The 70,698-nt window shown below is 51.4% G+C and overlaps 3 protein-coding genes across 3 annotated transcripts; all 3 read right to left on the bottom strand.

Annotated features, from left to right (window-relative positions):
- Positions 1-1,991: 1,991 nt before the first annotated feature.
- LOC311200756 (TLC domain-containing protein 5-like) lies at positions 1,992-3,382 on the bottom strand (the record flags this gene model as incomplete). Its single annotated transcript, XM_084275053.1, has 2 exons — positions 1,992-2,530; positions 3,187-3,382. The coding sequence occupies 2 exons, from the start codon at positions 3,380-3,382 to the stop codon at positions 1,992-1,994; spliced, it is 735 nt and encodes a 244-aa protein (XP_084131179.1).
- A 7,817-nt stretch (positions 3,383-11,199) lies between these two features.
- POU2F3 (POU class 2 homeobox 3) lies at positions 11,200-51,560 on the bottom strand (the record flags this gene model as incomplete). The annotated part of the gene is made up of 14 exons (XM_084274831.1): positions 11,200-11,239; positions 12,164-12,296; positions 12,661-12,727; positions 14,353-14,514; positions 15,393-15,529; positions 16,364-16,505; positions 16,827-17,009; positions 17,152-17,234; positions 20,460-20,562; positions 22,087-22,191; positions 35,630-35,664; positions 46,244-46,312; positions 47,087-47,140; positions 51,353-51,560. 14 exons carry the CDS (start codon positions 51,558-51,560, stop codon positions 11,200-11,202), a joined length of 1,521 nt encoding a protein of 506 aa, XP_084130957.1.
- A 4,196-nt stretch (positions 51,561-55,756) lies between these two features.
- OAF (out at first homolog) lies at positions 55,757-66,084 on the bottom strand (the record flags this gene model as incomplete). Its single annotated transcript, XM_084275046.1, has 4 exons — positions 55,757-57,397; positions 57,893-58,073; positions 58,627-58,761; positions 65,848-66,084. 4 exons carry the CDS (start codon positions 66,082-66,084, stop codon positions 57,123-57,125), a joined length of 828 nt encoding a protein of 275 aa, XP_084131172.1. The 3' UTR covers positions 55,757-57,122.
- Positions 66,085-70,698: the final 4,614 nt, after the last annotated feature.

Here is a 70,698-nt window from a genome sequence, read left to right as displayed (position 1 = left end):
CAGTTCTGGTTTGCACACAAGCAAGCTGGGTGCACCAGGTCACCATCCCTCAGCTGAAGAAGGGTTACATTTCCTGTGGGACTGACCATGACTCACAGCAAGGCAGGTTATGGGGTCACAAATCTGTGCTTCAGCTGGCTTTCATCTGTCCTCACCTCAAGCCCAAGCTCCAGAGCCCACAGCTCGGTCTGCCCTGGTTTCCCCACCAACTCACCTCTTCCCACACCACACAAAGGTCAGGAGCCAGAGCTCTGCCAGTGGTTAGCAGCCTCAGGGTGCTCAGGCTGCCCTCCAGCCCCTTTTCCTTGGCATTAACTTCAGTCGCCTCCTCCCCAACAGAAAAAGAACATTACAGCAATTGGTTCTTGTTTAAAATAAGAACACAGCTTTATTGGAAGTCTCATCACTCAGGGAAGCTGTCAAAAGAGCCCAGTGACTGCAGCAAGAGCTCCTGCCTCCTGAGGCCAGGCCCCCAGAGCCACACTGGCAAGGTACCAGGAGCACAGGGCTCCTGTTTCTCTAAACACATTAGCCTGCTAATCTGGCCAGGTTCACAGCTGCACCATGCACAGGGGGCACACCAAAAGCCAGGCTATTTCATGTCACTTTTTAATCTCTCCAGACACCTTACTCTATGCCCCAGCCAAGGCAGGTCCCTTGCCTGCTCTGGCACTGTTCCGTGCTGATAAGCAGCGTGGAGCAGCCAGCAAGGCTGCATCCCCACAGCAGCTGTATTCCCACTGCTCCCCTCCTTCACCACCCAGCCTGGTCAAAGAGCCACACAGGCCGTTTCAGTGGCTCTTCATCTCTGTGAAGGAGCTCCTCTGAAGCAAGCAGAGGGGATCAGCCTTGCTAAGCCTGAGGGCAACGCGAGGCCATTTGTTTCTCAGCTCTGAGAGGCTCTTACAGGAGAGTAAATCCGAGCTGCAGCCTTGAAGAGAGGGCAATTCACATTGAAACCCCAGGGGAAACGTCAGAACACAGTTCTGAGAGGTAAGGAAAACAAGAGAACTCCACGCTCCCAGACCTGCTGGTGTGGAGCAGATGTTACACTGAGATCTGCCTAAACATTACTGTCACCCCTCAAAATATAGTCACTCCTTAGACTCATGAGCCATGCATCCAGTTTGAAGCGGCTTGTAAATGAGCCATCCCCAGAACAGGCAAAGCATCCAGAGAGGACTCCTCTCTATGACCCCTCATCCACACAACACCTGAGTTTTACTTCTTTGTTTTAAGCCACCCAAGGCTAGCTGAGCACCTGCTTTGGAGTTTACTGGCACAAGCCTATTTCTCGACTGTTGTTTGCAAGGGCCTGACTCAGTCCCAGTGAAATCACTGCTCTAAGATCAGTATCTGCTTAAATACAAGGTTGTTTTTTTTTTAAAAAAGAAATGTATCATTAAAAATGAGGTAAAACACTGCCTCCCCTCAAGTACCATCACTTCACACACTCAAAGGACAGCTGCACTACACCTCTGCAAGCACTCAAACCTTGTTCAGAGGCTTTCACCCAAGTGTTTACTCAACCATGTTGTCCAACTCTGGAATTAAGGCAAAGCCAGGCTCAGTAAATCTTCACCAGGTCACACCCCTCCCAGTCCCCCTGGCAGGGAAATGCCATTTTGCAGGTTTGATTTTCTGGTGCTACACCGGATGGTAATTCTACCTCCAGAGTGATCATGCAACGTGCAGACAGTGCAGTTACTGGTTGCAGACTGAAAGGGTCCAGCATTGTCACCCTCACTGTACCACTGCTGAGGAGGTCAGGCAGTCAGAGTTCCATAGGCACACCTGGTTCCTCAGGTTTCCACTCAAACCCCTCTTCTGTCAGGTTTCACCCATTCCTGGCAGCAATCCATCTCCTCCAAGGGTAGTAAGCCCCTGCCAGTGCCAGGAGGTCAATGCCACATCACTTTTAGAAGTTCTTTTCACAGGAATAGGCTCCAGCAGCCAGGACCCTATCCCGAGGGATTGTCATCCACAAGCCCTTAATGAGCTGCCGAGTGCCCGTTGGTTTTCAGGGGTGCACCCACACTCCTGGGGCTTGTCCAGGACCGGTATTTCTTCAGCATTTTCCTCCTAGCAAAGCGGCAGATTTCAACCATGAAGGCCAAAGACACAATGTACATGGCCAGGCCCCCGGCCTTGAGGAGCCAGCTGGTACCAGGGGATGTCACCATCGCATACATGATCACAGCTCCTCCTCCGATTCGCAGCACCAGGAAGAGGAACACAAAGAAGAAATCCACCACCTCTCCCAGGAACGTGTGGTACCGCCCCATTTCCCGCAGGAACCAGCGGGTCTGGAGCAGGGGGTTGGTGATCTCGCTGACAAACACGACAGCGTTGACTTCAGTAGCAGATTTCCCGAGCCCCAGCACCATGATCATGCCACAGATGCTCAGCGTGTGATGGAACAGCATCAGGTCCCCCTCTGTCTGGAAATACAGGCACCAGCCCAGGTCAAAGATAAAGTAACCCAAGGTCAGGGACAGCACATGGACCTGAAGAGATGTATTTGGTGAACCTGAAATGAAAAGCACACATCAGCCTGGTGTCTTATTTAAGACATTCTTCTCCAGTATGGAGCAATACAGGTTATGTTAACAGTCCTTTTCACCCTTAGTTTCCAGTCTTATTATAAGGGCTCAGTACCAGGCTGGAAGCTTGGACATCCTCTGGTTCTGCTCTCCTGTCACACTACAGCCTGCCCAGCAGACCCACATAGGACATTCCCATTCTGCCACACCTCTCTCTGCACCCTTTTAAAAAGCAGGGATGGAAAGCAAACTTCCATCAGCTGAACTATCTGATGCTTAATGATAGAAAACCCCACAGTCAGATGCCAGAAGTTAAGACACCCTTAAAGACTGAACAGCACTTCTCCTATTCTCAACACCTCACTATGCCTAGTGCTGGGATAAAATCAAGCTGCCAGCCCTAGAACTTTCAATACACTCATGGATAAAACAAGCAAAGGAAACAGAATAAACCCATCAGCAGTAAGAAGTGGTAAGGGCTGGAGAAGAAGTGGATGAGCTGAGCTAAACAAAATCCCACCCCAAACATACCCCAAAGACACACATGTAAGAGAATGGACAGGAAAAGCAAATCACCCCCCCACACCCTCCCTGTAACAGAACCAGAGATGCCCACACTGCACAACCAGGACTCCAAACATACCTGCGTGGGTCAGTGGCCAGGGGCCATCCAAGAGAGCCACGTAACCCGAGAGGCAGGTGACAATGGCCCCATGCAGCAGGGTGACCAAGCGGCAGCTCCACTCGTAGGAGCAGCCCTTGTTCCAGCAGCAGAAGCAGGTGTACAGGAACAGCCAGGCAAGGAGGCTGCAGGCGACCTCCAGAGCGATGGGAACCATCCTGCTGAACGGAGCCGGGACGCGGTGAGGGGCGCTCACCCAGACCCTCCGCCTCCCACCCACTCACTGAGCCCCGAGGGGCAAACAACAGCAGCAACACCCGGAGCACCCAAGCACACCACGAGCAACACAAACCGGGCAAAACAGCCCCCCCGGAGCAGGGCCGGTGCCCCTCCCGCGGGCACGCTGCTCGCCAGGGGCCCCTCTTCCCCGCACACCCCTCCCCGTTTCCAAGGCCCGGCCGTGCTGGGGGAAAACAAGATCCCAACAACACACCCCCTCCCCTCCCCGGCTCGGCCCGCCCCTCGTCCTCGGGGTCCCGGGACAGGCGGACCCCCTTCCCCACACGGCGCGGGGCTGGGGGCGCGGCCGCCTCCCCCCCCCCCCCCCGGGGCTACCTGCAGCCCCCTGCCCGCTCCTCACCCCGGGCTCGCCGCCGCTGCCTGCCCCGCCGGGACTTGCCCCTCTCCGGCTCCGCGGCCTCCAGAACTTCCCAGGAAGAGAGGCGGTGCCGCCGTGCGCCGAGAGGCTTTTATCTGCCCTTCCCCGCCCCCGGCCGGGGCAGCTCCCGGCCCCCCACCCCTCCTGCCGCTCCGCTCCCCGGCCCCGGCGCTCTGCCCCGCTTACCGAGCCCGGAGACGGGAAGGGATCCGAGGGGCAGGACAGGGACAGGGGCACAGACACAGACAGGGACAGGGCAGTGCAGGGAAGAGCAGCTGGGTAGGAGAGGTAGGGGCGGGGGTTTGGGGTGTGTCAGCAGGGCTGGTACCTCCGTCCAGCCTCAGCCCCGCCGGCTGTGAGAGTCCCGTGGGGTCCCCGGGCTTTATTTCGGCTGGGTGCTTTCCTCTCTGGTGAAGAATAAAGCTGGCTCAGACCAGAGGAGAGGCGCTTTTGTCCTTTTGTGGTTGTTGGTGGTGTGTGTTTGTTTTTAAGGTGCCCCGAAGCCCTTTTTCTTCCAAGTTCTGTACCTGGTTCTGAAAGCAGGGGAGGGGCTGGGGGGTCTTACAGTGCCCACCTTCCCACGGGTCTGTGCTGACTCAAGGAGAGACTGAGGCAGGAGCAGGTGGGTTTGGGACTGCCCGAGCCCGGCGCTGGGGAGTGGTGCAGGATGCTCAGGGAGATGTGACACAAAACATGCAGAACAGGATGAGTGAGTGAGGAGCTGAGCTGGGCTGAGCACCAGGGCCAGGCTGAGGCAGGGGTGAGTAACCAGGAAAGGGCTGTGCTTCCTCCAAGCCCTGACAGCGAACTCTAAAAGTCATCTAAAGGGTGTTGTGTGTCCCAGAGAACCCAAACCTTCCCTACAGCCAGAGACCTCTGTGACCTGAGCAAAACCAATCTCTCCGAGAATGAGAGGTCACTGAGGGGTATGTGCTGCACTCCATGGGATGCTTCTTTGTGTTATAAAAGCTCTGGTAATTCACTCAAATGTGCCATGGATCCTGGGCTGCTCTTATATTAAGAGCTAAAAGTTCCTGGTCTCTCTCTGCTTCACTAGCATTTTGGCACCTGTTCTGCAGCAAGCCCACAGGCTGCACAGGCAGGGACCCCCAGCACAGAGAAGGGAGGCTCCCACTGCAGCTCAAGCACTAGTCCCTGCTGGGGTCTGTAAAGGTGAGCCTGAATTTAGGCTCAGCTCCTGAAGGCATTGTATTGAGCGTTAGGATCTATGCTGATTCTGCCAGTCCCAAGGTGGTGAGCATCAGGAATGGTGAGGGCACTCGGTGGGATCATTTGGACACGTAGAAATGCTCAAAGCCTCCCTTTGGGCTAGGGAGAAGACTGGGAAGGGCAAGGAACACTACCCTTCTCCCTCAGGTTGCACTAACTCTCCTCACAAGTGGAAAATAGGAGGAAAGAAAGGGCCATGAACAACAAAAATTAAAAAAACATACAACAAATTATTAATTTCCCAGCCCTTCCCAGTTCTGCTTGAACTTGGGCACTGGTAAGCATCATGGATGTATCGGGTACCCCATCCCCTACTCGGTGTGTGCACTTGCTTAGGGCTCTGCAGCTGCCACAGCAGTTAGGAGGAAAAGTCAGCCCTGATGTCAGGCACGACACGCACCTGCCAGAGGAGAGGAACATCAGGAGCATTTGTCCATCTTGTAGAGACATTGTACGTGGAACACTCTGAGGATGCCAGGTCAGTTGTCTCTGGTGAGAAGAGCAGAACAGGGGAGAGACTGGACTGACAGACAGTAACTCTGGGTAACTTCCAAAGGCAGATGGGTTTTGGATCATTTCTCCAGAGAGCTTGTGAATGACCAAAGCATAGATAAAACTCAAAGGTGGATGGGGTTGCATCCTTTATACTCACAGGTGAAAGGGATGGGACCCACTGAGGAGTGTTTAGGCAGCTGACAGCTGGTGCTTCGCTCACACCTCAGGTTCAGGTCACGGATGCTTCAGTCCAAAATGCAGAGGAGTAGTGGAGCTCCTCCCCTTAAGGGATGAGGAGGGACAGAGCACGGAGACACAGAGGCACATGGGCTGCTTTGGTAGCGGATCAGGTTGCTCAGGGGATGAGCGAGCTCTTAGAGCCACTGCTCCCTGCACTGTTTATCTCAGGCTGTGGGAGGTGACTCTTAGTCTTAAGAAAGCAGGAATTTCCTGTTCTGTATATTTTTAATCCCTTAGATGCTCCATCAGGACTGGAAGTATTCCTAGAAGACAGGGGAACGAAGCTCTTTCCCTCCCTCCTGTAGCTTTTAGGGAAACAAACAGGCTGCTGGTGTTTGTTTTCATGTTCAGGAGCAGTTTATAAATAAATTTGAGAGGCTTGTTATTGTGTTTATAAACTTTCCAGTGGAGATCAGCTCTGGTGATGTGTTTGCACAACACCTGGCACAGCTCAGCTTTGATCTCAGCTGCAATACTAATGTGCAGATACTGTTATTACCCGGCATTTAATACACTTGTAATTTCCCTCCCAGCCTTCAGAAGTGATGCTCCAAGATTTATGCAGTGCTGCTTTTGTGTGAGTTACTGAGAGGAATTTCTGAAAATTAAATGGAATAGTCCTTGTCAGTTAGGAGGGGATTTGAATCTCCATGTATCTTCTCTGTAGGAGTGTCTGTGTGTACAGTAGCTTGTAATAGGTAATGGTAAATGCATAGCTGCCTTTCCCAACTTTATTTGTGGTGTCTTTTGACAAAGAAGCTCAGAAACCTCTGAGAGTCTTTACTGGGTGTTTAAGTAGAACATCAACTGACTCTGAAATCAGCAGCAAGTTGCAGCTCAGCTGCGAGGTGCAGGATGAACACAGGAATTACTGGGTGAAGCCTGCAGGCTTGGCTTAGGAGGGCAACCAGAATGGGCACTCCAGAGATTCAAAATAATAGTTCATAATCTGTGAAACAGCTCAAAACTCAGTGACATGGTCTAGTTTTGGACCTAGGAGGGCTGGGTAGGTGGTTGGACTCTGTCTTGAAGGTCTTTTCCAACTGTACCCATTCTATGATTCTATGACCATTTTCAGAACAGAAATGAGCTGGAAGCTAAAGCTTTGCTGAGAGTCAGGGTGATAAATGCCTCTGCCACGGCTGGCAGCAGGCAGCTGTCACACTCATCATTCACAAGCTGTGGTATTTAGCACAAGGAAGTGCTAGGAGTGGAAGAAGAGAAGGATTAGCACAACTTGAGGAGTGGAAGGAGGAAAGGATTAACATCACCGACACCTAATGGGGATTAAGTTATTTGTCTAATGTCATGCAGGAAGTAAAATAAAATAGGGCATCCCGAAGGTATGGAACAGGGGTTTGAATTTGTTCTTCCCATCTGCTAATCTTTAAATATTCAGAGTAGCAAATAGTAAAAAAAGTAAAAGAAAAAAACAGTTAGTGTGGAACTGGCTTTGAGAAAGGACTGTAAAACTCTTGCTTGGAAAGCAGGAAGCCTCTGAAGGGGTCTTTGTAACGATGGAGCAACAGGCAGCCACCCCTCTCTCACCCTGGCCAGGGCTGCTGTTTGGTCCAAATCAAATCCTGCTGCCTTCACGCTCACTCAACAGCCACATGCAAATCACTGCCCAGGCTGGGAGAGAAAAGGCTGTTTGCTTCATCCTCCATCCTCCTCTTCACAGCCCCAGGCAGGCTGCCCAGGAGCAGCAGGGGTTTCAAGGAGAGGCAGGAGAGGAAAGGCAGCTCCTTGAGGGGGGTGATGGACTTGCCAGTTATCACCTCTGCCTCTCTCAGGGCTTGCAGCATCCCTCCTCTGAGGGCACAGGCCCTGGGAAGGCACCTGGTAGGACAGAGCCCTGGCAGGCACCATGGCCTTGTCAGCTCATCTTAGAACACAGTGGGATTTACACTGTCCCAATCAGAGACAGGAGAGGAAAAGCATTCCCCCTCACGCTTTACTTGCACACACAAGTGCAGGTCAGTGATTTGAGGAACAGTTTTTTGGCTTTGAAAAAAATATGGCAGAATTTAACTTTTCCTGTGAAGTTATTCTCTTTTTTAGACCAGACCACAGAGAAACACAGCTTGCAGAAGGCTTCTTTCCAGCAAAACCCTGACATATTTAGTTCAAAAGTAAAAACAAATCTCTGCTGATGTGTTCCTTCCTCTTTCTCCTGCCCTCCAGCACTTCAGTACAGATCCCTTGGTCCCACCCTGTGAGGCTCCCGGCCAGTTTTAGCTCAGCTGCTGCTTACCTGACGTTAATAGAAACAAACTGGGCAAAATAAATACAGTATCACCCCAGTAACAAAGATCTGGAGCGTGAATAAATCCTGTTACCAGTCCCTGTTGGTGCATGTGTGAGTGCCTTCAGCTCTGGAGATCTTCCAGGGCCGGCGATCGGCAACACTCAGGCGGATTTCCCGTGGGCAGAGCCAGCACCATGGGGAGCAGAGCGGGAACTGCTCTGTGCCCAGAGAGCTCACCTGAGCTCATTGCACCGTTAGAAGTGAGCCTGGGGGGGCAAAGGGTAGGGAGGACACGCTGACAGGTCCTGTCCCTGCTGCCCAGCCAGCAAACACCTCGCTGAGCATCAATGCAGCTGGTGTGGTGCAGCTGCTACGGGGTCTTTCTCTTGGCTGGAGGAGAGTTGGTTTTGGGGAGGAAGGAGGGGAGGAAGGAGGGGAGGAAGGAGGGGAGGAAGGAGGGGAGGAAGGAGGGGAGGAAGGAGGGGAGGAAGGAGGGGAGGAAGGAGGGGAGGAAGGAGGGGAGGAAGGAGGGGAGGAAGGAGGGGAGGAAGGAGGGGAGGAAGGAGGGGAGGAAGGAGGGGAGGAAGGAGGGGAGGAAGGAGGGGAGGAAGGAGGGGAGGAAGGAGGGGAGGAAGGAGGGGAGGAAGGAGGGGAGGAAGGAGGGGAGGAAGGAGGGGAGGAAGGAGGGGAGGAAGGAGGGGAGGAAGGAGGGGAGGAAGGAGGGGAGGAAGGAGGGGAGGAAGACCATCCTCACAGAGAAGTCCCTCTTAGAGCCAGTAACAGGAACATGAAGAAATCTGCCAAGAAAACCCACCTGTGCAGCTGTAACCCCACAGAGTTTATCTTTAATCCCATCAGATTCAAATACCTCATTTCACATCTCTAAATAGAGTCAGGAAGCAGCAGAGAACCAGGCTGGATGTCAACCCTCCAAGCATGCAGGAAAATCTAAGTGATGGCAGGAAGGGCCGTAGCAATCCAGAGAGGATCAACACTTCCCATCTGCTTTCCCAACATAAAAATGTTCTTTTTAAAATCACAACAGGTTTTGTTACAAAAAAGTTTCATTTAATTTTAATGTTTCCACTGAAAAAAACACAGATATGATGAAAGTGTTCCAGTTAGAGTAGTGCTGGTAGGAATCCAGGTAACAGAAATACAGTTTCTCCCTCTATTTTTTTTTTTTTGCATTAGAACATTTGGAAACCCCCCCCCCCCTTATTTTAGTGTTTTTTTTTTAAAAAAGACATTTTTCCTAATTTCCATTTTTCAAGAAACTTTACCTTATCTTTTCCAGTCCCCTCTCATTTCTATCAGTGTCTGCTTCTCTAACAAAACCTCACTGAAAGCAAGACCCACACAGTTCTGTGCACAGTGTGCACACAGGGCTCAATAGAATCATAGAATCCCAGAGTGCTCTGTGATCCCCAAGGGTCCCAGAGCTCCAACCCCCCTGCCACAGGCAGGGCCACCAACCTCCAGGCCTGGAGCTACACAGGGTTGCCCAGGACCCCATCCAACCTGGCCTTGAACACCCCCAGGGATGAGGCACCCACCCCCTCTCTGGGCAGCCTGTTCCAGCTCCTCACCACTCTCTCTCTAAAAATCTTCACCCTAATATCTCATCTAACCCTCCCTCCTTCAGCTTATACTTTGTGTGACAGCACATGACAGACTCTTAAGGTCCACAGACTCCCTAGAGCAGTAATTCCCCACACAGGACTGGATGAGTAGGATAAGAAACAACAAATATTCCCCCTCCCTCCCCCCCAAGTGACAAAGAATAATTTTTACTTTAAAAAAAAAGCTCACATTTACCTAAAAAAGCCATCAGAGGAAAAAAAAAAAAAAAGACTACTACTCAAAACTGTCTATTTACATCCATGACCTGACCAGATACTCATGTACTTTAGTTCCACTGAATTGATTACTTGTACCCATAGACAACCTGACCAGGAATTTGTATTACTCAAGTCTGCTTTAACAAAATTAAATATCTACCTCTTTCCAAGTGGAGACTTGCAAAATAACAACAGTTTCCCTGGTGATATGCTGTGACAGTTGATGTTCCCCACACTTTGGCATCTCATGAAGGTCAGAAACACTTGCACACACAAACCTCAAGATTCACACCTGAGCAATACAACTTGTCCTCCCCAGGAACAGAAGAGCATGGTGCAGAGAACAGGCAAGCTACATGACTTACAGCTCAGGAAAGACCAGAACACATGCACACCTCTGCTCTGGGGAGGTTGTTTTCATTTGGTATTGGATAAAACCCAAAAAGGATGAGTAAAAGAAAGGAAGGAAGGTCAAGACTACTCCTCATCCCATCAAATCAACACAAACTGCCTTTGAGTTCAATGGAGGCAGAAGTTGGCCCAAGGTTTTTGGACAGTGACATCCTCCAGTGGGGCCCTGGGGCCACCTGTGAACAATAACAAGACCTGGACACGAATTTTGCAAAAGACAATGATTTCTTTAAAAGAGAAAAAAAAAAAGCCAAGAAGGCTCTAAAACACTTAATTAAAAAAAAAAAGTAAATGGGGGGGAAAAAAAACAAAAAGCACCTTTAGAAACAGAGCAGAAATGGCTGGAAGCAAAGCGAGTTTGGGAGTGGGTAAAGCCCAGTGCCAGTGGCCTCGGGAGTCTGCTGAGAGCCAAGGCTCCCACCTGACACGGGTGAAATGAACTGGGTAACCTCGGCTCAGTTTGGGGGGTGACGGTGCGTGTGCGTGACAGTAACAGCGGGACAGACCCCTCGGGGCAGCTCTGAGATGAGGGAGGAGGGACAAAGAGGGTCCTGACATAGAAATCCTTCCAGAGCAGAGGCTGCCAGGCAATCCAGTGTGGATGCAGAGGTTTGCAAGCAGAGGGCAGTGTTTCATGCTAATAGTGCTAAGCAAGGGCTGGTTCTTGAAGTGAACGCCTGGAAGAGTGTTACAGTGTCACTGTTGGCCTTGAGGATCCTTGGGGAAGGTCAGCTGCAGTTGGAGTCCCTGGAGAGTTCTGCTGCTATGGGTTCCCTTAGCCACGACCTTCGTTTGGCAGCGTTTGGAAGGCACCGGAACGCCAGGTGTTGCCCCAAGAGAAGTTGTTTCCTAGAGGAGTTGGTCCATAGCTGGAAGTCAGAGCTCCTTTGACACGTGCTGGAGGAGTCATCTCAGTGGAGGTAGGTAGGTTGATTCCATCGGTACCAGGATCTGTTTGGGACACAGGGAACAAGAGCTGCAATTGCCATGTCGTTAACAGCTTCCCCTTGAAATAAAACCCATCATTACTCCGTTTGAACCTTACTTGGGCTTGGCAGCCAGAACATGATCCTTTGCTCCTACAGGAAGCCCAGAGCAAAGCCCCTGTCTTTCTAAGCAAGGTCATCCATTGTGCTCGTGATTTCACACACTACCTGGCTCTCCACTTCCTCCATGTAAGAGGAGGTCTGATTCACAGCACAGGATGGCCCATGACTCAAAGCCCAGCAGCGATGGGTAACGCCCTCTGCTCTCCAGTGCTTTCCTCCTAACACAGCATCCGTGATGCTACAAGTGCAGGGAGGCCTGAGCAGCAAGGACTGTGCCACAGGCACATTAGGTGAAAGACCCAGAAGGGCTCTGAGCCCACATGTGTGGCTTAACACCTTTGTAGCATCTAAAGGCAGGGCAGAGGAAAAACCTGTGTTCTCATTTCATCTGCTGCCATGGAAGAGTCACTCTGCAGCAGAGCTCTCTGGGTGGCACTGCAGGAGAGAAAACTGGCTGTGTGAGGGGGGTATCCAAGCAGAAACAGCAGAATCAGCCTTCCTCTGCTTCCTCCATGCGAGGAGCTAGTTCAGGACACTCCTTACAGCCAGTGTTTCCACTCAGGCTTTTGGTTGGGCTTTGTGTTTTGGGGTTTTTTGTTTGATTTCTCCCTGTTTTAACTCGATTTACTGTTTGTCTTCAAGCAGAAAACCAGCTGTATCCCAGGAAGCTCCAGGATAGATGTGAAGCTTCATGTAAGAACATGCCACCACACAGCTCCACGTTGCTGGAACCTCTTCAGGGCTTGCACGTTCACCTCTAAGGTCCCACTGCTTTTCTCCCAAGCCCTCCCATGCCCTGGCCAAGCTTTGGGGCCTCCTGCCTTACCCTGAAGAGTTGAAACCGGAAGAGTTCATTGCAGCTTTGGAGTTGCTCTGGGCTGTGCCGGGGCTGCTGGCATGGAGTGCACTGCCAGGGGATGAGGGTCTGCTGGAGTTCCCTGGGGAACACGATGATGTTACTGTGTAGCAGAGAAAGCAGCATCAGACTGGGATCTCTTTTTTCCTGCCCAGGACAGCCTAAGCCCAAACACTTCCAACCATATCTAGTACCCATCTTGCTGAACACTCAATTCGCTCTCTGCCCTAGGATTTGCCTAGGGGTACCCCAGGGATGCCATCATGCCCAGTAAGCTTTCCATGCCTCTGTTACAGACAAGAAAGACTCAGCTTTCTTATCCCTTGTGGACTAGCTATGGGGGGGATACCTTCCCTGCCTAAACCCAAGGGTCTTGTTAGGAATGGACTTGGGATCCAAGAAATCAGAGAGCAAGAGCAGAGGAGGAGGGTGGGGGTGGTAGGAGAGACAAATTTCTCAAGGCTTACCTGTCCCAGGCATGGTGCTGTGCACCGGATTGACAGAGAGGGGCCCCAAGGACCCTGAGGTAGAGACCTAGAAACAAACAGAAGCAGAGAGTAATCAGTTGGCTCTGTGAGGGCACAGACCCCAAAACACCATGTTCCAGTTGCAGTGTGCTGGCTCCCAGACAGACTTCGTATCTGCATCTGAGGCTCCCACAGATATTCCTACCCATGCTCTAGTGTAAAAGCACCATTCCCATATATCTAGAGCCATGGGAAAAACCCCAAACAGCCCAAACCAGAAGGAATATTACTTGTGCCTGACAGTCTCTACGCAGGTTGATGTATCAGCTCTGTAAAAGCCTGAAATGAACAAACACAAGCCAAGCTTTCTGAAAGTCCCAAGATCCAGCTGGTAGGAGCCACTGCCCTTTGGTTATTTCAGACTGGATGTTCTCAATCTGAAGCTTCCCAGCTCACCCTGGTCCTGGGCACAAATAATCCCTTTTTCTTTTAGGGAGTTCTTGATGGGTGAGAATTCTCAAGTGACAATTAGTAATTTGGTGGCTGCAGTCAAAGTGAGCCTGGGGCATGTGTTGTTCTACCATGATACCCTAACCACAGGCAACACGAGGCTGGGGATGAGTGATGAGCAGAGACATACTTTGTACAGCACAGTCACAGGGAACTTATTCACCAAAGCTGCTGCTTTAAAAATTCGTGGCTTGCAAGCAGCATTGTGTGTTTGTGACTGGAGACTGGAGACCAAACGTGTTGTGCAACAAGTGACCAAACTTCCCATGATGTTTTCCTTCCTTCTGATGGGTAATTCCAAAACCCAGGAGGCTTCAAGGAAAAATATTGCTTCAAATACAGGCCCTCCCTTCCACCAACACCACCATAGGGAGGTTCCTGCCACTTTTTTACATGGAAGCAACTATTAAGGATCAGAAATGCAACAGTAGGTTGCTACCCACAGTATCCACCTACAGCTGATCACACAGACACACTTTCACCAGCTCTCCCAACAGTTGCTCTTCTCATCGTTCTCCCTGGCAATGAAAATAGCTTGCCAAAACATGAAGGTACTACCTGAGAGAAGGACAATTAGCACCACCAAAGTGTATTCTGCATTTCTGCATGGCTAATCACAGAATGGTTTGGGTTGGAAAAGACCTTCTAGACCATCAAGTCCAACCATCAACGTAAAACCACACACTGATACGTGGATGGTTGCCATTAGGTCTCAGAGTTAACAGCTAAATCGACATGAGTGGATGCAATCCTCCTTCCATGGCAAGCTAATTCCTCCACCATTAACTCAGGAAAGCTTTTATTTACCAACCTCAGGTTGAAAGGTTTTGGGACAGCACCCCTATTGGTATAAATTATCCCACAGTTCAGCTGACCTGTACCTGCTAGGAAAGCTGTATTTTCTTTCTATGGCTTTCTTTAACAAAATCAAAATGAATGTTCTGTAAATTTGGGTGTGAGATTCCAGCCACATTTGGAAGGCACGTGCCCCATCCTGGGCTGTCCTGGCCACCTCTCTGGGTGAATCCCAACACTGACCACGGAGTGGGCTTGCAGGCAGCTCAGGGACGTGTGTGCACAAGAAAATGTCCTGTCCTGTTCCCTTTTTCCAGAAAACCCTCCCACTCTTTCCCTCCTCTCCCCTGGGACAGCACATAGACCTGCTGATGCAGAGTCTCTCACCAGTCTGGAGTTGTAGATAGGTGATTTGATGGGGGATGGCATCGGGCAACTGATCCGTTTTTCCTTCTGGCGCCGGTTGCAGAACCAGACCCGAACTACCTCCTTCTCCATGGAGAGCTGCTCTGCTATCAAGGATATCTCCTCTGAACTGGGCTTGGGGTTCTGCTAAGAAAGGGCAGGAGGTTAAAGAAGGCTCCAAAGAGCTGCAATTTACAGCATCAGTGTCTGTCTGTGCTGCTGGAAAGTCAGAGGGCAAGGGCAGGGTTGGGGGAGGCTGTGAATGGGGAAGGAGAGAAAGGTTGCTTCTAAGACAAAGGGTAAATATTTGGGTGAGAGTTTGTGTTCTGCAAACCAGAAAGCACCTCTGATCCAACACCAAGTCTCACAGAATCAGTGAGGGATGAGTCAGAGTACCTGACCCTGTTATTGCACAATTGCACCATGCTCTTTGATCTTAACAGCAGCCTAAATCACTGCTTGGGGGGGAAGATAATGAGCGATGGTCGTCTTATCACTACACAGGACACACCAGCACCCAGTGCTATCTGTACACCTACCCACACCGCCTCAGAGGAGCCATTTCTTCCTTTCTTCCTCCCTCCATCTCTCATTTACAAATGGAACTAACAGCACCTGCCTGTTTCCAGACTCATGTGTTTCCTGGTGTGTTTGACAACATTCAGCTCTGTGGGTTTTGGGCTGAGTTGGAGACTTTAGGGTCTAAAATATATAGCAAGACAGCTTTCCCTCTCCCTCCTACTAGCCAAAAATGAGTGGCTCATAATGATCTGACAATAACTGTCTTTTGTTCCCATTAACACTGAGAAGGAAACTTTTATATGATCAGGAGAAGCAAAATTAAAAAAAAAGAGGGCTGGTCAAAACCAGTTTTGATGAAAAAACCTTCAATGCACAAAGTAGTCCTCCTGATTTGAAGTTCTCTTTGCTCTTGTTTTTGAAGGACTCAGTGCTGCTCTGATCTAGCAAATAGCTAACTCAGAGAGAGTTCTCCTCAACAGAGTGAAAGATTTTCCCCTCACATCTTGGAATCTCTTCTCCAGCGTGGAGCGGATGTTGGTCTCGATGCTGGTTCTCTTCTTCCTTTTCCGCCCAAACATCTCGTTCACTGAGGGGTAGGAATTCGGAGTGCTCATGGAGGAATCCAGAGGGGCAGATTCTGGTGGGGGGGGGGGGGGAGAAAGGGAGGGGAAGAGAGATATTTGAGATGATGATGAGTTATTTTCATTCCTAGATCCTTTCTGGAAACTGTGGTACCTCCAAAAGTAAGTACAGTGTTCCTACATGGTGGATCCTTCCCCTGACAATCATTAAAACTGCTCCAATGATTTTGTCCTGGACCCACCAATGGTCTTTTTCAAATCAGGAAAGAAATAAGTGCTAAAATTTCAATGGAGAAACTATTTTTCCTTAACCCAGCTTGATTTCCAGCCTGTTATGAATGGGGACCACACATTTCCCACTCATTTAATCTCACACAAACATGTTGGGATCCAGCCTCACATGAGGAGACACCTCCTGACACAAATGGGTTAAACATGCAGCTCCTGAAGGGCAGGTGGAGCACAGGAGGGTCCTGGAACTCCTGCAGTGCTGTACAGTCAGCAGAGGACACCAGCTGCTGGGGATTCCCCTTGTGGGATACCTTCCTTTCCTAAGCCCTGCTCTGGGCATTTTAGGGGGAGTCCCTTCCCACTCTTTCCTGGACCCCAGGGACTTGCCTCAGGCCACGCAGCAGCAGAGGCTGAGGTGATGCCAGAAGGGACTGCCCCTGGCACCAAATTGAATCCCACGTTTTAGAGCGAAAGGACCAAGGTGGTTTGGGATCCAGGCTGCTGTGTGTGTGATCCACAGAGGAAAGCAGCTTGTTACCAGCCCAGCCATGGATCTGAGGAGCTGCAGCTCCAATTTCCTGGCTTTTATTGGAGGCTCCTGGTTGGAGTCCCTCGTCCTGGCCCAATCTGGTGGCATTTCTGCATTGAGTGTCACCTACCTGCATCACTCAGCCACTTTTCCAGCAGGGGTTTGAGCTTGCACATGTTCTTAAAGCTCAGGTTGAGCGCCTCGAAGCGGGAAATGGTGGTCTGGCTGAAATCATTGCCATAGAGCTTCCCCATGGCAAGTCCAACATCACCCTGCCAGAGGAGATCCAAATCACAACATGAGCTCAGAAACCCCCAGACCACCTCTCAGGCTGCTTCCAGAAGAGGTGCAGCCAGGTTTCCATGATAAAGTGAATTATCTTCACATGGGAGTCAGCCCTGACACCCCCGAGCCTTTGGTGCAGGTAACAAGGTCACAGTAATGAAGTATTAGGGACAGTTTGTCCCCGTGTTTAGAAGGGGGGGCTCCAAAGAAAGCCAGACTGTACGTATTCCAACCCCTCTGCCATGAACTCCCCCAGCCTAACCATGTGCACACCACAAGCAACACCACCCTCTGATGAGGCTGCTCACCTGTGTGAACCCCAGTTTGATTCGCCTCTGTTTGAAAGTCTTGGCAAACTTTTCCAGCTCCTCCAGGTCACTGGGTTCCTCGGATGCTCCTGATGGAGTTAGGTGCTTTGCCACTTGCAAGTGCTGGGGTACATCCAGGTGGGGTTCAACTGATGAGCCTGGGAGTCCAGAACGGCCCACGGCCTGTTAAAGTGACAAAGAAAAGATGCACAGAGTCACACCAACAGGCAAGCACACCATTTCCCATGCCATTTACCCTTAAGGAAGCAGCACATTCTGTAGATGGGGGCTTCTCAGGGTGGGACTCTATGTTGAGGCAAGTTACCTGTGATGCCAGGCTGGGTCCAGGCTGAGAGAGAAGGAGGCTGCCCTGTTGCTGAGGGAAGGAGAGGAGGTTTGGCTGCAAAGCTGAGGAGAGAAAGAGAGACACATCTGCTCAGACCAGCTCCTTCATCAGCTCCTGGGCAGCTGAACATCAGTCTGCACAGGACAGGCTCATGGAGCTCTGAGTGGAAAGCCAGCTCTCATTCAGAATAGGAGAGTTTCAGCCATTACAGGGCTAATGGATCCCAGCATCCCAGACTGGTTTGGGTGGGAAGGGAACTGAAAGCCCACCCAGTTCCAAGCCCTTGCCATAGGCAGGGACACCCTCCTCCACAAGACCACTGTGAGAAAGAAAAGGGTTTTTCTCATGACTTTTTAGCCTGAAAGGGATCATTACAATAATGATGTAGGTAAAATCTCACCCACTGATCCCTGCCCGTAGCTCATTCACCTAAGGCTGGACTAGGTAGGGCAGAGCCATCTTACACTGATGCCTAACTTTAATTTTAGATGCCAAGAAGCAAGGAATTTACTACATTCATAGGAGTGACTTTTCCAGAGCTTAATCATTGTGGCTGTTAAAAAAAAAAAAGGTGTGCACTTTAGTTCCAATAAAAGCTTTTCAACTCCATCTTTCAGCCACCAGATCTTGTAAAAAAAAAAAACAAAACCAAACATAGAAAAAATAATCCTGGTCCTAGAGCTAACCTCAAGAGCCTGCCCACTCTGCTTCCTGCTCTACATTTCCACCACGATCCATTCTTTCCTACCCTACTGTATTTCAAAGTAATTTGGAAATTATTTTGGAATATGTGAACTGACATCAAATGATGGAAGGAGAAAAGAAGGGAAATCTACAGAACTAACAAAAGCTAGTATTTATGGAGACTGTGTAAATGTTTACTTGACAAATTGCCAAGCACAAGCTTATATCTCTTACAAGGAACATCCTAAAGGATTAAGTAGCAACTGAAGCACTACAGTTCCCTAGAAATTTAGTTGGGTTCTTCAAGTCTGTTGTGGGAGAAGCCTATAGAATTTAGTGAGGATTTATAACCTTTCCTGAAACAGTCAATATATTCTATTGATTGTAACTGACAATTCTAGGGAAAACCATATAAACATATGCACTTCTGCTAAAAAACAAGAAAAAGGGAAAAAAATCATCTCCAGAATCAATCACCCCCCCTTCCTCCCTTTCCTTCTTTAATTTAGATCCCAATGTGCAGGATCCCATTTATTTATTTAGATTGGTGTTTCAATAAGCCTCCTCTAATGCTGGAACAACTTTGAATTTCAAATGCAAGCTGGTAATGAGGTGCACATTTTTAACAGTGAAGGTAATTAATCACTGGAATGGCTTGCCTAGGGACATGGCGGATGCTCTGTCATTTGGAGTCTTTAAAATCATGATTGAACACCTCTGCGAAAGCCAAGCTCTAGCTCAAATGAAAATTATGGACTGGATTCAGGAATCACTGGTTTGACAGCTGATGAGGCCGTGTTTTCACAAGATGAAGACTTGAGCAGTGATATTTTGGCTGATAGTATTCCCAGCATCCACCTGGCTGCTCGATTCCACCGTTACGGAGCAGAGGTCTCCCCCCTCATTCCAGTGTGCCAGCGTGGGCTGGAAGGGCTGTGCAGTGAATCACACCAGGGTACAGTGAGTCAGACCTGGGAACTCAAACTCAGCTGGCTTAAAAACAGCTTTAAAACACTAAAACTGAACTAAAACATGCATCCTCTTGGAAAGGTTAAGCCCACAGCCAAGTCCCTTTAGCCATGAGATCTAGGAACTGATGTTCCCATCAGTCAGAACTCAGGGAGCGTTGAGGGTGTTCCCATGGTGGCCCAAGGGACAGCTTCAGGAATATCTCATGCATCTCTTCAGCAGGAAGAAGGCTCTATCTGTCCCAAACAACTAATTCCACCAAACCAGGCTGTGCCTCCACCTCCACTCCCCAGTGGCTGTGCATGCACACAGCAAAGAGTCATTAAAACTTGGCAGCCATCTATTCAGATGGAAGTGCTCTTGCTCAGAAAGCCAGCTACCAGCCAGAATATCCAGTCTGGAACCAAAAGGGGTCACGGCCAAGCAAGCGACCATCTGTTTGGAGGGGCTAGTGCTGCCAAAGGAAGTCACATAACAGGAGAAACTCTGAGTCTATAAAAGGAAGCAAGTTCTGTTTTCCAGCATAATGTGTTTCCTATGACAGTAAGCAACAGATTATCCTATTTCAAACAAACTGCATTCTAGATTATTGTTAAATATACAGCATGGAGTTTCATTATACATCGCTCAGCATCCTTTGGCAGAAAGAAAGGCATATAGACTATCAATGAGTGGCAGTCGTTTCTCCACTTGCCTACAACATAATCTGCTTCTGGAGCGTATGTACCACTGCCTGCAAGCTGCAGAGATTTTAAGGTTTTAATACTGAATTTTCAGTCGTATGCAGGGACCTCTGTTTTGAAATAAATGAAGGATGTGACCAAAGGACCAAAGTCCCTTTTTATCCACCAGTTTATAGATCAAACACTACGTTTTTCTGTCCACAAGCAGCATAAAACTTCACCAATAGCACCCTCGTATCCCCTTTGCTGGAAAAATGCTGTTAAAAATATTGGTGACAAAAGTAGAAATACAGGGACTTTCTCAAGCACTGAGTTCAGCCCTTTCATCCCTCTCGTTTGATCTCCTGTCCTCTCCTGCCCCATGGCTCAGAACAAGGCTTGGGAACAACCACTGGCAACCCCAAAACTCTCAGCTCTCATCCCTGAATCGTTCCTGGCAAGGTTAGACCTGGGTGTTCTAGGGCCAGCATCATCCACCAGAGCAGCTCAGCTCCTTCCCTGGATTTACTCTCCCTCTGAGGCACTTGGAGAAATCAGCTCAGCCTCTCGTGGGTTTTCTGGGAGAAATGAAGAGTGTTATCCCAGAGAGACCGGGAGAGCTGCACCTGCTTCCCCAGGACAGGCTCCTTGCTGAAGCCAACCAGATGCCACCCGGGCTCTGCGGAGGTGGGATCCCCACTCCAGGTCTGCCAGCACCGGCCCCAAGGTGGCACTCTTGGCGCACATAAACCCCAGGCACTGAGAGCATCTCCTCGTCCGGACCTTTCCGGGAGCAACTACACGCCCACGGGATCTTCCCAAGTGTGGGAGCCAGCAGCTGGTAACGAGGGAGGGGAACAGACACCACCACGCTGGGACAGCCTAACCGGCCGGATTAAAAACAAAGAGCAGCTTTTCCCTAGACACGTATCTGCTTAGAACAGCATCCCTTTCAGCCTTTACTGCTCTTACCTTGCTGCCCAGCCTGAGACTGAGACAGAAGAAACTGGGGAACCGACTGCATGTGACCAGGAAGCAATACAAGCTGCTGCAGGGTGTGAAGAGAGCTCATATCCTGTGGGAAAAAGCAGAGAACAACAAAATTCAATGGTGTCTCCGCTCTTCGGACAGCAGCACGTCTCCTGTGAAGCTCCCCTGCTCCTTTATGCTGTCTTGGACCCCATTCACACCTTTCCTTTAACTGCCAAGACACTGGCCTTGTGCACTTCAAGAACTGGAGAGCTACAGATCCAAAGGTACCCCAGGATGTGAAGTTTTCAGCTATTTAAGAAGAATTCTGTGCACACATGGACATCCACATGGAGAATTGTCTACTTCTATCTGAAAAGGTGAATTCTTGAAAAGTGACATCTTTGAGGTGCTGAAAATCCCAACCTGGTGGTTAGAAGTAACAGTGAAACCTCCTGGATTGAAGTTTCTTCCAGATAATGGATTTCCAGAGAGTGGGATCCCTATAATCACACAGTAAATTGCAGCTGACTCTCTTGTCTCACAGACACCACGAGCACAGAAGGCTTGTTTCCCAGCCAGCCATGTGCTAGATGGGAAAGGAGGGATGCCCAGGGGCACCTGATTCTCTGCTGTGTGACGGACACAGTGACCAGATGCAAAGATGTTTCCTGTTCCTTGCCACGCAGCTGCCAGGAATTCCCCTCCCCGTGTTCCTAGAGATGAGAATTACATCCTGGCAGCCCTTCCCATTACTGGGGTCCCACTCCAGCCCCATGTTGGGATTAGGGGATAAGAGTTTGTATTTGCTTGGGAAAGACACACACATAAAGTCCCAGTAAGACCAACTCTCTGCAGATGGATATTTTAACAGGAGCTCATTGCTCAATAAGATGAGCTCTGTGAGCTTCTCAAGAAGTGTTCTGAAGCCTTGTGGAACTGGAGCAGCCCCTGAATTGTGTAAGGGATCTTGATACCCCATGAAAGAATGGGGGAAGAGATTACTGAGCAGCTGTGTGGCTTTGTCATTTAACTCCCAGTAGCATTTAACAGGAGTTAAGTGTTAAGCTTTTTATTTTAACCTTGGGGGGAAAAAAATCCCTGAAGGAATTAAATTCTTCTGTGGTGTAGATCAATCAGAGCCGACATATTCTAGGATGGCCATACTGGTACAGTTCAAGAGTTGATCTTGCCTAGGATCCTACCTCCAACAGAGACATTAGCCAGGTTCATCACATTCATGGAAGGCTTGCCCTGGTCTTCCTCTATCTAACGCTTCCCCTTGGCATTGTCTCAGCCTCCCGTTATTTCCAGTAAAAGGGATTTCCTGAGCATAGGTTTCCCTACTGAGCAAACTCTCAAAGGAGATCTCTCCCAAGCACACGTCCAGCGAGCCCACGTAAAACTTTTGGCAGAGAAGAGGCAGACTGAGGAGGAATCTGACTGTTGCCAACACGGAATCTTTTTCCCAGTTGAGGTATTTTCCCATCGTACCCTCAAGTTTCCTTCTGCCACTGTCAAAGGCACACGTAACTTGACAAGTGTCTCAAAGCCAGCCCCTTCTCCAGAGGTTCACTAACTGGTGAACCATTCCAAACCGCTGGATCCCTGAAGCAGCAAGGTCACTTACCCCCGCGATTTGGCTGCCGGGCATCATTGATGATCCCTGCACAAGGTGACCTGACCTAGGGGGGATTGTAGATTGCAAGGAGTCACTGAGGTCTTCAGTTTTAATCTGAAAAAGAGGAAAGGCACGGTAGCATTAGAGGGCAGGGAAAAGGGGATGCCAAAGGGATTGAGAAGGGGCCCCTTTCAGAGACAAGTGAGAGGTCAGGACTCGCTGTTTCCAGCCCTGGCTTTGCAGAAAGGCATGGTCACCCCCCACATCTGCTCTCCAGTTTGGGATATTGAGATAGCTTTCCTGCTCTGCCAAGCTGAGGGCAGGCTTGTAGTTTGCTCAGTTAAATGAATTAAAGCAGTTGAGGAAGTAACTGAGTTCCAGTGACTTAGCAGGGTTTAAAGCACGCGAGGGCTTTCCTCAGAAAAGGCACTGAGGTGTTCTTGTGGAGTTATGAGGAAGACAGGAACCAATTCCCCTTCACAGACCACGACTCTCAGCCCGATGACGCGTTGGCTATAGGTGGCCGCTCATAGTGCGGGTGGCAGGGAACAGTACAAGGGGATGGGGAGGGAAAGGTCATGAAGTAAAAGACCCCAAAAAGCAGTGTAATCTTTCAGCCTCGGAAATGCAGCACCCCGGGCACCAGCTCAGCCTCTACCAGAAAGCAACAAGAAATCGTTCTAGTGGGGCAAGGAAAAACCTGCTTCCTTAGCCAGACCAAGCAGTGGCCGAAGAACTGACAAACTCCACGGGTGTCAGCCCTTTGTCCAGTGACCATTTTTACAACTTCAGTATTCAAAGAAGATTCCTCTCTACAAAAACCACCCCCAAAACCCCAACCCCCTGGTTTCTGAGTCCACATTCTTAGGAGAATTTCCCTAGGAGCCAGAACGGAATCCTCATGTCTGGTTTATTTCATAGTTTCCATGTCAATATCAGACATTGTTGCTACATTGTTGCTACATTGGAAAAATCTGTTACATCTCTTCCTACTACCTGCAGTGCTTTGGTAAGGCTGTCAGGGACAGGGGAGAGGGGAACCTGGTTGGGGAGATCTTAGAAGTTTTTAGTTGAGTTCCTGAAAGCTGTCTGAGGAGTGTCTAGGTGCAGATGCCACGTGCAGGAGACAGAGAAGTCACACAGAGCTCTCATAACACGTTTTCTGTAAGAAAAGATCCAAGCAAGCAACTTCCAAACTTAGGCTCAAGGTTTTTCCTAGGCATGAGAATACCTGGCACAAAGCTGATGCCATCAGTCCCATTCCTCACCTAAGCCTTTCCAGTGCAGAAAGAAGCTCCAGTATCCACAAACAGGAGGACACCAGAAGGGATGTACCTCAAAAACGCCGTCCACGGACTCAGCGTGGCAAATTCTCTCTTACTGCTGGAGTTAAACCTCACCACCTCCCATGAAACTACCCCCAAGCCCAACACCCCCCAGAAGACAAGTGGGGTGGCATTTGCTGGGGGGTTTGCAGCGCTGGTGTGGACCTTAGGCCGTACATCCTCCTACCAGCAGAGGGGGACACGAAATTCACCTTCTTCAAACAATGGCCCAAGCGGGTATTTTTCAGAAAACACACACAGAGAGACCTCCAGAGAGCAAAGAAGACGTGATCATGAGAAGCTCGGAGCTGCAAGTGCAGGGACCTGGCCTTGTAACATTAACCTCTGCCTGTTGGAAGGCGCTCGGCAGAGGGAAGGGGATTACAACACCTCCTTTCATTACAGCTATAGCTCTGGACACTGCCGAAACTAGTTTTGCAATAATACTAGATCCTTGCAACAAGAGCTACACATGCTATGAATTCCAGTTCTTTCCTACCTTTCAGGTTGGCATGATCATCCCTCTTAGCCCGGTGAAAACAATCAGGTGGAAAGATCTTCTTGATCACTATCAGCGCGGATAGTGTCTCAGTTACTAAGTGTTAGCCAAAAGGCTCGGGAGGATACACCGTTACCCCCGAGCCATCCAGTCACTGCAGGCAAAGGGTTTTCTTTCGGAGGGTGAGTTAAAAAAAGGCTCATCCGAACCAAAAAATCAAAAATAAATTTTAAAAAAATTAAATAAATTCCCCCTCCTTGCAATTCATGTGTGTGGCTCACACAACGCAGCCATCCAGGTCTGAACCGTCCCAAAAAGCAGAGTTATCCTCCTCTTAGAGAACAAGGCACTTGATCCCGCCTAAGTTATGATCCCAATAAGAGTAGAGTGGTGAAGAAGCACAAGCCATTTCCAAACTGAAATCAATTTTTACAGCTGCCAAGTGATTGGAAGCTTTCCAGGGAGAAAGGGGTGTGTAGCTGCATCCCGGCATCGCACAATATGAGAACAGGAGGTGGGTTTGGCAAAGGACCGGTTCCCGATTTAAAAACAACAACATCTCCCACTGCTCCTTCCCCCGTCCCTGGAATTCTCTGGCTCCCTCCTGCGCAGTGGGCGGAAACCTGGGTGTTCTTGACAAATCCTTCTTCTCCCCTGCACCTAAACCTATTGGGTTTAGGCTCAAATTTACCTCTCCCTCTTCTTCCTCTCCCCAACAGGCCTGCAGCTGGCTAATTGTTCATTAGCGAGAGTTCAGGGTATATCCAAAACTTTTGGGGTGGTTTATGCAAATATCACACCTTCATTTTTTCCCTGGCTGAACCGGCAGCGTTACCAACTGTACATTAAAAAAAGCCAAAACCCAAAACCCCAAAAAACCACACACATTGTGGGCGAGGCCACTCAATATCATGAGACTGCCTTCAAATAATGTAAATTTCAAATTAATAAAGCCAGGGGAGGAGTTGCTTTCTCCTTTCCCAGTGCATCTGACTTGTATTCGCAGGCATCTTCTACAAATCTGAGCAATGTCTTTCCTTACAGGACCTAAGGAGGTCGATGTGATCACAGAATCACCTCAGGCAGGTAGCTGAGAACCCTGCTGAAACACAGCAAGCAAGCAACGGTGATTTAACTAAAACCAGGGCCAGATCCCACTGTGGTTCCTCAGGACCTTGGTTTTACATGATAATCAGGCCAAACAGGGGATGAAGAGCAAGAAGTCATTGAGAGCAAACTTCAGTTTCCTCCCATTGAATATAATTCAGGGGAATAAATAACCCCAGCTAAGGAAAAAGATCTTTCCATCTGATTGTTTTCACCAGGCTAAGAGGGATGATCATGCCAACCTGAAAGGTAGGAAAGAAAAGGAATTCATACATGTTGTGAATTCCATACAGGAACTTGGGAAACAGCAGGACCGAGCAACGCACTGCAAACACATCCCGCTCGGGAGAGGCACGGTGTCTGGGTCAGCATCAGAGAACCCACAGGGACCTTCTCCCCAACCCAGAGACTCCCTGGGAGCACCTTCCAGCTCCTCCGGAGCAGGTAACGGCAGGTGGCGGCACCGGTACGCAGAGCTACCTAGGGCTTCTCCGGGACAGGAAAGGAATCAGGCTTGCAGATCTCAAGTGGATGTTTTCACAGCCTTAAAATAGGGTCAGCTGCCCCCAAGCAATCAGAGTGAAAAACACAGGAAGGGTGACTGGATGGAAAGAGAGTCCTTTCCTTAGTTGGCTGGCACATCTGCTGGGCCTGGCCAAGGATGGATTACTTCTTACCTATCTCTGGCCTAAAAACAAAAACAAAAAGCAAAACAAACTAAGAAACATATTGAGGGCGATGGAAAATGATCAAAGCTCTTCAGCTTGCTTGCGTAACCGATTTGTGGAAGGTGTTTCATAAACATTTCATAAGAAGGAGAATTATGAAGAAAACATCTCCCAACCTGCCTGCAATTACTGCACAAACTCTTCCTTACCAGTAGGAAGAAGGGGAGGAAAGAAAAAAAAAAGTAAATCTGTTTTGTAACTGATCTGTGAACTTTTGGCAAACATTGGGCTCGTGAAAACATCCTGCAGACAGATTGCAAAGCTGTAAAAAGCCAGCTTTACATGAGGAACTTGGAAAGATTCACCTTCACAGCTCCAATTTCACTGTGTGGAAGGCCATACCTCTCTGACAGACAGACCTACCCACGCTGGATTCAGGGGACTGCCGGTCGGATCCCATCGACTGGGCAGTGTGCTGCCCTCCTCGTGTGTAAACCCGGCCTAAGGTCACTGCTCACTGGTAATCTCAGTTGGTTTTCCTCATCTATCAGACACCGAAGCAGGCAGCCCGAACGCAGCCCCAAGACACCTCCTTTTGATGAGTACTGCTGATGTGATGCAAGCACCACTCTGTCATCCACTTCACAAAGGTGGGATCCGCGGACTGATTCAGCACCCAGAGCCTCAGATGCTTTCCCCAAATCTCGATAAGGGATCCCTGTACCCTGCCAGAGCAAGGCTGTTAAAGCCATGCCAGCCTTCTCCAGTACCAGTTACACAGCAGGACCTGTGGTCGTTATCTTAAGAATGAAGACAATCATATTTTCTGTGCAGTTTCTATTTGGATGGCAACCTCTTTGAAACAGGTATTTATCTGCCTTCTTATCTGGCTTATCTCCTAGTCAGCAGGTCACAGCTGTTTAAGATCTTGACTTACTCGTACCCCTGTCCCTCACTGCAGAGTGGTGAGGCTACTTCACTGGCTGGAAGAGGGGTGGGTGCCTACAAACCCAAGGGGCTCTGAACCCATCACCCCTCACTGACAACGAACAGCATGGCTCTTCCAGGGCTGATTCACTCCTGAATCCTGGGATTCCATACAGCTGGGCTCTCTGAAGCTGCCCCAAAGGGACTGGCCTGATCTGCTCAAGGGAGGAGGTTTTATCACAGAAATGGGTATCAAAGCTGGGTATGATGCTAGAGCAGGTAACGAAGCCTCCCCGCCTTCCGATGGCAGAAGTGTGCTTCTCCATGAATTACCTGCACACGTGGGCACCATAAAATAAAAAACACACTAATAATAAATTATAGCAATAATAATAATGGGCTTGCAATTACTATTTCCACATGTACTATCCTGCACGTATGGCAAGGCTTAACAGACACCCGGGAAGAAAGCAGAAAACCCTCCCGTCGATGCCACGATATTCAACCCCTGGCATTTATTATCCCTGCACACCAAGGGGTGGGAGTTTTCAGAAGTTGTCAGCGTGACAAAAGGGGTGTTAATCCCATGCTGAATGCCTAACAGACTACACTCTACCACTCAGTAACAACAGCACACCAGCAAAATTAAAATGTAATCCCTAACCTCAACACACCTGCATCGCAGCCTTGCGAGGCCCTTTGAGATTATTAATTGAGCCCTGATCTGATATGTTTTATCCTCTGAGCTTCGGCTCTGGATGTTAATAGTTGTGCCTTAACTGTAGTAAAAGTGCAGGTGAGAACTCAAAACGTTAGGAGTAAGTGAGCTACGTACTTCACAGAGGAAAACAAACAGAGTTACACTCAGCTCTGCAGTCACAGGCTCTCTGCTATGGCATTTCCCTGGTGGTTTTGCTGTTGAACGGAGAACACGAAAGAGAAAGAGGTTCTCCCTCTGTGCTGAATGATAAACCTCAAAGCGATCCCGTCGAAGCAACAGGCTTCAAAAGCAGGCACTGGGGAAGGGAGTGGAGAGCTAAAGCCAGAGGTGGGAAGAGCACCTGCCCTGAACGGCCACGCTCAAATCGATGGCTGCTCTGACGGACGAGTCTGGTTGGACTAGATGATCTTTCCAGGTCCCTTCCAACTCCTAATGTTCTGTCATTCTGTCCTGACTAAGGGCAGCTCTCCACACTAGAGACTGCAGCCTCTGCCAGAGCCTTGGGGTGACAGAAGCCAGCCAGTTCTTTCACATGGTGGTTTGCATTCAGGCAGCAGAGAACTGCCACAAAGATACTGAAAAGCAACAATTCACATCACTTTCCCTCTTGCTGTTGGTACTCAGGCACGTGGCACCTTCTCTGCCAAGGCCTGTGGACATGCCAAATTGGAGATATTTTAAAAAAGGGGGAGGGGAAGATGCTGCTTTCTTGGTCAGAATGGTGAGCACCTCCAAACAAAGCATGGAAGACAATTTTACCATTTTAGGGCTGTGATTTCTCTCATCTCAGGGTTCTCCCTGCCCACTCCTCCCTAGCCATCCGCAGCTCAGAGGTCCTGCTCTTCTGTCCCAATCTTCCCATACATTGCAGCACTGTTCCCTGCATCTCTCTCAATTTCACTTACCCAACTTCCAAAGCTCTCCAGAACTCCACCTCTGCCTACACCTTTGTGCTTATCTTCTCTGCTCCCACCCTGGGCTGCATCCCTGCCCCTTTCCTTATCAATCAGATTTCACACACACCAGGCTTCATGGCTTCTCCCATGCCCTCTTGCATGCTCACACAGGTTCCCCATAGCCTAATCATGTTCCTGTTGAAGTCAGCAGCAAGGTTAATTTATTGGGCTTTTCTGGGGCCAGAACCAGACCCTTAGCTGTTCTCTGAATTCCCTGCAGGGAAAAATTTCCCCTTTCCATGGATCTCTTGTCAACGGGGAGCAGAGTGTGATAGCTCTGCATTCTCTGTGCTGTCTGGCTGCCAACCAGCCTCAGATCACCTAAATACCTGGCACTGCCTCCCTGCTGTACAGAACCCATTTACTCCGGTCGGTCATCCATGAGCAGGGCAGAGCAGCATCCACCTTGTGAGCTGTGGTCCAGGTAGCCCTCCACAGCAAGCCACTTTCCACCACATCCCACATTTGAAAGGAATTAACTTGGAATCAGATGGCTCCCGTGACTGGAGCTGGCTCCATCCCAGTTCCGCAGGTTTCTCTGATTGGTTCACAGTAGTTTTGGCACCAGTTGCCGTGCCCCAGGGAACCGGGACACAAGAAGAGCAGCTAGAGGGATTGCATTAAATACACACAAGTAATATAATTAAAAAAGAAAGGGAGAGTGAGAAAGATCCACTTTGCTTGAGAGTATCACATCGCTTTTCATTTTGGGTGGAGGGAATGATGTCTAGTGAGTGAGGGGAAGAGGGAGCTCAGAGCCAGTTCTCTGCTCCCAACTCGGTGGCCCTGGGCAACTCCTATGCTTTGGGGAAGCAGAACAAGAGGGTTTCTTGGTAGAGCAAACCCAGCGCCTGACTCCTGAGGGCCTGAGCAGCCCCGGTTCAGCCCACTGATTTCACATGGAGTGCTAGCAGATCACCACCTCTGGGAAGAGAGAAAGTGCACTCTGATGTCAGGCTTCCAAAATTAGAGGCCTTGCTTGAAACCCCATTGCCTTCACCTCTTATGCTATGACTTGCCCTTCTGCAAAATGGGTGTAGGGCCCCACCCTTGCTGGGTGGTTCAGGCTTTTGATTGAATTCTTGGAGCTCACCAGATGAAAGGCCTTCAAGAATTCGGAGTCCTCTCCTTATTACCGATGAGCCATTCTCTAGTAGGCAGAAGAGTCATATCCATGCACAGTAGTTCGTGCAATTCTCAGCTTAAAAAGGTGCTGGCAACCTAAATAGTGGTTTGACAGTGACAACCATGCCTTGAGCTTAGTTTCTATTGTGGAAACAATATTTACGTCCCTTTAGACAGGTCCATGAAACTAGGGCTTGTCCCCTGAGAGCCTAGAAAACTTTTCCCAAAGGATAGTGAGAGCCCAGTTGGAGCAGGGAATGTGCACGAAGAGAAGACCTACCTGTCATTCCCTCATCTCCAAGCTGTACAAAATACATTGCCAGTGGACCAAGGCAAGAAGTGTAGCAAATGCCTTATAAATAGAGGTTGCTCTTCAGAAGCCTGGAGCAGGAGTTCGGAAAGAACCATGGATGTATCTTAAGGAAGACACACAGCCCAACCAACTCCGAAGCTGTGCTGGGTTGTTGTCAGCTGTTAACAGCTACCTATCATGAAATTAATTCAGTGGTTTCAGTCCATCACTTGAGAATAAAAATTTAAAAGGCCAGATCCTTCCTTCTGCTTCGATCCCTCGTTCCCAGGGACTCGCTGGCCTGTTTTGGAGTTCATTCCCAGCAACCTCACCTGAGGTCCTCTGCAAGGCGCCAGAACAAAACTAGCTTGAAGAAGGGGTTCCTCTACATATCAGTCCTAAGCAAAACAGTGCCATATATAGAAACAGAGGACTTTCCCTCAAGCCAGGGCTTTCTCTGATGCTTTCCCAAAGGGCTGCATTTCAATGAAGCAGCAGCACACATACAAATTTATGCAATCAGTCTATCCCTAGGAGAGAGCAAGGAAACTTCAAAAGGAAAAGGCCAAGGTAGTGTTCAGCTTAGATCCAGTGTCAGTCAGGGCAGATACGGGCAGCCAGGCTGATTTCCAGTTGGGGAAGGCTTGAGAGATGAAAAGCAGATGCAAGACTTAGGCTGATACCCTGGGGCGATGCAGAGAAGAGAGAGTGAAATCTGAATTGATCCCTAGAGGGGAGAAGGAAGCAGGATGTGAACCTCCCCTTGAGAGGAGGGCAAAACAGGACTGGGATGGAAATCTGGAGGGCAGACTGAAACCTGAACTACCCACAGGGAAAAGCCAAGCAGGAACAGAAATGACATATAGGGAACACATGAGATTAGGGGGAGGTGGGAACACAAAGTGGAATGAAAAAAAGCCTATGAGAGAGATCCCTGGGGGGAGGGAAGCCCTGAACGAGCAAAATTAAATCTGCAGGGAGTTTTGCATCCCATATATTAATAACAAACTACCTAGCAAGTTCGGCCCTTCTTTCCACCTTCAAAAGGATGGAGGGGAGGAAGAACTTGTCTGTGGTTGAGCACAAGACTATGAATCAGAGAATCGGAGTCCGTGTATCCCAGCTCTGCCAGGGAGCAGGTCCCTGGATTACAATACACCTCAATGTCCACAGGCAACTGTCCTATAAAGCATCCACTGATTTCAAGTGCAATCATAGTGCTCAGCATCTTTGGGAAAAGCCAGTCTGTGTCTGCCTCCTCTGTAAGACAGGGCTGCACACCTCCCTACCTTCCAGAGGCACCGGGATGCTAAATTCATTAGCAAGGTATCTTCAGACGTGTGGGTGGCAAGTACCAAACAAGGTCAGAGCGTTATTAATGGCACTGAAGAAGAGCTGCCACCAGTGATTTTAGATCTCAGATGCAGTTTTCCCACTTGAATTTCTCATATTGCGTGTCTACAGGACATCAGCTGTGAAGACCTGAGACAACTCGCTCAGAGCTGCCTCAAAACAACTGCTGAAAACCCTACATAAACATCAAAAATTGAAGTTCCCTTGGACAGTGACTGTCAGATATGAGCAGGGCAGGGAGATCAGCTAGATAAGGAGGTTCTAAGGGAGAACCACCACTATGACACCCCTTGCAGAGACCAAGGCCGTTGGTAACACACAGGATCCTCCACTTGGTTTTGGAAGGGAGGAATGTTTTCAAAGGCCCCAGTCCTCCACTGCTCTTTTATGGGATACCTGCAGACAAGGTCACTCTACTTGGGTCCTACTGACCGGGAATCTTGAGCAGCTCAGTTATTTAATACTGACTGATGTCTGGAAGGGAGGCATTTTGACAGTCATGTGCAACAGTCAAAGTGGCATTGTCATTACCCAGTGTGCAAGTGTAAGCATCGGGCTCCTGTGTGTATGAAATACACAGCCACTTCAATTGCATATTTTATTTCCTTATTTCATTTGGGGTTGGACCTGCTGATCTCTCAAGGTCCCTTCCTACCCCTACAGTTCTGTGATTCTGGAGGATTCCTTTTTGGTTTTGTTCTGAAGCCCTTTCCTGTCCTAGCAACACATCTCCAAGCTGCCTCCTTTTCTCAGGTAAATCCATCCGAAGATGCTATTTCTAGGAAGCCTGTTGGAAAGAGATCCACATCCTTATTACATCCTCTGATTGGCCTAAACCAAAGAATATGAAGTACCAGGAGTGAAGACCCAACAGGAACAAATCAAGCTATGCTGAGCTCTGTGCTGCTCACGCTCGCTCGTGCCCACTTGTCTGCCTGAACCGCTGTGAAGTCTCACGGCAGGATCACTTTCACATCGATACGAGTATCAAACCTGTCATTATCATTAAGCAAATGACAGCCTGTCTGCAAGGGCTGGCCTTTTGCTGGGATGAAACTGCGTGACACATTTGGATACAGAGCACATGCAGATCCTGCTAAGCCTCTCCTGTGCTGGAAACACAGAGCCTCTCAGCTTTACTGCAAGAGAGGTGCATTCTCTACCAGCACTGGAGTGCAGCCCGGTGCTTGAGAGCGTGAAGGGGCTTGGAGAGGACCTCTCATTGCCTCCTCTGGAAGGAGAGGAGGTCTGAGCCTTTGCTCCTTCCTGGCACTCCGAGGTTGCATCGCTGCGAGATGACAGATGACACAGTCCTACACATCACTGTCCTGATGGAAAAGCAATCAGGGATTCATTGGGATTTCCCCCAGCTGCAGATCAACACACAGCACTGGGCTGCAATGCTCACACCATGCACAGAAGCTCTGTCATCTCCCAAAACCGTCAGCCCTGTGTCTGTATTCCAGAAGGAAATACTATCTCAGGGATTAACTCCAGAATTTCCTGGCTCTCTAAAACAGATCTTCAGGGCTGTCTACAAAAACAAACAACACGGTATTTCCTTAAAGGCTGCCTGCTGCATATACCAACAGGGAAATAAACCACCCAAGACCTGGTTAAGACTGCAGCAGCATCACCTGGTGAGGATCACTGTGTTATAGAAAGGAAAAGTTCTGATTTCAATGCTTTCAGACCGACCTTTCCTGGTCCCACTCTATGCCCTCTCACAGCAAGGCTCTGAAGCCACCTTGGCCAAGTTACCCAGTTCTGTCCCTGACACGCTTTGGCCACCACCCCAAAGCATCAAGAAGCAGATGTCCCTGTCCAGGTTGCCAGCACTGAAGGTGAAAGTTGATTGCTGTCTCTTTGCATTTCCCTTGATATAAACAGGAAACAACCAGCATTAGGCTCGCCAAATAAAAAGCCAAACCAGATAGGCAAGGCAGAAGATGCTTCTTTTTCCATACACACCCTTTTCCCTCTCATTCACATACAAATTACTGTTGCATCCAGGTGGGAGGAGAGTTTAAAGAGGGGAGGGGGGGGTGGGGGGGTGGGGAAGAAATGTTTGCCAAATAGGTTGAGGGATCAGAAGGCAGCTTTCTCATAAAGCACAGGGCTGACCCACAAACTGCTAGAAAACCTCAAACTCCACAAGAGTTTCCCTCCTCCCCGTTTGCAGGGTGAGAGCAGCCAGAGCAGGGAATTGGTAGGCAAGTAAGGGGTCTAACCAGGTCACTCCACCCTTCTTTTCCCGCCTGGAGCGTAACATGGGAGGGAAACAGACCTGAAATGTAGGCCATCTACAAAGACCGGGGGAGAGGCTTAAATGATGTGAGATTTATGATCTTCAAAGTGATTAGAGCCCAGCACTCCAAATAAAGTCAAAGAGAGCTCAGCAGCTCCTGCACTCAGTTTGGAGCTGCGTTTCCAACCGTGCTTCTCTGCCTTCGGTTTGGGAACTTGAATTGCAAGGTAACAAAAAAAAAAAGCACCCCACCAACCCCAAACCTCAAACCCCAAACCAAAATTAAATACCCACCAACCTCCACTCCTGATGAAAGAGCTCAGCACCTGATTTTACATGAAAACACTTTGATATTTCCATATCTCGTTTATCCCTTCCCCCCCCCATTATTTTAAAATCTATTTGCTGAATTGGAAATGGATTCACCAATAAGCTGGGGTCAACCTGAAAGGTGAGTGTGCAACCTGGGTTGCACTAAAAACAGTAACGGCTCAAGCCTACACATGGCCTTGGGAGGGCCAAGAGAGGGAGACAAAGAGCCATCCACACTCACCCATGTCCACTCACACAGACTGTTAGCACCCCCGTCCTGCAAACCCCTCTCCTGCTGACACTTCCCAGGTTCTGGGGAATCACGCTAGACTGAAGGAGGAGAAGAACCCCAAACCAAAACCCAGCTTTAAAGGGAGCTTGTTTGCAGGGTTTTGCTTTTTTAAACGTGGGTAAGTCCCCAGGCAGGCTTGCTAAGCTCCACACAGAGATATATGCTGGTGTAAATGGAAGGGATTTCATGGTACCCTTTCGGTGGTGGGAGGGTAATAAAAGTGGGAAGAGAATGCTACAAATGACTGTTGCAAACCCACAGCTTCTTTTTGGGATGTTTCTCTCAAAACAACTCTGGCCCAAATCCTACTGACTGTGAGGCTGCCTGCCCCTACAACTTTGCCAGCATCCACTCATTCAGTGGCACGCAGAGGGCTACGACCTTAAAGACAACAGGTCAGATCATCGCTGGGTGTAAATCAGCACCACCTCACCACAGTCAATAACATTTCCTTGATTAACCTCAGCCCAGCTTCCAGTTCTAACATCTCTGTGGCATTGCCATAGGAAAAGTTTGGAACGTGTAACAATCTTGTACTTTCATGGCTTATTTCTATCTTGAGGGAATTTTCTTTTATCGCTGGTTATGAGCAGATTGGAGCCTTCTCTTGGCATGTAGAAAGCCTGTGCTTTGGGCTCTGCAATCCACAGAGCTGGAGACACAAGACTTTTTGTTTTCAGCTGGGTATTCCAAAATCCTGGAAGATGGCTGAACGTGTTAAGACACCTTTGATAGGAAGCTACGACCCACCCAAAATCAGAGCAGCCAAGCCAAACAAACAAACAGCAGCTCCCTGACATCTGTCAGACTAGAGCCACCAAGGCAAGCTCGAAGGACGGGAAAGTCACGGGGAGAAGCTGCAGCTGCCCACCAGCTGCTAGGAGGAAGCTTTTATGGAGGATCACAAGCCCAGAACTCAGGGAATGCGTGGCTGGAAGCAGGTAGGTTGCTGTACTGTTAAGAGTGCCAACATCTGCTTCAAATGCCAGCGAGCACCGGCGGAGTTACAGCCCCTCGTGCTTCCCTTGCTCCAGCTCCCCAGCCAGCCCCCAGAGTCCTGCAGCAGATGAGTGGGTTAACCCCCCAGACCTCCTCTTTGTCTTTACAAGGTCTGAGTCCAGCTCCACAGGAGACTCAAAGAGCATTTTCTCACGTGTCTGAGCAATTCAAGATCTATACGCTCTGGAGGGCTGTCACCTCCCTCCCCTTGCAGTTGTGTAGGCAGGCCTGGTCTTGACCTACGCACTCCAAGACCTCAAACCAACTCATCCTCAGTCCTTGCTGATAGTCCCGTGAGTCAGCCCCATCCTTTCAGCCTCCCAATAGCACAGTGCTTTCAGCACCAGTGTCACAAGCAGTGGCAACACATGGGGCTTTGGGGCAGTTTTGCACATGTGCTGGTGGAACCGAGGTCCCTTTTGTTTCTAAATGACAATGGGGAAAACATTAAAAAGCCAGAAAAAGCCTGGAGCAAACAGTGATTTAAAGAAACTCTATAATTAACTGAACTTCTATGAAATAGGAAGGCCTGGAAACCAGAAGTTTAATCTGTCATTCTATCCCACAAGGGGAACTGGGAGGAACTTATGTGGTCTGTTTAATGGTAGCTTCTGACCTAACAGTTTTTATCTCTTAGCTGTAGTTGTCTGGGATTCATCAAGATGAGCAATTAAAAGACAGTAATTCAAGAAACAGGAGAATACCTGGCAACCCAGGGAGCATCTTACCTGCCTGTTAAAGTCCAGCCCATTCTGTTCATTTCCTACAATGGAACAAAGAAAGAGATCTCAGCATTAATGACAGTCAGCTTTGGTGGAAACTTTGCAGAACTTAGAGCACACATAACCAAAGACACACTGCTAGCCCAGCTCAGTTTACTGTAAGAGCAAGGAGAGGAGGAGGAGGGTGGAGTCAAAGCGAATGCAGCAATGGAAGTACAAAGGCAGCTCTTCCAACGGTCAGTGGCATCAGCCTTTGCTGAGGTATGACAGAAGTGCTTGTGCCTGGAAGATACCTGGCCAAGCAGCAAGTGTGGGGGAAAGCTCACTGACTGCAAGGGAGATTCCCTCAGAGGTGAGCTGGAGGGTGTTACAAATCTCTAGGGAAATCCAGGACCAAGGGTACAGCAAGACCTAACTGTGAGAGGGGCTAGCACACTGGTAGCTGGGGCTGTTAAGCGGGGATCTTCAGGAACCCATGTGGCACTGAGTAATCACGGGATATCTGAAGGAACAGAGGGTGCCGTGGGGTTGTGCTCAAGAGGCGTCTCCTTGATTCCAAAAGAGATTGGCAGGCACGGGGGAAAAATCAGACAGGTTTCAGCCTGAAGGTACCGCACAGGCCCTCACTCATTCCCCTTTGATGATAAACATTCACCCCCCTCCCCCCCTCACCATCACACCTGCCAAATTCATCAAGAACATCACAGAGGTAAGGTTGTACTCTCCAAAGATATGAATGCTTTAAGGGATTCCACGAAGCTTCTTTACTTGCAAAGGCAACCCCAAGAAACCCCTTCCCTTCATGATCCTAAATCATTCTCTTCCAGTCCAACTCTGATTGTGGCAAATAGTCTTGAACTGCTCACAGCCCACCAGCCCAAATCCCAGGGCTTCCCACTCCTGTTCTGCCCAGCATAGCATTCCCCATACAGCAAAGCCTATGCCCTGTGATCTGATGGAGATTCTACCCATCATGGGTTTTGGTAGTTCGTGTGTCTCTTGCAAAAACCTGCAGAGCTGTTAAGAGGAGCTGTGCTTGCAGGAGTGCAAGCCAACTCCCCCACTGACCTGCTTTCTTCAACAGAACGAGCCTCTACCCTAAGCTAGCACGCAGCTTTTCAGCTTGCACCATCATGGAATATTCCCAGGTGGATCAGCACGGTGTTTTGAGATCCTCTGAGGGAGTGTGCTTAGTACAGTTATTCACAAATGGCACAATATTTTAGTGCCAAGGATAACAATGTCACAGTACCCTGTTCTCTGCTATCTAGAAACTGCTCTGGAGACTTAATCCTCAACACCTTAACAGCGATGACTGTGGAAACTGAGCTGCCTTTGTTGCTCACGTTAAGCTGAGCTGTCGGTCTCTTATCAAACAATACCAGAGCACGGTTTCATGGAAGAACAAGATGTTGCCACCTGCTCCCCCTTCCTCCCCCCCTGAAATTTCCTTTATCTTCTCACCACCTGCAACGCAACCCAGATCCACCTCTCCACCTTCTCCCCACGCCTGTCCGCATTTCTGCTGTGCTAGTGCCTGCCCTCGCTCCCTGCCTTCCTCCTGACCTGCTCCTCAAAGCTTTTTCTCTTCCCAATCTCAGGCCTCTATCTCCTTCCATATAATTCCCTATTCTGCTACAGCCTCTGAGCTCCCGTGCCTCTCGCTGCTGTAACCACCTGGTCCCTGACCACCTCTTTCCAGATGCTCCCGCCCAGGGATTTGGTTCATTCATTGCGTTCCAGCCCTACGCCCCAAGAGCCAACAACTGCACATCTACCGATGGGAATGCTGATAGCCTTAATAGATGATCACAATCAGTATCCACACACCTGAGCAGGGCTGCATGAGGCTCTGCAAGGCCTGCTGTTTCTACCTTTGAAACCCACAGGGGGAAAGGGGGGGGTTTGATGCAATCTGAAGGCAGTAGCTAAAGGGAAGAAAGGCAAGGGGGAGAGAAGGAGGAAATAAAGTTCCCAGTTGCTAAAATAGAACAGGAAGGAAAAGGTAATCTTCTGGTTTCTTGGATACAAGAGTTTCACTCATGTTCCAGTACAGTGTGTTGATGAGGTGAGATTCAAACTCCTTAAAGGAAATCCCTAGGTCCAGTGATGATGGCTCTGAGGCACCACCATACATGCCAAGGCTTGGAACTTGAGATGCACAGCTAGAACAGTTTCTCTCTGCATCACTATGACCAGGCACCTATTCCAGCACCATTCCGCTTCCAAGCTCCCCGTCTCTCACTATCTCCTCCCTGCACAAGCACATGTAGCTGACAGACTTCTTTTCTTTTTCTTCCTCTCCTGCAAGGCCAGGCACAGGTTCCTCAAAGTCCTACCCTCTGTTCTCTTGCACGGCCCGCTGCAGAGCAACGGGGGTGTTCGGGAGCACCTCAGCCAGGTATTTTGTGACACTGGAGCATGCTGCAAATATGCACAGAGACTGACATTAACTCAGCTGTAGCTTGGGCGTCTAAGTCTGAGATAACTGCCCCGGGCTGTCTAGGTAGACAGCGAGGAGAAATAGGCACCTCCAGAGGCCATTCATCTGACCTATCTTAGACGCCTATCTTAAGATGAGATGAACGGCCCTCTGGAGATGACTATTCCTCTTTATTGACTACAAAGGAACCCAGGGGCAACTAGTTCAGACTTAGATGTCCAATAGTGAGATATTTAAAACGGGGCGAGGTGTTTTCTGCTCCCAGTGGTTATGTAAATGGGGGCTGGCTACACAAATCTCTTCCACTTTTCAGCAGGACCAGCGAGTGTTTGTGCACAGATTTATTTGCAAACAAATCTCATCTTCTTCTGTTTCAGTAAAAGCCTGTGTTCAAGCAAAATTAACATGATTCTAGCTGCAAGCCAAGGTTTGGGTGTGATAGGGATAACAACGCTCCTCTTGCACTTAAATTAGTAACTTTCCTACAAATATTTTTAGAATGGACTAGTTTCTTCCCAGTTTCTATCAGGACTCAGACTGAAGTAGTCATTTCTCTCCTTAGAGGAACGAGATGTTCAAACGATCAGGATCTGCACTTAAGATTTAATCTTTTCTAGCTCCAGGAGATAAAAAGAAAGAAAAGCCTAAGTGGCAGCAGAATCTCAGCTGCTGTAAACTGCCAGAACTCCACTAATTTTAATGGAGCTTCACCCCAGCCAAAACCTTGCCCTCACTACAACAGCCAGACACACTAGGATCCAAAGTCTCCAGTGTCTGCTAGATACAGCCCTCCCTCTCCTTAAATTGCATCAGAGCAGGGAAGCCCTGGGATTTAAATGCAGAAAGATTGTTTGGAGCCCCCTGCTCTGTGGGTTCCCAGGAGCTTCCCCATCAAAGAAGCCTTCATTCCCCTCTTTATGGGTGTTCTGGACAGCAGGAGAAAGGCAGAGATAAGCTCAGCTGGCTCCCTGCAGCGCAGCACGCAAGGACCGTGCTGCTCCCCTTGGTTCACCTGGCAGCTGTTTTGCATAGCACTGGCATCAGATCTGGTGCGAGTTTGCCTGGGGAGGTTTCTCTGGGGATGGGAGCAGCAGAACAGTTCCGGACGGCTTCCCCCCACCCGCTGCTGTTCCCCCCCTCCCCACCCAGAACGCAGGGTTTGCTCTGAAAACCGAGGACAAGCACCCTATCAGCACCGACACAATTCCCACTGGAAGCCGCCGAGCCAGTCCAGCACTTGAGGATAAAAGCACCATAAGGGGAGAAAAGTGAAATCAAGATTGCAGCGTGCCTTCACCTTCGCAAGGCAAACACCAAACGCATGCAGCAACATGCAGGTGTCACCTACGGGGAGTGACAGCCGCCCGTGGCTTTCCACCCAGCGACAAAAACAGGGCTGCAACCAGAAGGCCAACCTCATCCCCCCTTCCCACCCAACACACACTTAATTCACTTCACAGTTTGATTTCAGCTGCGCAGAAAGGACAGGGGATGAGAAGGCGGTTTCAATCTTTAACAGGTGTTGGGGAATTCCCACAGGGAATCAGTTTTCTGCTCCGTGCATTTGGGAGGGAAATTCAGAACAGCTGAACGGCGATGGAGGAACAGTGCCAGGCAGACACCAGGCAGGGGATTCAGCTGCCTGGGCTTAGATGTCTAACTTTTAGGTGTCTAATTCTGAGCCAATTGCTCTAGGCTCCCTTTACAGCCACGGAGAGGAAGCAGGCGCTTCCAGAGGGCAATTCATCTCACCCCTGAGAGAGACGGCGGAGAGATGAATCACCTTCGGGAGATACCTATTTCCATCATTGAGCCCGCGGTGAGTAGGTCAGACTTCAGCCTCAAAGTACTGAATATCTAAAATTAAGATTCATCTCACCTATCCTGAAGATTTTGGCGCTCCAGCTGATAAAGCACAGTGCTACGAGACTGACAAAGCAGGGCAGATGCAGAGCGCCTGTCAGTGGATCTTTTCTGGAAGCCAAGAAATTAACTCATTCACATTAACTGAGACAAGAAGCAAATCCTCTCACCTCAAAGAACATCAGAAGTTAAAAGACTACCCAGGAGTGGGTAAAGAAAAGACTGGTGACAGTTGTAACTATAAACAGTGCTTGACCCACATGCTGCAAAGTAAGCAAAATGCTCACCTGTGCTGAAAAGGATGGGGCTCAATTAACCAAAAAAAGATATTCAGCATCAAATACATTCCTCTGCATTTCAGTTCACTTTGGAGACTCAAGAAAACACCATGCCATAGCCCCACACTACCATTCCCAGCAGTCAGACCAGCAGCTTCTCCAGAACGAGCAGGAGAATCCCTGGGCAGCAGGACCTCACTTAAATCACCTTCTCTCCATTTTAGTAGCTACCTCAGATTCCCTCCAGCTGTGTTCAGGGGCACTGGGAGCAGACACCAGTGAGCTCCCTGGGTCTTTACATGCCCTGCTGTGATGCTTGCTGTTCCCAAGGCTTACCTCATGAAAAGCCTTTTACAGGGAGCAGGGGAAAGTGTCAACAGGATGGGGAGTTAAGGCAGCCAGGTCAGGCTCCAGTTTTCATGTGTCTGTTTGCTCTTAAGACACAAACAGATCCATCAGGAGCACCTCCATGGGAAAATTAAGGCTGGCTAGCAGGAAAAGTGAATCTGTGCTGACTCAGATGGTTACAGACTTCAGGGGAAGCTTTCACTGAAGACTCAAGTGTTTCATTTGGGTGGAAACACCTAGATTATAAAAACGCCCCTTTTTTGTCAGCAGTGCCTCAAAGAAAGCCCAGCTCCTAGCCCCACTGCAGCTCTGAGCACAGCATACCCTTTGTGTGGGGCAGGGAGAAAGCAGGACAGTGAGTGTGGGAGACTGGGGCAGTTTCCCCAAGGAAACCCGAGGGCAGCAGTTGTTCCCACGGAAAACATTTCACCTGCAGGTGCTGGGAGAGGGCACGTCTCTGCTCTTGGACCAGAGGCAAGAGGCAGATCAGACCAGCTCTTCCTTTGCCCCTCTCATTCAAGTCAAACCAGCCTTTTGTTCCCCTTTCCCCTCCCCATCCTTTTTTATCCTCTTCCATAATGGGATGTTTAAGGAAAAAAAAAAAAAAATTAAAAAAAAATGAAATAACCCAACCTCAAACCCTAATCACCTTCATTTGAATTTCAAATATCCCCCTCCTGGCCTCCCCCACGCCCCAACTGACTTGGAGCTGGGAATATGGAAATTTCTCCTGCTTGCCTTAAATGTGGCTGTGCTATGAAAATCATCAGCCCTATGCAAATCCTGAGCAGGCCTGATCGCCATAGCAACCAGCTGTTTCCAGCCCTGCTCCTGCTGCTCTCAGGTGCCCGGGCGCAGGCCTGGGGCTGTGCCTGGCTGCAGGGGGGAGAGGTGAGAGGAGCACCAGAGGCTTTGAGGAAACTTTCACCAGGGAGAGCTAGCCTTGGAGAGCAGAGGCGTAGCCAAGGACTGGGGCTCAGCGCGGGGCCGGGGAAGGCAAAGTTTCCTCAAAAGACTTTGGCCTGGGAATCTGTTGCCAGCCCGAGCTGGAGAGGCAGCGACAAACGGAGCCCAGGCTGAGCAGCCCTTACCTGCTCCCCCACACCCAGCAGCGCAGCCTGAGAACCCACCAGCTCATCTCACACAAGCCATTGTGCCGCTTGGTCTGACATCCCTCACTCACACACGCTCCCTCTCGCCTGGCACACAGGTCAGAGCCTCTGGACCCTATTCCAGCACGGGCCATCAAGTTTAGGAGAGACCCTGCCCCGACACCTGCAGCTGGAATGCAATAAACAGCAGCCTTCCCAGGGCCCAGCTGGGATCAGGGCTCCATGCACCCATCCCTGGGAGAGAGCAGGACCTGCATCACACCCTGGCAAAATGAGGGGAAGAGATCAAGACCCTCATTTTGGGGCAGAGATAGACTTAGGTTTGTACAGAGAGCGTGTGGCAGGGGCAGACTGAGACGAGGTGGCTGCTCTTCCATCTGCCCCAATACAGATTTACCACCAAACACTGTACTGACATAGACGCTGGGGAGGAGTTTTTGCTTGGGTGGAAGTTTTGGTGTCCCATTTCGGAGCTGCTCTTGCTCTCCCTCCACTGCGAGGGGACCCCAGGTGTCTCGCAGCAGCAGCAGAGGGTGTCTCATGTTGACATCCTTCCACAGGCACAAGCTGGCTGCAGTTGAGGACACAGGGGGAGAAGAAGGACATTCACAGGAGCATCCCCTCAAACAGGACGCTTTTAAGACCATTGGAACTGATGCCGGGTCAGCCAACCACCACTGTCCCAGGGAGCGATACTGGCTGCTCCGGAGGCAGCGATAAGGCCGTAGGGCTGTCCTATATTGCACCCACACGTACACACCCCAGCTCCTCTCCCTCCCCCTGCGCTGGGATGCCCATCGTGCACCCCGCCCTGGGCTCCTGGCAGGCCGGCCAGTTCCCCGTGTTCCAGGGTGGGGAGGGAAGATGTTCGGAGCGCCTGCAGCTATTCAGTTACCGATGGTTGTGTTTGAAGAGCTTCCCTATCGCCCTTTTGTTAAAGCTTTGGCTTCCCCCCCATAGCCTCAACAGATGAAATCAAAGGGAAGTAGCTTTGCTTGGTGTAACCTGTTTTGATCAAGCAGATAAACGGGGAACAAGTGTCTGACACAAACAAACAGACAGACAGAGGCAAGTCCCACCTCAGCATTTCGTTGCATCAGATAGAGAGGGCTTAGATAAACCACAAGAAGGGGGAGATCTCTGCCTCTCGGCTTGAAGACCAGGGGCGACACTCTGCAGTGCCAAGCCCCCACAGTTCCCATAAAAAAAATCAACCCAGAACTTGCTGGCATGGCTTTCATCAGTTTAAAAAGATGAAAAGAGCTTAGAGCCAAGCATAAAACTCACGCTTGTCATTACCCCCCATGGAGTCAGCGGGCCTGCCTACGAGCTGAGCCGCAGCCGCCGCGTGCCAAGCGTTGAACCGCGCCGGCATCACGCAGGAACAGGTAAAGGGGACCCTCAGACCTGAGAGATGACCCGGTGCTCAGACATGGGGTGACCTACACAGCTCCCAGGCGATGTGCCGGGACAGTCCTACCCTCTCGCCATCATGGGAGGAACTCCTGCCTCTTCTTCCCCCCCAAAAACAGTGATAAAGGCAGCGGAGTTAAAGGAAAGGATGTCCTAAGATTCCCAGGACTGGGTAGGGTAGGTGATAGTCTGGAGAGTTATTTTCAAATCATGGCTTTTTGGAAAAGTGCAAAATTTCACTACAACCAGTAGACATGTGTGGGGGGAAGCTTAGCTTTCCTAACCTCCTATGAAAGATGAACAATTTGGACGATTTTCTCCGAAAGAAAAAGCCACACAATTATTTTAAACACTTTCAAAGTAAAACAATGCCCCAAATTACCCTTCCCCCCCCACCCCAAGCATAGAGCTGGCTGAGATATGAAAGAACGAGATTATGCTTCTGCTACTGACACTTCCCATCAGATCTTTAGGCATCAGTTTTACATCAAGGGCTTGGTTTACAAAAACATTTTGGCACCCAACTGCCTCCAGTATTTTTTTTAATTTTTTTTATTCTTCTTGGAGCCAGTCTGCATCTGTTGGTGATGAAAGCCCTTTGCAAATCTGCACCTAGAAGGATTTCCATTCTTTATAAACTCTAGTATTCTTAGTTGGTAACTGCCCTCTCCTTTGGGAGGTAACAAAATTCCTGGGGAGCTGTGCAGATTAGCTGAATCCATTAGGAAATGGGTCTTCAATTAATGAGTCACTGGAAAAGGGATTTTTTTTTGTTTCCCCACATGAAGCTAGTAAACAAAACACTAAACTGTCGGCTGTTACAGTAAATATTCCTCTAACAACGAGGCAAAATAAAAACTTCCAGGGAAGTTCGGTACAAAGAGCATCGTTGTTTATAAACAGAATGGGGGGGGAGGGGGGGGAACCAAAAAAAATATCAAAGGACAAGGATGTGTAGAGGTTTTAGGTAAAGCATCCCTCTGTGGGCTCAGCTGGTGGTGGCTGTCCGTGGGCAGATGTGCCCGGCCACTGGGCAATAGCAGGTGGTCTCTCTAAATTCTCCCTGAGTAAGCCCCACAAAGGGACCTGTCACCCCACGGGAGAGGTCATGGCTGTTTGCTCCAGTCCCCTGAGAAGCTCGTAGCTCACTGCAGTGTCTCCTGGCAGCTCAGCCTGGCGTGGTGAGCTCCCAGCATCCAGAACGGACCGACCGGTCGCAGGACAGCAGTGGGGAGAAAGAACAGTCTAACCCGGCCCCTCGCATCAGTCCGCAGGGAAGTGTCACTCTTGCAAATGAAGGAGATTAACTTGTTCTGATTTCCCTGCTTGATTTGAAGGCTCCTGGAGCTGAGCTACCACTGCTGCAAACATCTTCGTTGTTTTAAAACAAATTGACTTCACCTCTCTGCTTTCTTTTCTCAATTACCAGTAGAAAGAGGTGCTACAGCTAGTGCTGCTGGCTGGCTGGGGAGCCAAAGCTGGAAAAGGGATTTTACCCATCCATCTGCAGTGCTGGCTTCTCACCCATGTAACGCTACAGACTACAACAGCAGCAGCCCGAGTCTCCTGCTACGCTTCTGAACAGCCAAACCCAAACACCAGCTCCCCAGTAACAATACAGCCTTCCCTAACCCTGATTCAGCTACGCTGCCCGTCAGCTCAGGGTGCCACGATGCACAGAACATGCCTGGAGACTCTGGTTCCCCAATTTAGGCCCTGTAATGGCCACCAGGTTGGTTTGGGTTTTGGGGTGGTGGTTCTTGGACAAATGGGGATGTGTTGTTGGCTAGGCTGCTTGGAAACAGTTATCTCAAAAAGCAATTTGGGGTCACCTGAAAGCCCTGAGCAGCAGCTGACCTGACCAAAGTCAATCAGAGTTCACAGAGGCTAATAGATCCAGATTTTATCTCTACATGAGATTATGGCAAATAACCCAGCTGAACAGCTGAGAGAGCAGAGGATTTCTACTCTTCAACATATGATGTAAATAAAGGGGTAGATTCAGTCTGATTAAAACATGGACAGGCTGCTCTGGCTTTACCAAAATCTTTCTTTCCCCCCCCTCAAGTCCTCTCAAATGACAAAAGAAAGAGAGAAACAGTAAAACCATTCCATGCAAAAATTTTAGCCTGCTGTCACGCCTCCCCCCAGCCCAAGCTTGTGACCTGCTCTTCATTGCTCAAAGACCAATGCTCCTTCCACATTGCTTCCACCAGCTAAAGTTGTAAAAGGGGCTTTTTTCCAAGTCTACAGGTGAGCCTCGTAGTTTCTAACACTGTGCTACACCTAGTGGGTGCTACAGATGTTTCTTATTGCTATTTGTTTGCCTGAAAAAGAAGCTGAGCACAAGGCTTTGTGGAATTATGGCCTGGAATTCAAAGCCTGCAGCAGGCAGTGGCTGCCACAAGCGATGCCAGAAAACGCCAAACCGATTTCTCTGTCATGGCTCGTGCCCTGTGGCAGTGCAGGAGTCGGTAGGTGGCCTGGCAGAAATCAGTGCTAACACCAGTCCTGCCACCTCCAAAGGATGCTGTTCTTCAACCCTGTTCTTCAGCTTTCCGTATTCAAGGAAAACTGGGGCTTCTAGCCACAGAGTAGTGAGAGTCTGAGCCACCCTCAGGTGGGAGCAGCAAAGATGAGAAACCCAGTCATGCTTCAAGATGAAGGGCAGTGAGTTTTTGCTGGGGCTACCTGGCTAGATTTGATTATTCCTCAAGCCCCTCCCATTTTTCTACATACACATGGCCAAAACAGGATTAGTCCCCAGGAGTTCTGCCTAAGGAAACATTCCTGGCATGAACCCTGTGTAAAATGAAGAGCCTTTTGTGCTAAACCCAGCAGACCAAGGCTACTTCAGTGGCATCATTCCTTTGGCCAGGTGTGAGTGGATTTCCATGCTAAAGCCGCAGAGGACATGAGTGGGAGACACATATTCAAGGCTCCTGCAGAAGGATCACGTGTGCTGATCAAGACACGAGCACAATCCCAGCCCAGAGCACATTCCTGATCAACTAACTCCCAGGCTGGTTGGAAGAACACAATGTAGCAGCAACGGGAGTCAAGCAAAGCACAGATAGAAACTTCCAGCATCCATGTCCCTCTTTCCTTTCCCCTCCCTCCTCGGGCTCCCTTGCCTGCCCCCCCCAGCCCGGACCCCCCTTACCTGGCTCCACCTGGTCGGGTTCATGCCGAGTATCTGTGGAATCTGCCGCATCACCGCTCATCTTGATCTCTGGAAAAGGAGGCACAACTGATTTTAATAACAGGTCACAGTCCCAGGCAACAGGCACATGTGGCTTCCACTAAACAGCACAAATGAATGTGTAATTATAATAAACCATCAGACTTTCAAATTTCTGATTCCTCAACATACAGGCACTAGAATATTCATCAGCTCCGAGGATGCACTTTCCCTCCTGTTGCTCTGTGCATCCCCCTCATCCTTTTCCCCCTCCCCAATTTGCTGCTGCGCTCCCACCTTTGGCATCATCCCTCTTCCACACCGAGGGTGAGGGGTTGTTTAGCCCCTGGGAGCCCTCCAAGCCTCACTGGCCTCTCCCCTGAGCTTCACACAGGCCTCCCAAACCAGCTGGCATGCCTCGCAGTTCGACACCATCCTCCACCACACCTGTAGAGACAGGGGGTCCCTCCCAGCTGTCCCTCTCCTCTCCTAGTCCCTCAAGATGGCTCAGCCAGGGCTGATGCTGGGTGCAGTACATGGCACACATCGGGAGGCTCAGCCTCAGGAAGGCAGGTATGGAGCAGGATGCTCTCAGGGAGGGAAGCCAAGTGCCTCTTCTCCTCATGAACTCACTTGTTTCTAGCAACACATCTGATCCCCCTTCACAAATCATTTCCCCTGCTCTCTCCCACCTGCACGTGCTCTCACCCCTCTCAAACCCCAAAGAAGCTGCGTCCCAGCCCAGGAACAAGAAGGGTGCTTTGCCATCAAGCTCCTGTGTCTTTTCCCTCCCTCCTTATCAATGCCAAGAAATGTTTCATTTACCCTTGAAGTGATGGCTGCCACCACAGCCAGGGCCACGTTCTCCTTCGGGGACAGCTGAAAGAAAAAAGTGGGAATAATCAACTTTACACCAGATCCCTCATCTCCTCCTTAAAAAGAGGTAAAGTACACACAGGGCTAGAGAAGGAAGAATATCTATTCAAATTCAGATGGACACCCCCTCATGCTCTTCTACCCTTTGCATGGGAACTTTAACTCTTTCCAACCTAGTTGGGGGGGAAAAAAAAGATAATTTTTTTTTTTATAAGGGACCAACTGCTTTGCATGTGCTTCCTACAGCCAATCCCAGCCACAGAAGTCACCCGATTTGCATTGGATAATAACAGCAGTGTGGAAGCCGGGCGAGTGTTTGCTGTGGTTTTGCTGGGGTAGAACAGGCAGGTGGAAACCTTCTTAAAGGCATCACACAAACCTTTTCCTCTCTCCTGTATACGCCTTGCATTACTTCCAAACAGCCAAAAAGGTGAGAACCTGGAGGCTTTCGTACCTATTTCCCTCTGTTACTTGCACTAAAGAATCCAGGGCTTTTTGTTTGGTCAGATTTATTTTCCCCTAGTCAAACTTCTAGCAAATTATCTGCTTTTGAGCCCAAATTTAGCAGCTCTGTTTCAGTGAAAGTTTGAAGCTTTTTCGTCAGCAAACAGACAAGAGAAGAAACCAGAAAGATTTTGTACCAGAGACAGAGTGCAGGAACACTCACGTACTTCAGAAGCTTCCTTGCTTTAAATTGCATTAAGGATTGAGGGGGAAATGAAGAGAGAGAAAAGGCTTGTGGGAATTCTCCCCCCCACCCCTTTCAAATAAACCCTCTGCAATTAAGACACAAACGTTTAGTGGGGCTTCTAAGCATTTCTACTGCAGGAAGAGTAATTATCATCAGCTATAAACATCTTCTCTTGTAATACTGCCAAGAGACCCTAACTTAGGCAATCTACAAAGCACAAAGTTCTGCTTGCTGCCAAAAAAGTATCTCTAAAAAAGCCAAAGCCAAGTTCTCAGAAAATGGGGAAAGAGGCATCTTAAGCCACACAGAGGTTTGGAGCTTGCCTTGGTGAGAGAGCCTGCAAGTTCAGAGAGGGAAAGAAATCCAAATGCAGGTTTCTCTGTGAGCACACAAACAGCAAACAAACGTGTGCTGGTGAGGGAAAATCACCCACCCCCTGAGACCAAGGAGCCCTGCATGGGCTCAGAGCGATTCCAACAGACCTGAGGAAAGGGAGAGGTAAAAACAAGCCCAAAGAAGCCTGTGCTCTTTCACAGAGGTGAGCCCCCAGCCCCTCTGCCATTTATAACCTGGGGTGGGTGGGAAGGGAAGGAGGAATTGCAGCTGTGGCGTGGTTACATATCACATGCTATCCATCAGTTAAATTCCCTCCTCCTGAAGGTAGGAGATAAGGTACCCTGCAAGAGGATCTTACAGGAAAAGGTGTTTTATTTTCAGGAAGATTCAAGTTCCCATCAGAAATGTACATGTCTTTGTTACCAACCTAATAAATGTTTAAATATCTTGGGGGGTGGAGGGGTGGGAAGAACAACCCAGGATGAAAAAAAGCAAAGTCTTTTGAGCAAAGCCTGCTGATCTGGGTGTCTATGGACAGCAGCACAGCACCAGGCATCCTCCAAGGGCCCCTTGAGAATGAGGAGCAGACGTACAGAGGAATTACTTTCTAATCTAAGCATAGCCAAGATAAAGGCAGCACCTTTTTACTGCCACCCAACTGTATTCCACTGTAAACCAGGGTGGAGTGATGCTCGTGGATTCGAGCACATCCCCTGCGTGACAAAACATCTCAAGACAAAGTGGGCTGTGAGGCTTTGGGACTCACTCAGAGCATTCAGCTGCACTGGGCTGACAGTAAACACAGAGTAAGCAGGCTAGTAAAACAACAAAAAAAAAATCTCTGGGAAAAGTAATGCAAGCCAGGACTGCCTAACTCCTGACCACAGAGCTATTAGGAGCCGCCACTGCGGCCTGGGCCATATTAAAAATGTGCTGCTCGACCTCAGCTAGCAAACGTACCCGGAGTAGGGGCAGTCTGGTTTGTTCACCCAGACCAAAAGAAACTATACCGGTGCAGACACTTCTCCAGGGATGTATCTGCATCTGTATTTTTGCTGAAACAAACAGTGTCAGCAAATAAAGCTTTCCCAAGCCCTTGTTCACAGTGGTTGTTCAGACGTGGGCACGAGGGTAAACCAGCCCGATGACTTTAAAAGGCAAAATGAAAGCTGGTGGTGGTGGGAACTCAGCTTGGCTGCGACCATTACCTGCAGCCTCTTGAATTTTCTGTGCTTTAGGTGCCAAGGTCCCTCTGGAAGCTCCAGGAAGGTGAAATACCCAAATGCCTGGGGAGGAGGGGGCGGTACACGCCGGGGAACGCGCTGCTGCAGGGAAACCCTCTCGGCAGGGAGCTCGAGCAGCCCACCCTCACTTTGCATGGCCACTGCCTTTGCAGGAGGGGGAAGAGACACCCTCCCACCAGCGTTGGGCTCTGGCATGTGAAAGTGTCCGGGTTCAGGCTGGTCTCCCTGCCTGGAAAAAGGCTGCTCGAATCTCAGACCCTTCTGACAGACGGTGAGGTGGGATGGTTTGGGAGAAGGGAGGTTCGGTGCGCACCCAGCTCTGCGCAGCTCCTGGCCAAATCCACCCTGGGAGTGATGCCACTGGCTTTGACAGAGGGCACAGTATCAATTTTGGGAATCTTCTCATGAAGAAAGAGTCGCCCACAAGCAAAGCAGATGGGTGGATAGGAGCCTGCGGGGGATGCGTCCCCAAGAGACACCACACACAAGCACACCCATCACAGGTGCTCAGACTAGTCGGGCTCACACGCTGAGCCAAGACCACGAGCCTCCCGCCTCCCGCAGCCTCTCCTCATGGCCGGCCACGCCACACCAGGACTCCCAGCTGCCCTCCCCATGACTGGCATAGGGTGCCAGCCTGCTCACTGGGGCACTAACCAGCTGAAGGGGAGCTGCTGGCATCCCAGAGCCATGGAGAGGTTGCAGCACAGCCGTGGAGCAGAGGCTTTGGCCATCTCTGCCAGCCCACTGCAAGCTGACACTCTGCTAGGTGCTGGCATTGCCACAGCATCTGCCTTGCCCTGTGGGCCTGCCTGTGAGCCCGCATGCAGGCAGGGCCTGGCGAGGGGCTACAAGTACTGGGCATGGACCTCAGGGTCTCCCCTACACAGCAGGACCACAGACCCCAGAGCTTCGCTGCAGCATGCCCGTCAGTGCTCAAGGAGAAGGAGCCCGGGCCAGGCTGATGGACGTGACTGTCCCTTCCCTCCAAACCTGGGGACAAAATGCAACGTCTCCCATTGCACAGAACACCAGACACAGGTCACTAGCAGGAACATGACTCTCATACCCCCAACACCCTGCTGCCTGCCCCTGCCGCAACAGAGCTGTCAGGATCTGGCCCTCACTGCTGCCACTGCTCTGCTCCTACCCCAGCGTCACCCTCAGCTCCAGCATTCCCAGGGATTCAATCCTTCCCCTCAAGCACAGGGGCTTGAGCTGGGGGCAGAAGCCGTCCTCGCTCTGTCAAGGTGAGCCAGAGCACAGCTCCAAGAGATTTGGCAGGGATTGCTCTTGTTCCCCAACTGACTGCAGAGGGGTGGTCCGCTCAGAGAAGATGAGAAGCTACCTAAGCTGCCCCTCTGGATCAGACCCCCTGGAAGGAGTGTCTCTCCTTTGGAGTATCCCTGTTCATTCATTCCTCAACCCAGCTTCCTACAGCTCCCTTTTCATTCATTTCTGCCTCCTTTTCCTTCTTTTGTCATTAACAACTCCTCACAGCCCATGTCCCATCTCAGTCTCTCACACACACCCCTCCACCCCTGCCACATCCCTCTGAATTTAGCCCCTCTCCCTCCCCCCAGTTTTATCCCAGCAGCTGGACCCACAGGTCAGGCACCACACGCTCATTTTCCAGGAACCCAAGGAACTTCTGCGCTCCGCTCCCTGACCCACGTTGGAGCTGGCAGCATGAGCGATGCGCCCACGTTGTGGGCATGGCTTGGCAGCCCCCTAAATAGGATCAGGGCAGCATCCATCCCCAGGTAGGAATGTGGGCACTTAACCAGGCGCTGGCTGTGATACCCAACTCCAGAGGGAGAAAAGAGGGGGGGAAGGAGGGAGGAAAGGTCACAGGAATCAGAGTAAGCCCATTTCCTGCCCAAGTCCACGCTCTCAGCTACGTGGTGAGAGCTCCAGCCCGATCCTTCCTCAAGTGCTCGTTACCTGCGTGCACAGACTCCAGGTTCACCATCCTGCTGGTGGAGGGAAATCCGCGGTGCACCCAGCCTCCTGCCGTCAGCCCCAGGTTGCCAGGGGCTGCCAGTTTGCCCTCCCTCCTCTGCCACCCGCTGCCTCTCAAACCGGGCGTGGGTCTGCTCCCGAAGGGACCTAGAGCTCCATTGCCTGTTGCCATGCAGGGCCAGGTGAGCATGCGGCGCCGCGCCACGCCTCGCCCCACCTCCGGCTCCCTCGGGTGCCCTGACACCCAGCAGCCTGGCGCCCGGCCCATGCAAAAGCCCCCATTTGCATATTAGTAACTCGGGAATGGATGAGTCCCTGCAGCGCTACCAGGGCGTGGGGTGGGGTGGGAAGGAGGGAGGAAGGAAGGCGGTTTGCCCGCCCTCAGCTGCCCAGATACACCCCGCAGCACCTGCCTGCTGGGCAACGAGTGGGGGGCTTTTTGGGGGCTCTGCCGGCGGCCCCAGCTCCGGGTCCTGTCCCTGTGGACAGGCCTTTGGCTCTGCCCCTTGCAATGAGTGGGTAAGAGAGGCCGTGGCATCGAGCCAGGCTGGCCAGCACCCAGAAGGGAAGGCGTCTGAGCTGCAGGAACAGCCCCTCCAGTAAGCAGCCCCCTTCCCCTCATTTTTGGCCATGCAGATAACCTCTGGGGTCTGCTCAGGGTGGGCCATGAGGGCAACCTACGTGGTTACAACTTCCCATCCCTAAGGCCTGGACTGAACCTGAGTGATGCCATAGGAGACAATCAGCACAGAAAGGAGAGCTGGGAGCAGAACAGTGACCTGGCTTGGCTAAAGACGCGTGGCAGGGCTGAGATCAGCACATGGAGACTCCTCTTCCCTGACTCTCTGTAGGAAGTCAGTCCCCCAAGATGGGGAGAGGAATGTCAGGCAGCCTCTTCCTCCTCCTCCACGTTGCTTAAAGCTGCAGTATTCAACTGACTTCCAGGGAAGCCAGGGAAAAAAATCCCCTAACGCTGGCTCCTTTGTTAGGATCCTAGCTGCCAGAGGCCAGATCCTCAGCCTACACCCCGTGCTGTGAGGGAGACCCAGGCACTGCAGCTGCTCCTTCTCCCTGCCATGCGCTACCTTGATGACCCCTGCCACAGCCCGGGGTAGCAGGACGCCTGCGTTAAATGCTTGAGCTCCAGCCCGGCTCAAACCCCTCCTGAAAGCGTTAACAGGCTCAATTGGTAGCTGCCAGGTACAAGCTATCACACATTCATCTCTCCCTGGCTAATTCACGTTCCAGGGCTCTTGGCTTTCCCACATACTGCTCTCCCTCCCTGGAAAGACAGGTTTCTCTGAAGTGATGGGTGGGCAGGCAGGCTCTCCGAGCCTCACCTCCAACCCAGTCCAGCCTTATGGGTCTGGAGTACCTGCCTTTGGCTTGCGTGGTCAGGGAGGGCATCCTCAGGAGAGGGCAACACGCTGGCAACACGCTGGCAGGATGCGCTGGAGGAGGAAAAAGAGGGGGAAGGTGGGGAGAGAGATGGAAGGGGGAAAGCAGGGAGGAAGGGCAGTTTCCAGGTCAGACTAATGTTTGCAGGACAGGGCATGAGGGGAGATCTGTGCAGGCTGTGCTCAGCGCTGCTCCAGGAAGCAGAAAGGTGACACGGGGTGGTTTGCACAGGCAGCTTGTTTCAAGCTGCTGGAGGGGCTGGACCTCTGCCACTGATCCCCAGCCTGTGGCAGAGCCCCAGCCATTCATGCCCTGATCCTCGGGGAGTTCCTGGGCAGCCGCTGGTCTGTTTTATAGCGCTGCTGCAGCATGACCCCCGCGCCTGGGTTTTCCCCATCTTGAAGGCTGACGTGATCGAGTGTCTTCACTGCGTCAAACACGGATTTGCTGGTGGTTTCCAGCCAGCCTGAATGGCCTCGAGGTCACAGGAGAAAAGCCATGACAGCTCTCTCTCTCCTCACACCTCCCCCCCCTCCCCATCAGAGCACCCTTTTTTACACCAGTCGGGAGTTTTCACTTGACGCCCACCTTTTCTCCCTGGCGCTCTTCCCTTGCTGCACAGCCGAGCAGCCTGTCCCGCAGCCCCAGGAGCCCCAGGGAGGCAGGTCCTCCCCGGGGGTGGCGGCACCTCCAGCCGGCCGGAATCCCGAGCATCCTCCAGCCGGGGATGCCGTCCCGGCCACAGGCAGGGCCGCAGTGCCCTCTCCTGGTCCTGCCGGCGCTGCCAGGCACAGCCGGGCGTCCAGCCCCCAGTCCTGCTCCGCAGCTGGTGGGTTCTGCCGCTTCTGACTGTTGTTTCAGGGTCACGGGAACAGCAGGGAGAAGAGAAAAAAACAACCAACCAACCAACCCCAAAAGGGCGTTTGTCTGCCCAAACAGCTGTGGGAGCACAGCACTCCATCGGGGTACCCCTGGCATTGGTGATGTGCACCCTCCTTCTCAGGCTGCCCGAAACACCTCCACTATCCAGAGAAAGAATGAAATAGAGGAGGGATCACAGCATCATCCCTCCTCTCTGCTGTGGAAATAAGACCACCTTCTCTGGGCAAAGGCAGATTAGCTTTAACTCCACCCCGAGATGATCACTCCCAGATGCCAATGGACACGCTGCTCTATTTTTTTCCTTGCCCATCACTGAATGATCCATCCACTCCCACCCTCAGCACACGCGTGTGCTCCTCCACTCCCGCTGCCAACGTGTATTCCCCTCTCAGAGGAAGATGAGCTCTGCAGATAGCACTTGATTTATGGAGTATGGCCTCTGGAACGGGCCCTGGAAGCACAAACTGCAGAAAGATGTTACAAAATCCCCCGCTGCTTCACTTGTACCAGTGCTCCTGGCCAGCCGCCCCTTCTCTCTGTGCCAGGAAGGTCTCCTGACTCCACCTGCAAGAGCTGCCTCTCGAGGGTGTCATTTAAGTGCATCACCAAGTATTTTTCCTTGGAAAGGCAGGCGCGCTGCGGTGCGGGGCGCTGCGAGCAAGGCTGGGGGACAGCGCGGTCTTGCAGGGACAAGCTGCGTAGCTGGCGGCTGGGGCACGGCCACACGCACCCCCCACACCCCGCTCCGGCCCGGAGCCGGGCCCGCCGCAAACCGCTCCCCCCCGGGCACCCCCCGCCGCTGTGGCGCAGAGCTGCGCTCCGCCAGCACCCACTTGTGGGCACCGGGAAAGCTGCACCGCAAGCGGAGTACCCCGGACCGGGCTGTGCCAGGCAGGGCTCCCTATCCCCGAGCTGGGGCTCCCCAGCCCCGGACAGGGTTCCCTAGCCCCGGACAGGGCTCCCCATCCCTAAACCGGGGCTCCCCATCCCCGGGCCCCGCCGCACACAGAGCAAGCAGCCAGCACTTCCCCCCCCCTCCCCGCGATTCCTGAGCCACCTGGCACTACTGGGCTCCAGAAACTCCATCATCCCGCCCCGGAGCCCAGGGGAGGGTTTGGTACCACTCTGCACTATGCTGCTTCCCCCCAGCTTGGTGCTGCCCAAAGCACCGTGTAGGAGCTGAGATGCCACCACAACCCAGGCACCACAGATCCTCCCCACTACCGAATTAATATGACCCAGGGCTCCCAGAGTAAGCTGGTCCCCCCTCTCCCAGCACCCCGGTATTCCTAGGAGGTAAACACTGGGACTGGGCTAGGCAGGGCTCACAGCAGAAAGGCACACAGCCACGCTGGGATCCCTTCCCACCCTGCACAGGGCTGGGATTAACTCTGGGAAGCAGGGACCAAGTCCCACCGTGTCCTGCTGCAGCAGGAGCTGAGGCAGCACGAAATCCACCCCTGTGAACACTGACAGTGTAAGCAAAAGCAGCGATTTCAGCTTTCCCCCCCAAAAAAAATCAAAGTAGCTTCCCTCTGAGATCAAGTCCCCTCGGTGGCTGGAGCAGAGAAGGGCCGAGAGTTCGGGGAGCCCGTGTCCCAGCTCCACACTCACCACACTAGGGGGAATCAGCACTCCACGTTTCTCCCTCCAGCAGCCACGGAGCACAGAGCTCCGAGCAGCAAGAAACGCCACCGCCCCCCTGCCACAGCCGCAGAGGAACAGGCACAGAATACTTCATGGAGCTGCTGGGGAAGCCCCCTGCTACCGCTGCATGTGGGACCCCACCATCACTCTAAGACTGGGTACCAGCCTGCCTAACCCCACGACCTGCTTCTGCTGCTGGTCCTTCACCTCACCAGAGCTTGGACTCGAAGCTTCCACGGTGGCTTGAGTTGAGCTAAAGCTGTTTCCCTTCTGAGGGGCTGGTGTGCTCAAGATGTAGGACCATGCTGATGAGTGCTGTGGTCACGCCAAACAGTGGGCTGCTCCCCGCCATCCACAGGTCTCCAGGGTCCTACATGCAAGCTTGAGACTCACCTATAAGGGAACAATTAATGAAGAACCCCCAAACAACTGGATCACACACAGAATTTTAGGCCAGGGGTGCTTAAAAAAAAAATCAGTTTATTTTACCTTACAAACGATAAATAATTTGTTTTTAAAAAAATTATTTCAAGTGTGGTTTACTTCATGTTGTAATATTAAAATACCTTTTCCCTTCCCCCCCCTTAAGTGATCAATACAAAAATAACTGTGACCAAATTCCTCTGTCAAAAACTCCTGTATTTTAGGCAAAAAGGCACATCGTGAAGGCTTTTCACCGGGAGGTACAGGGGTCCAGAACGGCCCCAAGAGCCTCTCTCCCCTCCCTGGTTGCTGTAACGTGAGTGGGAGAGGACACAGGAACCAGGCAGCACTCCTGCAGTGCTTTTTGTCTGATGATGCCCTCCAGGTACACACCAGGGCCAAGGTCGGTTTCAGCATCGTCCCTGTTTTACATAAGGGGAAAACCAAGGCACAGCAAAGCAGGTCAGTTATCTAAGAGCTTCTTGTGAATAGCTGGCAGAGTAGGACATAAATGTGGATGTAGATGTAGAATGTGGTCGTCTTCAAAAACAACAGTTCGAACCCACCTGGGACCATCCTCCCCCCTTGCACCCACAACATTACGATGGCAGTCACAAGTCTCCAGGTATTTCTTTCTTAGCAGGAGAGTCACAGGACCAACACAAAAAGTTGGGCCTTTGCTAGTCTAGACAGGGATTCATTAGAGTCTTAATTAGCAGCCCTTTAGGGGCAGAAGTCATTGCTGTCATACATCCCCCCGTTATATCTTCTAGCCAGGGGGAGGATGTAACAGCCAGTTGGACACTAGAAAAAGCTACGGGCAGGCTCCTGCTTTGGGCAGGCATCGTACCTTCCTTGCTCAGGGTATGTGGTCCCATTAGTCAGCTGCTTTCCCATTGGGAAATGCTGTTGTGGCACCAGGAGGGGAAGTCAGTGAAGGGGCTTCTTCAGTAGCAGAGATGTTTGACAACCCAGGTTATATGGACCGTTTCTCTCCCTGCCCTGACCACTCATCAGGATGCTCAAAGGCTGAAAACAGATCAGACCTGTCCCCTTTCACATCTGCTAACCCCAAGAGCAGGACAAAAGACACCCCTCCTGGTGCCTCACCCCAGAAACCTGCATCTCCCACTTCACCCAGGAAGCCAGATCTCCTGGCAGCTGGCAGGAGAGCATCAACAGACAGCGAGCTGAGCCTGCTTATCACAGTATGGGGCAGCATCGGGTGTGGAGGGAGTCACAGGCAGCCAGCAGGAAAGGCACACAGAGCTCTCCTGGTACAAGGCACCACTGTGAACCGTATTCCTTCTTTGGAGCAGGCAGCTCCAGGAGGCCCTTTAGCATCACAAACGGTGTCAGGAGGCAGATGAGCCGCCCCTTGCGAAGGTCCAGCCTGGCTCTGCTAGGTCTCCTCGTCCCAGAGACACAGCTGCTTCTGCGGCACGTAGTAGTCGAAGGTGTAGCCCTTCTGGCAGCTGCGGATGCCGCACTTGTAGGAAGAGACCTTGCCCCCAGCATCGCGGCTCTTGCAGTACTTGAGCATGCAGGGGTACCACTCGATGCTCAGCGAGTAGCTGCAGATGCAGGGCTTCCAGCGGTCTGCGCACAGCCGGCAGCGCTGCAGGTCAGGCAGGTCAGAGGTCTGCGGCAGCACCTCGAACATGGAGCCGTCCACCCCTGCAAGGAGAGAGGAGAGACGCTGCTCAGAGCGCTGCCAGAAGGCGAGGCCAAGGGAGAGAGGCAGCAGGGTGAGGGCTGCTCTCTGCACCGTACCCATGGCAGCGGAGGAGGAGGTCGGAGTGTGTCTCCAGGGGCTGGAGGGACACGAGTTTGAATAGGAACTGTGGGAGAAGAAAGGGCCCTGGGGAAAGCAAGCCAAGGGAGACATGAAGTGTGTGAAGAACACATTTCTGGGTGATGGACCAGGCGAAAGGATACCCCAAAAACACCTGCCCAAGTCCGTTCACTAGGGACACACCACCAAAACAGTCAGACGTGCTGACAGACAGAGACACGAGTGCTTGCTTGTCACGTTGCAATACAGGCGCCTGATCCACCGCAACAACAGTGAGAGAGAAGCCAAAATGATCAGTGCTGATCACCAGAAACCTGGCAGGAGAGATCACAGCAGAGTGCCAACTCGCTGACAGGAGCAGTTCCAAGGAAGCTTACCTTTCTCCAGCCAGAATTTGACATCTTCTTCCCGGGTGTAAATTGCTTCTTTGGCCTCAGCACAGACATTGTGGATGTGAGAGCTCAGCTGGGCCCCCTTGCTGAAGTTGACAGCCACATCCATGCTGAGATGCTCCAGGCCCCGCACCTCCTCAGCCTGACGCACTGTCCTGGGGTTTTTCTGCAGAGGATGAAACAGTGAAAACTGGAATCCTGGTTGCAACGAATTATTCCTTACAGCACATCAGGATTTCATGCCAACATGGGAAGATGTGCAAATGGATGCTCCTCCACATTCACCTGTACCCTATCTGGATGTGAATTCCTTGTTGATGCTGAAACTGACAATAGTTTCTCTCTGCTCTCATTTGCCTGTGATTCTTTCTCAGTGCTTTGTCCTGATGAATGGTCCAATCAGTGCTCACATAACTGGGCAATGCAGGGCAGGGATTTTCCTGGTGATGGTTCCAGCCACCCACCTCCCTTTGGCACAGACGAGGCTGAACCAAGTCATGCCACCTTCTAGTGTATTAGAACACCAGGATCAACTCTACTGATGAACTTTGTTTAACACTGAGTCCCTCAAACAGGAGGGGTGGCCAAGGGTGGGTCTGATACCTGAACAATCAGGCAGCTACCTGGGAAGGGTATGCAGGCAGGACAGCTGTAGGAAACCCTGGATGGGCTGGAGAGGATGGAGCTGGCACTGAAGCCAGCTGTGGGGTGCCTCTTACCTGCCGCAGCTTTGCCATGGACTCGCTGGGGATGATCTCGTTGCGGTGAAGCCGTGTGACGAAGCAGAGCGCTTGGAACTGGCTCTGTCCCCTCTCCAGCTCCCCTAGGATTAAGGCACGGAAGATCTTCACCTCCTGGCAAAGAGATAAATAAACAGAGCGAGTGTCACACACCTTGGGGGCGAATGGAGAAGTCAGGGTCAAAGAGAAAGGCTCCAGCCAAAAGAACAAAGTCAAAGGTCTCATAGTCCTGCTACCCGAGTGCAGGGGGTAGTGCCAGGGCCAATCCCATCCACAGCACAGTAACCACTGTTTGTGAGGTAAAGGGTTTGGCAACCCCACTGTGGCGAGGACAAATCGCTGCCAGGTCACACCCCACACCCATGGCCTCCTAAAGCAACAGCTGGGGGTTTCCAGCCGTTCCCAAGAAGGGAGACAGGCTTCCAGGGAGTCTCCTTTGGGTAAACACACACCACACAGCCACCACCTCTGAGCACTCCTTGGGGCACACCACCCCCCACTTCCTCCGCTGCCTTCCCTCGCTTCTGAGCGACTGGCATCCTGGAGAACACATCGCTCTTCTCTGAACCCAGCAGCATGTGCAACAGACATGAAAACCAAATTGTTAAAGCCAGAAGGAACCCCTTATGATCAGCTGTGGTTGACCTTTTCTGCCCAGGTCAATAATTTGGGCAGTTTATAGAGAGAGCTTGTGACATGGAATGCCACCCATCTCCAGAGCCAGCTTGGAGACCAGTCAGTTACCTTCACATAGACTCACAGAAACCCGAGTTCAACAGAAGAACCACCCTGTAACCTGCTCTGGCATGAATCAGCGCCCATTTCTAGGCAGGTATCAATTTATCTGGCTGCAGGGCCATTTGCACGCTCTGTGGGAACCAGCCATCCCCTACCCCAGTGTCAGGCTGTGCTCCTGGGAGCACTGAGCAGATGGATGGGAATGGTGCCCCCATCTCAGCACCAAGAGCAATTACTGCCTTTTGGCACCCACCCGCAGCCATCGCTCTTAACAACGTCCTCCACAGAGAGCTGGACAGATATTGGTGGCTGAGGACCAGCAAGCAGAAGCTATGCCAAGCTGCTAAGATCATCCCTCTCCTCCCAAGCTATTCCTGTTGTATGGCTGCTAAGTTCAGCTTCCCCCAAACCTCTTTCTGCCCCGAGAAGCCTTAAGGGAGCCTTTCTCTTTTCTATAAGCTCTAGGCAGTGGCCACGCTGAGTTTCTCTGCAGACTGGCTCACACAGCCTGTTGTTTACTCCCTGCCTTCTCTTCCATCTCCAGAAGAGAAAAGGACACGCAATTCAGGGCACATCTGAAGGAACAGCTGCGATCCTGGGATGTGATCCCCTCCCTAGGATAGGGGAAAGGATTTCATTGGGTGTGTTTGTTGACTGAAAACTTGCCACAAGAGGATGACACGAAGGAGGGCTTGGGAAGAAAGAGACCAAAATATTTCCAAAATGACTATGGAATCATCATTATTTTCCAGCAGCTTTCACAGCGAGAATTCCCACGGAGACACTGTCACCCCTGGAATGACCCACATTCCCATCAGCTCTCCAGCTGAGCTCCTCTGCTGTGAGCTCCTGTACTGCACAAGGATGAGCAGACTAAAACCAGCAGCTGACCCTGGTGTCTTCTTCAGCTGGGGATTTCAAGTGAGTTCACTCTGAATGGTCAGCATTCAGCCTGGAAGCAGCAGACAGGGGTAGCCACGTTCTGCTCTCGGGCTGAAAACCTCCCCTGGCAGGAGATAAAAACCAGTGCAGTACTTCCCAGGTCAGAGGCAATTTCTGTAAGATGAGAACATGCTGAGCAACTGATTAATCCTTCTGATCTGCCTATTTAAGAATTACCCTTCAGACACCCAACTCTTTCCTCTTCACAATGGATACGAGACACATTCACACGGCCCAGAGCTCCTGGTTGGTCCCACCCAGCTGCTGCAGGTCCCTGGCTCTGCCTCCAAAGTCCAGAGCCCAGCTGCCCCAGCAGAGGGAACCTCCTGAGGTGCCTCTTCCACAGTATCCAAAGCATTCCTAGACTCAGTGAGCCCGTTCAGCGGCCAATTCAGCCAAAGGTCTGAAGTACTGAAGGGTTTCTGAGATCCAAGCACACAGGAGAGGAAGGACCAAGTTTGTGTCAAGACAATGCACCAGTGAAGCAAATGAACAGCTCTTGGGCACAGAGGCAAGCATCTATGCCCCCTCCAACCCAAGGCAGACACCAGGAGCAAGCTCAGAGCATGGAGGGTCACTGCTATATCGCCCTCAAAGCACCTTATTGTACCACCTCCAGCCTTGCTCACCCCAGCAAACAAGTGACTCAGGGCTGCTGCTCAATTAGCCTAAACATTTACCTGCCTATCTCTGTGTGCCTGCTGATTTACAGGCTGACAAGTCCGAGTAACCTCTGGTGAAGATCCCTGCAAAAATCATCACTGGAAAAACTCACTGGTAGGGGATGGAAGGAGGGAAAGAGAAAGATGGGGAAAGGTGGTCTTCTGTGGAGTGGGGGGTACAGCTGCAGGAGGAAGGAGCGTGGGGGGAAGGTAAAGGTCAAGGAGTGGTGTTCCCTACAGATGAGATGCATGACCCAGCCTCCTCCACCCCCAGATTCTCCTTCCTCAGAAAGGCACAGCTGACTCACTCCACAGCATATCAAGGATAGAACTCTGGGGTGAACAGGCTCCAGTGCTGCCTGGACTCCAGCTATTGAGGATTTCTAACACACTTGTTGATATCTCTGTCTCGAAGCCCTGCCTGGCTTCCCCCAGCTTCTTGACTCCCTCAGCTTCCTGGCCACGCATCCTCAGGTGGAACAAGAGCTAAACCTTGTCACAGCAAAGCACATCGTGCTTCTCACATGGAAAGAGCCACCATGGAAGTTGTTCCTGCTCAGAGAGGGCCCTTCCCTCCCCGGCCACCTCACCAGCAGCAGTAAGGGTGAATCCACGCCAAGGTGGGTACCCAGCCAAGGCAACAAACAGCACCTTTCATTCTGTGTTTCCTCAATGCTTCCCAGCAGGGAACAAGTCCCAGCAGAACATTGCCTCTGCAGCACGGGGACTCTCCAGATGAACTCATCATCCTTGGCCCTGACCCGCACTCGTGTGGCAAGTACAGTTAGGGTATTGTTTAGGTCTGGATGACAAACACTCGGTGTGACAGAGAACAACCAGTTCCTGCAGCAGCCACAGCACTGGAGGTGGCTGCAGCCTCAGCTCTTGCAGCAAGGGGAGAGCAGTGTCCTAAACACCCAGAGGAAGCCAGTGCACTGAGCTCCCAGCAGCCCAGCTTGCCTGCACCTACCAAAGGGCTTTCCAGTAAAGAGCTTGCCTGCAAGGAAGGGCAGAGAAGTCAAACTCCTTCCCTCCTTGCGCTGTCCTCAGCCAGCTCCTCCAGGGACTGTCATCTGGGGTGCGAGAACAATTCAGCCTCCTCGTCTAGGCTCCATCCAGCAGAGACTTACAAGCCTGTGTGGTCTAGATCCCACCCCAGCATTTCGACTCCACACTGAGCAGAACAAGCCAGTTCCCAGGGAAATAAATTGTTTCAATGCCTTCCTCCCCGCAGCCCATTCAGCTTTCCTGCACAGCTTCTCTCCCCCAAGGAGACCAGTGCTGCTGTGGGACCTGCTCTTGTCTGTGCTCCAGTTAAGCATCCTCACGCTCTGCACCCACCATCGGAGGGATGCCTAAAGGTAACTGTCAGTGGCCACTTTTGGAACTGGATCCTGCCTAACAAGTGACTTCCCTCAAGTGATAAAGGGTGTGATAAAGGGCAGCTCTGTCCGTTCTGCCCTCCAGCCCCAGCTCAGCTCAGTGGCCATGGCACTGCCTTTGCCTGTGGTACAGCTGCAATCCAGTCACACTCCAGTGATCTGTTTAAGGGTGAGTATTTGCAGGACCTCAGGGTAACAAACAACACCGTATGTTAATGAGCCCACCCCATCCCTCCTGTCCTCCTGAAGGGTGTGGGATGACTCTCTCTTGTATCTCTACAGAGAAGAATTTATACCTCTACAGGTATCATCTGTGGAGAGGTGTTTGCCTGTATCACCTGGTCATTTAGCATCGAACAGAACAGACCCCCAGAAAAAGGAAATTCTCAGAACACTGCCCCAAAATATCATGTAACATCAGCTTTATTAAGAAAGAAAGGGAAAGACCTGGCAGTACAAGTGTGAAAGCACGATTACCCATGCTTTCTCCCTTGTGTTTCCAACACAACTTTTCCAGCCATCAGAAGGAAAAGGAATTTTTCCTCTATCTTTGTCCTGACCTTGAATAAAACCACCCACTTCGCTCTCAGGCCACCGTTCAACAACTGGCAAGACCACACTATTCAAGTTAGAAACAACGTTTAGGGTTGCTGTCCCCCTCACTCTTTTTGGGATACATTTTGTGCCTGACACCACCACACAGGAAAAGAAGTGTTTTCATCCCATCCTTTCACACTGCAAGAAAATAAATGGTCTTCACTACTGCACTGCCCAGAAAACACTGAGTCCCAGTTCTGACTCAAATGCACCACTTCACACTCTGTTAGGGAGAGAGAGGAGGGGGGAATAAAATGGTGAGCTCTGGGATGTGACTCCTTTGGGTTCGGCTCTGGAGGAGAGACAGGGGTGGAAGTGAATGAAAACACAAAATCACACCCCTGTGGAAGACCCAAGCGCTGCTCAAGTCCCCCCTCAGTGTCAGAGCAGAGAAACAAACCATGATCTCACCATAACTCATTTCTTCTCCAGCCCCTGGTCTAGCTGCAACTCCTTGTCAGCAAAGAAAAAAAAATAAAAATAAAAATTTAAAAATCTGCCTTTGGACCAACCCCCTGCAGCTCCAGCCAGAGAAGTGGAAAAATCATTTGTGCAAAACCCCAGCATCCAGGCCGCAGCATGACCACACAATCCAAAGCCAGATCAACAACCCCAGATGCTTTTACCAAAGCTGAGAGCCTCAAGACCTTCTCTCTGGGGAGAAGTTGTGCAATGCCAGAGCGCTGAGCACCAGAGCAGAACAGGGCAATGCCTGCCTGCAGCCAAGAGAGGAGGTCAGGAGGGGAAGCCTGGCCAGGCACCGCTCACATCATTACTCACTGCATTGCAAATTCACCTCCTCCGTCCTTCACGTCTTTCTGTGGGTTTTTTCCAGCTGTTTCCCAGCAAAGCCACAAAACAGAGACAGGCAGTACCCAACTGCTGCAAAACTGAAGATTAGGAATGGACTTCTGCAGGTCCAGTGCTTGCAAAGCCTTCCAGTGCTTCCAGTGGGAGCTGAGGGGATGTGTGGAGCTAAGGAGATGTGTGGAGCTAAGGACTTAACATCCCGAACTCCAGATACCTCCAGAGAACCTGTCCCCACAGGCAGCTCAACTATAGTAAGGATGACAGTGAAAGAAGGGCTAAGGTGCACTTCGTTGAGGTTGTAGATAAGCTTTGAGAGCCAGCTTCCCTCATGAAAAGCTGAAACAAGTGGAAAACACCAAAGCCATCAACAGCTCAGCACATCCCAGGTCCCCAAGTCACATCCCAGGCTCCCAGAGGGTGTACCTAGAGGATCTGTAAGGAGCTTGGAGTTCCCTTGTCCAGGAATATGCTGAGGTGTGCAAGCTTGCAGTCCACATGCTTAAGAGCCTTCCTTCCCCCCAGCTTCCCTGGTGTGCCTTGTCTTCTTGCAGTTTTGTTTGTTTTTAAACAGGAGTTGTAGGACTGCTTCCCTGCACGTGTCCTGGAGTACACAGAGCACACCACCGCTTCCAAAATCACCCTGGCTTCTGTTGGCACCTCAGAAAGAGGTGGGCTTGACCCTGCACCCTCCAGATGGAAGAAGGCCATCTGAAAGGCTTGCAAGGAGACTGTACCGAAAACCAGAGCTGAAAGGGGAAGAGGCACCAGAACCACCCCTGGCAAAAGGCTCCAAAGTTCACAACTACAGGTTGGGACACACCACCTTCCTATCTCCTGGCCTGAGCTTCCTCCTACTGCAAACCAAAGTCCACCTGAGCAAACGGTGGGCTGAAACAAGAGAACTCTGCCATGCCACCCGGACAGCCACGCGGCAGCAAACAGCTCTTCCCTGGGCAACAGAAACCTCGCTGCATCCAGCCAGGTCTGGCATGCTCTGCACCAGCCCAGAATCTACCATCTCCTGCTGAGAAGCCTGAGATGTTGGGCTTCAGCTCAGGAAGTATCACCTCCCTGCAGAGAGGCCACCTCTCCCACACTGAGCCGGGAGGAAAGGCTCTCCTTGCCAGAGGGCTGTAGTCAAGTCTGCAGTCAGTCAAACATTTCCCTCACCACAAACTCACACGGGTGCTCCCAAAGCCAGCAGGAGCCCACCTAAGGAACTAACTGTACCCCTCACACATCTCAGGGGGATATCCTAGAGGTAGAGCAGAGCATGAACACCCCCATCCAGGAGTCGGGGACCTGGGATCTCCCCCCTGCACAGCCCTGCTCCATGCCAGGGTGCTGCTGAGCCTACCCCACAGAACTGTGCTCCTCACAACTCAGCACAGAGCTGTTACGGTCAGCTGGGCATGGAGAAGGCTTTGCCACCCATCCCACTAGGATCTTGACCACTCACTTTCAACACAGAGACAGCACAGGTTACAGGTGTGACACCACTGGGGACAGCAGGCTTCCCAGCTGAAATGGCTTGGAGCTATACGTGTGAGAATTGCTCTGCAGAGACCGCAAACAAAGACTCCCGGATGCTCGAGGGTGGACGGACCCTTCCCTACTCATGCAAAAGGGCTCTCCATTCCTCAGCAACAGCTCTGGCTCCTGGACCCTCAGCCAGGGTCTTCCCAGACTGCAAGTCCGGAAGGAGCTCACATACGGATGCCACCAGTACTCATCCCCCAGAAGAGCCACACGCCACAGCCCTGACCCGCTGCTCCCGCTAAGCCCATGTGCTGACCCGCGAAGGGCCAGAGATCCCACACCGCAACCCTTGGTCTCCTCCAGCCCAGCCGGGTTATCCCACCGCTGCCCCGCTCGGGGCTGGGGGACCACGGGAGGGACCGGGCTCTCGGCGCCCCTCGCTAAGCGGCGCATCCCTGCGAGCGAGCGCGGCCGCCTCCCCGCATCCCCGGCTGCCCCAGCCCGGCCCCGTCCCGGGCTCGCCGGGGACGCTCTCCCGCGGAGCTTCCCGGTGCTGGGACGCGACCCCGGGGCGGGATCCCGAGCCGTACCTGTTTGAAGTCGGCGGTGAGGGTGACGAGGGCGCCGTCGGCCGTTCGCAGCTCCAGGCTGATGCAGTCGGAGCGGCTGTCGGCCTGCAGGCTCTCCTCCGTCACCTGCCCGCCGGGCAGCCGCACCCGCACCCGCAGCTCTGCCCGCGCCGCGGGGCCGGGCGCGCCGGGCAGCGGGGCCAGCGCCAGCCAGAGCAGCGCGGGCAGCGCCGGTAGCCGGCGCCGCGGGCCGCGCATCCCCCCGCGCCCGCCCCGCCGGGGCGCGCAGCCGGGGCCGGCCGCCGCGGGCTCAGGGCAGGGCCGGCATGGGGCGGGGGGCGCGGGCGGAGCGGGGCGGCGGCGGCGGGCGGGCAGCGCGGAGCGGCGGCGTGGGAAGGCGGCCCGCCGCACCCCCACCCCCGGCCCCGCTGGGGTGGCTCGGCGCGCCGCCCGCTCGCCCTTTTCATTCAAGCCCTCGGCGGGCTCTTCCCTCGCCCCCCGCCCGTCACTTCCTTCCCCGGGCCCAGGGACCTGCCCTACCGCGGCAGCGCGCCGCCCCGCCGTTAAAGGGCCCGCACCGGGCTGCGGCTGCTGCCGGCCGGGCAACGCGGGGGCGAGAGCAGCGAGTGCCCGGGCGCCGGGAAAGGACGCTGGGTCCCGGGCGGCGGCCCCGGCGCACGTCCCGCTCCCTCCCGTGTGCCGGGGGACACGACCCACCCCGCCAGCCCGGGGGGTCTCTTGCTCTTGCTCTGCGGGGCTCGGGCTGGGCTGGGGGTATTTTTTTCCCTTGGGATGCGCGGCTGTTGCCGTGCTGGGGCTGGGAAGGAGAGGGGAGCGCAGCGTCAGCAGCAAAGCCCAGCTCCGCTGCCTGCGCAGGGACACGCAGAGCCCTCTAACACGTGCTTGTCCTGAATCAAACGACATTTACAAGAGAGCCCAAGCTCTCAGTGCACCCTCACATCTCTGCTGTGAGGCGCGTTGGATGTCCCACTGCTTGTGAGGACGCAACGCTGGCTGCTTCAGATCTCTGCCGGGCATGCGGACCTGGGTGGCTTCAGACCCTGCAGTTCACGCTCGGAAAAGCTCCCGAGCTGCCTGTCACCCCCTCCCCTGCGCTGCAATCACTTCCAGATGGGCAGATGCTCGTGAAGGGCCCCTTTGATTTCAAAAGGTCTCTGCAAACACAAAGGTCACTGTGGCAGCAGGATCAGGGCCTCAGAGAAAGAGCTTTGCAAGGAGAAGCACGGAAATAAATAGAAATGACCGTTTAAATCCACCCTTCCAGGCAGAGAGATCCCTCTGGTTCAAGTAGTGCTTTTTGTGTGACCTATCAAGTTTTAATCCTAAACTTTCGCAGTCTCCCTCAAACAAATTGTCTCCTTGAAGTACTTTTCAGGACAGTAATGGTGCTAAAAATAAGAGCCGAGGCAAAGAAAAAGTTATGAGGTACAAACGGGGGGATAAAAGAAATGGCTCAGCTCCGATAAAAAAGGGGGTGGGGGCTGCAAGGTAGAAACCCAGAGGATGACTGTTCCCCATGACAAAAGCTGTGAAGGCCCCGGCTCACAGCATGGTTATTCAGAGGAGATTATGCAAAAGGGCAGGAGGAGCTCAGCAGGGGCTGGAAGAAGAAGTACCATGAGGTCGGTGGGCACAAATAACCCGTGCAGGACTTCCAGCGCAAAGGAATGCATTGGGAATCTCCATCCCTGTTGCACCAGGGTCCGTCAAGCCCACAGCTGAGCTCCAGGCACCAGAGCACAGCCCCGTGTCCATGCTGGTGGCCCTGCAGATTGTAACTCAGACACCGCACAATCGGAGAGAGAACAGTAGGTGATCCCAGCCCCAAAACAAGTGGATGCACAGAGAAGGAACACTGGGCAGTGGGGGGAGGGATCCAAAACACTGCAGGGCAATAGAATTAAAGACAAAGCAGCTCTTCTGTGGATAGCAGAGAAGAGAAAAGCAATCAGGGCACACAGGAGAGCAGAACTTTGCTGAGATTTTTTGGAAGAGACTGAAAGCTGCCAAGCCAAAGGGATGGACACAGCTGGTCAGCATCCCAGCAAGAGACACTGGAACAGGTTGGTTGTGGGTGGAGGATGACTGAAGAGCAAGTACCACTCAAAGGCTCAGGACAGATTGGGGTGGCTGAACCAATACTTTAATGGTGTCAATCAGCCTCTTCTGCCTTGGATGTCTCCTTCCCATGGGACAGCTCTTCATGCCTGTGATCTCTGTTCTGAGCTACAGGGAAGGTGACACACGCCTGACAGTTCAGTGTTGCCTGAGTTGCATTTAGTTTTACTGAACGCCAATGGTCTGGGCCAGGAGCTTCTGGTATGTGTGTGTGCTGGGAGGAAACCTCCATTAAAATACCTGGGGAGAAGGTTAAGGAAAGAACATGCTGTTAAAAGAAAACAGGCTCTGCTGTGCTTCGTTGTGAAGCTGCAGCAGGGCGCTGCGTGGGAGCAGGGGATTGCAGTCTCACATGGGGTTTGCCTTGGTGCATCCTTTGCCATCCCTGGGGAAAACCACTAATATTTGGCCAAGCTACAAATCCTCATTCCTTCTTCCTCACCTCAGAACTTAATTTACAGAAGGTCAGCATCACATCGGCGCCTTGGAAAACCAGGTAGGGATCGGTGCCCACTAAGACCTGGACTCCACGACTGGTAAGAGCTTAGAGCCTAAGCAGGCAAGGGAAGAATAAAAACAGAGAGCAGGAGACATCCCGTGGCACCCCACACAAGGCTCTGTAGGTAAACTGCTGGTAAGAGCCCTGCCCTCCCTACATGCAAGTTTACCAGGCAAACAGAGATGTTTGCAGACACCCCGACTTCGCCGCTTGCCACCCGCTTGCTGTTGCGTGCAGGCTGTCAGGCTGGGTGATGGATAAATACTGTCTTCCCCCTTCATCCCTTCCAGGAATCCATCTGCCCTGTTGCTCACCTTCCCCCATGACACCCCACCCCCCCAAAAAAAAAATCCTTTTCCATGGTAGTCCAAGAACAGACACTGTGACAGGTCTCTCTTGGCAGTCTAGGATGCTTCCTGCCCAACCATCTGAACATGGGAATGTTTAAGACCAAAAAGAACAAAGGCCCTTTCCCCTTGCTGTTTCACCCCAATGTGAGTAATCAGTCAATACTCTAGAGGCTATTAGCATCTAAAGTTTACCCTCCTGTGGTGGGGAGAGCAATAATTACTGCTACTTTCTCATCAACTTAGAGTAAGGCTCTGTGGCCGGTTTTATTATGAGCATGAAACCATTTAAAGCATTTTAAATTGTGTGTACTTGAAACACACAACAACAGCAGCACCACGGACACATCAAAGGGTGAGGATGTTTGTTGTGAACCAGCTGCTCATTCTCAGAAACAATCTGGGTAGTTTGGTGGGGAGCTGGGCTGGTGAGGCTGGGCAGCTGGGCTGGGCAGCTGGCTGAGAGCTGCTCTGCAGCTCCTCCACGCCTTTGGAGCAGCAAGAGGTTCCCACCCTGTGCCACAGAGCAACAGGAGAAGGGACCCTGCCCTCCTTGGGTGACTGGAGGGCTGCAGGAGCCTTTCATGCAGGTGCAGCACCTTGCTGCTTCCAGATCCCAGCTGAGCTCAGTCCCACATGACTCCACTGCTGCACAAGGAAGCTTTATCACTGGCTCCACTGCTCCTTTTAATCCAAGACACTGGTCCACAGACCTTCCCTGAGCTCCAGAGCTGGTAGGATCTCCCCTGTGGCCCCCAGCTCCTTACCTGAGTAACAGCTGCTTTTGTGACACAGGCTCAGGACTCAGCACTGGCTGTGGGTGCCCTCTGCAGAAGACTTCTCGAGGGCTGGGCCAAAGTGCATCACACTGAATAGGAGAGTAGGATTCAGTAGTTCTTGTGGGTCAGCCCTTCTCTTGCACTGGAGATTAAAGACAGGCTTCCCTTTTGGTCCAGCTTCTGTCCTCTGCTGGGGGCAGAACAGAAGTTGTACCTAAAGAGCAGCATCCACATTCCTCCTGTGGTTAACTGGTCCAACTGGGAGGGCTGCTTGGTGGTCCTGATTTTCTCCTGCTCCAGCCCTTTTCTGTCCCACTCACACAGCTCTGCTCCTTCCCTTAACATCTGGATTCAACTACTGAACAGTCTGTAACACGTTCCTCACCTCGCTCCCCACTTCAGAAAGGAAAGTGGAGAAGGAAATGCTGCTGCTGCCTCAACACAACAGCTGCTTCATGCTCAGGGTGCTTGCTTGGCCAGGGAAAACCCAATTTGGAGCTCATGTCACCCCACTGCACACAGAACCCAGAGACTCCCATGCTGGGAGAGCAGAGTCCTGACCCCCTGCCATGCTGGCAGAGCACGCTCAGCTTCCCAGTGACCGTGTGATATGTAGGGTGCAGGAATGAAAGGAATAAAAGTGGTACCCCACTAACTGGACTCCCAACAGGTATTCTGAGAGATCCAGGTGGTGAGATGATCTCTGCTATGTTCCTGCTGGTGCTGACTGAGAAGAGGTTAATTTAAATCGGTGCAGTTTATGCTGGAATGATCCCAGTGGAAATTAGGGGGGGAAAGCAGGTGGTGAGTTCTTGCTTCATATATCTAATTGTGAGGCTGCCCAAAGTCTAGATAAAACAACATCAGTGTTGAGTTAAGCAATATCCTTTAAAACAAAAAGGATGTGCATCTCCTATGCAACACAAGCCTAGTAAAAGAGATATTATAAATCTAAGTGAAGCCCTCAAATTCTAAAGGGATATAAATCTAATTAAAGGGATATAAATCTAGCCAAAGAAATACACTGTAAATCCAGCAAAATTATATCCATCTAAGGAAAGCAATGCAAACGCACCAGAAACACCATAAATAAAATCAAAGCAATACA

The sequence above is a fragment of the Gallinula chloropus genome (assembly GCF_964237585.1).
Source record: "Gallinula chloropus genome assembly, chromosome: 24".
NCBI lineage: Eukaryota > Metazoa > Chordata > Aves > Gruiformes > Rallidae > Gallinula > Gallinula chloropus.
Note: the sequence above shows the minus strand (reverse complement) of the source record. Positions and strands in the feature narration are given on the sequence as shown.